Raw genomic sequence first — 72,089 nt, forward strand, 5'->3', positions numbered from 1 at the left:
GATGCAACAAAAGCAGTTCTAAGAGGGAAGTTTATAGCTATACAAGCCTACCTCAAGAAACAAGAAAAATCTCAAGTAAACAATCTAACCTTACACCTAAAGCAACTAGAGAAAGAAGAATAAACAAAACCCAAAGTTAGCAGAAGGAAAGAAATCATAAAGATCAGAGCGGAAATAAATGAAATAGAAACAAAGAAAACAATAGCAAAGCTCAATAAAACTAAAAGCTGGTTCTTTGAGAAGATAAACAAAATTGATAAGCCATTAGCCAGACTCGTCAAGAAAAAGAGGGAGAGGACTCAAATCAATAAAATCAGAAATGAAAGAGGAGAAGTTACAACAGACACCGCAGAAATACAAAGCATCCTAAGAGACTACTACAAGCAACTCTATGCCAATAAAATGGACAACCTGGAAGAAATGGACAAATTCTTAGAAAGGTATAACCTTCCAAGACTGAACCAGGAAGAAACAGAAAATATGAACAGACCAATCACAGGTAATGAAATTGAAACTGTGATTAAAAATCTTCCAACAAACAAAAGTCCAGGACCAGATGGCTTCACAGGTGAATTCTATCAAACATTTAGAGAAGAGCTAACACCCATCCTTCTCAAACTCTTCCAAAAAATTGCAGAGGAAGGAACACTCGCAAACTCATTCTATGAGGCCACCATCACCCTGATACCAAAACCAGGCAAAGACAGTACAAAAAAAGAAAATTACAGACCAATATCACTGATGAATATAGATGCAAAAATCTTCAACAAAATACTAGCAAACAGAATCCAACAACACATTAAAAGGATCATACACCACGATCAAGTGGGATTTATCCCAGGGATGCAAGGATTCTTCAATATACGCAAATCAATCAATGTGATACACCATATTAACAAATTGAAGAATAAAAACAATATGATCATCTCAATAGATGCAGAAAAAGCTTTTGACAAAATTCAACACCCATTTATGATAAAAACTCTCCAGAAAGTGGGCATAGAGGGAACCTATCTCAACATAATAAAGGCCATATACGACAAACCGACAGCAAACATCATTCTCAATGGTGAAAAACTGAAAGCATTTCCTGTAAGATCAGGAACAAGACAAGGCTGTCCACTCTCACCACTATTATTCAACATAATTTTGGAAGTCCTAGCCATGGCAATAAGAGAAGAAAAAGAAATAAAAGGAATACAAATTGGAAAAGAAGAAGTAAAACTGTCACTGTTTGCAGATGACATGACACTATACATAGAGTATCCTAAAAATGCCACCAGAAAACTACTAGAGCTAATTAATGAATTTGGTAAAGTTGCAGGATGCAAAATTAATGCACAGAAATCTCTTGCATTCCTATACACTAATGATGAAAAATCTGAAAGAGAAATTATGGAAAGACTCCCATTTACCCTTGCAACAAAAAAAATAAAATACATAGGAATAAACCTACCTAGGGGGACAAAAGACTTGTATGCAGAAAACTATAAGACACTGATGAAAGAAATTAAAGATGATACCAACAGATGGAGAGATATACCATGTTCTTGGATTGGAAGAATCAATATTGTGAAAATGACTATACTACCCAAAGCAATCTACAGATTCAATGCAATCTCTACCAAATTACCAATGGTATTTTTTACAGAACTAGAACAAATCATCTTAAAATTTGTATGGAGACACAAAAGACCCCGAATAGCCAAAGCAGTCTTAAGGGAAATAAACAGAGCTGGAGGAATCAGACTCCCTGACTTCAGACTATACTACAAAGCTACAGTAATCAAGACAATATGGTACTGGCACAAAAACAGAAACATAGATCAATGGAACAAGATAGAAAGCCCAGAGATAAACCCACGCACCTATGGTCAACTAATCTATGACAAAGGAGGCAAAGATATACAATGGAGAAAAGACAGTCTCTTCAATAAGTGGTGCTGGGAAAACTGGACAGCTACATGTAAAAGTATGAAATTAGAATACTCCCTAACACCACACACAAAAATAAACTCAAAATGGATTAGAGACCTAAATGTAAGACTGGACACTATAAAACTCTTAGAGGAAAACTTAGGAAGAATACTCTTTGACATAAATCACAGCAAGATCTTTTTTGATCCACCTCCTAGAGTAATGGAAATAAAAACAAAAATAAACACATGGGACCTAATGAAGCTTCAAAGCTTTTGCACAGCAAAGGAAACCATAAACAAGACGAAAAGACAACCCTCAGAATGGGAGAAAATATTTGCAAATGAATCAATGGACAAGGATTAATCTCCAAAATATATAAACAGCTCATGCAGCTCAATATTAAAGAAACAAACAACCCAATCCAAAAATGGGCAGAAGACCTAAATAGACATCTCTCCAAAGGAGACATACAGATGGCCACGAAGCACATGAAAAGATGCTCAACATCACTAATTATTAGAGAAATGCAAATCAAAACTACAATGAGGTATCACCTCACACCAGTTAGAATGGGCATCATCAGAAAATCTACAAACAACAAATGCTGGAGAGGGTGTGGAGAAAAGGGAACCCTCTTGCACTGTTGGTGGGAATGTAAATTGATACAGCCACTATGGAGAACAGTATGGAGGTTCCTTAAAAAACTAAAAATAGAACTACCATATGACCCAGCAATCCCACTACTGGGCATATACCCAGAGAAAACCGTAATTCAAAAAGACAGATGCACCCCAATGTTCATTGCAGCACTATTTACAATAGCTAGGTCATGGAAGCAACCTAAATGCCCATCGACAGATGAATGGATAAAGAAGATGTGGTACATATATACAATGGAATATTACTCAGCCGTAAAAAGGAACAAAATTGAGACGTGGATGGATTGTCATACAGAGTGAAGTAAGTCAGAAAGAGAAAAACAAATATCGTATATTAACGCATGTATGTGGAACCTAGAAAAATGGTACAGATGAACCGGGTTGCAGGGCAGAAATTGAGACACAGATGTAGAGAACAAACGTATGGACACCAAGGGGGGAAAACTGCGGTGGGGTGGGGATGGTGGTGTGCTGAATTGGGCGATTGGGATTGACATGTATACAGTGATGTGTATAAAATTGATGACTGATTAAAAAAAAAATGTAGCTTTTAGAAAAAAAAAGAAAGAGAGGAAAAGAGTCAAGAGTTGTGAAGCAGGCAAGGAGAGGCTTGCCCCTCGCTGGGGACTAAACTCCTAACTCTCAGAGCTGGTGTCTGTGGAGTGCCGGAGAGCCCACAGCTTGGGCATCTTCTGAGCATGCGGCTGCCTTTCCATCTCTCAAATATACTATATGCACTTAGGCTCAGGAAGCTCGGAGGACATAGCTGGGGAGACCAGGCAGACTCCAAGAAACACAGAGGGAATCAAACAGGAGGCCTACAGGATTGGGGCATCAGTTACAGACACTCAGCCAGAAGAGGGGCCTACTTTGGGATGGCGCTCACCGGTGTGCCTCTGTCCTGGGCTTCCACCATCTCCCAGCACAACTCCCATATATTCTTAAATGTAGGTCAGTGTCACCTCCTTTAGGAAGCCTTCCCTGACCCCCAGTCTGGATACCAAGGGCCTCCTCTGCCCCGGTGGTATCCTGTGCACAGCTCTGGCTCTGCTTTCAGCGCACTGCTTGTACTTGTCTTTTAGTCAGTGTATTGAGCTCCTTCAGAGCAGGGGCAATGAGAATTCTGCATCCCCCAGAACTTGCACAGTGCCAGGCTCACAGTACATGCCTTATACTTGGTTCTGGTGATGTGAGTAGAGAGATGGGCAGGTGCTTGGATAGGAGGGGCGCTCAGGACAGCTGAAGGTGCAAGAGCCAATGTAATCAGCAAAATCCCTGCACCAGACCAGGCAAGACTCCTTCCAGGCAAGGGGCAGAAAACTCAACAGATGCCTCCAAGAAAACTTACTAGGTCACTTAACAGGGAAGTCCATGTAGCCCAGGCTCATCTGGATGAGGGACTCAGTGTTATTTGGATCAGGTCTATCTGTCTCTCTCTTTCTGTCTCTCCTATTCTCTCTCCCCACCTCCATCCCTCCTTCCTTCATCTCTGGATTCGACTCCCTCTATATGGGAGCCATTCTGTCACTGCTCTGGACAGGAGAAGAGATGGCTGCCACAGATGCGGCCCCTCCAGCAGGGCAGAGCAAGGTTCTCTCTCCTGACTGCTCCAGCGAGTTTCCGGGATTAGCACAGCTTGGCTCTAATTGGGTCCTTCACCCACCCCTGACCAATCATCATGGTGGAGTGTGTGTGGGTGGCTTGAGCCTGTCTGGAACTAAGAGTGGAATCAGCCCCACCACCTCCAACAAGGCTCTGAGAATAAAGAAGGGCTACCAGCTGCCAGTGACTCTTTCCTATTGGATTCTGCAGGGCAGCACTTCTGGCTCCAGTCCCAGGATCTATGGCTGAAATGTCTTCTGGAGCCATAACCAAACACTGAATGTTCAGAGCTCAAAAATTATTCCTGATGCTATTGCAACGTGTGGTCGTCCATCTATTAAGCTGCGGGTTTTGCATTCAGAGAGGATGGAGCTTCATTTTACATCTGGTTATAAAGATGAGGCATTTGTTCATCTCTGTGGGCCTCAGCTAGACACTAAGAAAAAGAAACTGGATGGACTTGGCCAATGCCGGCCCCAGTGGCCAGTGAGAATAAGGAGTGATGTGAGGTTTCACATGAAGGCTTCTATAACTCTTTGAATGATTTTTCATCATAAAACTATTCATTGAGTTGTTAAAAGTGGAGATTTAAAGGTGTGGACCCCCATTTGGTGAAGATGTCCAAATGAGAGCCTCATTTATTTTCCGTTTGCTCAGTTATTCAGTGTATATTTGTATTGAGACTTTGGGGAGCGCACAGGCCTCTACCTGACTCTAACCGTGGCTGCTAAGATGGGGCTTAAAGAAAAGGCGTCCAGGGCATTAGTACCAGTGTCAACAAGAAAAAGCACAGCCACACTTGCTGAGCCCCTGCGTGTCCCGCACTGTGCTGTGCACGTCACTTTTACTGCCTGTGGTAATTCTCAACAACAATCTCTGAGGTAGCTGCACCATTACTAGGTCGTGGTTACAGAAACCAAAGCTTAGTGAGAGCCATGGGGTTAGCTCAAGGTCGCAGAAGTGGTAAATGGTGGAGCTGGGTAAATGGTGGAGTGGTAAACGTCAAACCCAGCCTGACATTAATTCTAGAACTCACACTTATAAGCATCATGCTTTTCTGCTGAAACAGAATTGGAGGATGACTGGTTTTAAAGAATGCAATATTTGTGAATACAAATATTAGCCTCCTACCATAAGTACGTTCCTGCAAACAGAGCATTTTTTTTGAAATTCAAATCCCTATTTGAAACTGACTATGGGAAGTCACAAGGGAACACCAAGGGGGCCTTCTTTTGTTAAGTGAACACTATCTTCAAAACTACATTGCTTTGGTAAATCAAAGAGGTTTTTATTAATCATAACTAGAGCAGTCACTGACTGAGTTCCTATGTGGTGTCAGGCATGATTCTAATCTACTGAGGCTAACAGCTCTTTCCTAAGAGTATTCAAAGGTCCCATGAGGAAGGATGGCAGGGGTCAGCTGCCTGTTCACTAAATCTCTTTTTGCTTCCTCCCAGGCACACAGCTAGCTCACATTTCCCAGCCCCCCTGCAATTAGGCATGACCATGTGACTGAATTCTGCTCAATGCACAGTGGGTGAAGGTGACAGGTATCACCCAGGTACTTTCCTCCACCTCTCACCCCTTCCTGGAGACCACGGAAGCCAGGTGGAGCCACAGGATGGATTGAGCCTGGCTCCCTGAGTCAGCACTGGAGGTGAACACCCTTCATTCAGAACTCTTGCCTTGGGCTTTACTTGAGAAAGAGACAAACATCTATTATGTTAATCCATTGAGACTTGGGGATACTTTGTTACAATGGCAAGCATTGTTTTATAGCTAGCTATTACCAACTTTTTTTTTTTTTTTTTTAAAGATTTATTGATTGTTTGATTGCTATGTTGGGTCTTCGTTTCCGTGCTAGGGCTTTCTCTAGCTGCGGCAAGTGGGGGCCACTCTTCATCGTGGTGCGCGGGCCTCTCACTATCGCGGCCTCTCTTGTTGTGGAGCACAGGCTCCAGACGCGCAGGCTCAGTAATTGTGGCTCACAGGCCCAGTCGCTCCGCGGCATGTGGGATTCTCCCAGACCCGGGCCCGAACCCGCGTCCCCTGCACTGGCAGGCAGACTCTCAACCACTGCGCCACCAGGGAAGCCCCTATTACCACCTTTTAAGGACTGCACAACACATATTCTTTCCACCTTTGGACATTTCTGAAATTATTAGGTTGGATGTTAACTCTTCCCAACACCTTATACTTGCTGTTGTCCTGGGATGAGGTCTAATTCCAAGAGAATGAATTTGCATTTGTTTCTAGCTGGGGGCCACTACAAACTCGAGTTCTCTTTATTTTTTTTAATTTTTAAAAAAATTTTTTATTGGGGTATAATTGATTTATAATGTTGTGTCACTTTCAGGTGTGTAGCAAAGTGAATCTGTTATACAAATACATATATCCACTCCTTTTTAGATTCTTTTCCCATAGGCCATTACAGAGTATTAAGTAGATCGAGTTCTCTTTAAATGAAGCTCTCTGTTTCAGCTCTTCTGGACTACACCGGGTAGTGTCAATTCAAACTTCAGACCTGCCTGAAGACCAGCTTATGGTTCAAACTCTCAGGAGATAATTTTTTCCCTACCTTTATCTGGTGCCGAGGTTGAGACAAGCAAGTCTGTTTGCCACTCTTTCTATTGGGTGGGCTTATTTCTCATGTATTCACACATAGAGGGTATGATGGTTAACTTTACCTGTCAGCTCATCTGGGCTAAGAAGTGTCCAGATAGCTAGTAGAACATTATTTCTGGGTGTGTCTGTGAGGATGTCTCCGGAAGAGATTAGCGTCTGAATAGGTAGACTGAGTAAAGAAGATCACCTTCACCAGTGTGGGTGGGCATCATCCAGTCTATTGAGGGTCTGAATAGAACAAAAAGATGGAGGAAGGGCGAATTCACTCCCTCTGCTGGAGCTGGGACATCCATCTTCTGCCCTTGGACATTGGCACCCCTAACTCTCAGGTGTTCAGGCTCAGACCAGGACTTATACCCATGGCCGCCCACTCTCAGGCTTTAGGACTCAGACGAAATTACATCACCGGCTTTCCGGGGTTTCCAGCTTGCAAACGGCAGATCATGGGACTTCTCAGTTTCCATAAGCATGTGTACCAGTTCCATAAAACAAACAAACAAACAAACAAATCTCTCTATATATCCTGCTTCTCTGTAGAACCCTGACTAATACAGAAGGGCTGATCTTTGATGTTCTGGCTTTATGTGGGGGACTCCTACTGAATACCCCATGTTAGGCATTTTTTCTTTTCTAGTGGTATGTAAATAATGTTGCATCTTACATTCAATTTGTATCTTAAATTCAATGAAATGTAGTATTATTATCTCCAGTTTATAGATGGAAAATGAAAACATCTGAGGCACCAAGAGATTAAGGAATTCACTAGTGAATGTCAGAGCTGCGATGTGGACTTAAGGTTCTTAACCACCACACCACTGCAGTGGTGGCCCTGTGGTTACACTTGGCCACCGAATAGAGGATGGGTGGGGTGCTGGCTCAGGGTTGGAACCAGCTCTGCCATCATTAGGGGTTTGAATTTGGGCATGACTCTCAGCTTCAGGTCTCTCATCTGCATCCTGGAGATAATAAGAAATTGATTATAAGATTGCAGTGAGGATTAAGTGGGGCTACAATGTAAAACATTTAACATAGTGCCAGGCACATAGAACCTATTCAGTGATGGTTAGGTATGGTTATTATTATTTTATTCACTATCCTATACTGTTTCCCAGTAGTAGTAGTAAAAACCCAAGCATTTATTCGGTACCTACCATGTTCATGCCATGCTCTCTCATTTCAACCTATGATAAAGTCACTATTATCCTCATTTCACAGATGAGAAGCTGGGCTCAGAGATGCCAAGTGACCTGCCCAGGTCACACGGGTAGCTAGTGGCAGAACCAGGGTTCAAACTCAGGCCTGCCTGACTCCAGTGGGTACACTCTTTCCTCTCTGCCCTGCCTCACTCAGTGCAACTTGCTTCCAAGATGTAATATTTTACAGAATGAAAAAGCCTGGGAATGATTCTAGACCTGCCCACAGACTTCTCCCTGAACGATCAGAACTGCTCCTCCTTTAAACACAAATCATCTCTGGTCCTGGCTGGCTAGCCATGGGCACTTGCTGTGGGGAAAGGGTGGCTAGCCTAAACCAGCTTAGGAGAGACTCTAATCCAGTGTGGACTATGCACTTTCTGGTGATCATTCCAGTGACCCAGTGACATAGATCATAAGGACTCCCTGGGCTGTGCCAGTCAGAGGAGGCTTCCCAGAAAAGCGGGCACTCCAGCCAGGCCTTGAAGGATGGGGGACCATGAGATGGATGGAAAGAGGATGGAGGCACTTGGCAGGAGTCCAGCGTGAGCAAGGGGATAAAGGGAAGAATGCACATCTGGAGTTAGGGGGATTTGGGAGATGGTTTTGGGGGACCTAGAGGCAGTTCTGCCTGTGTCACTCCCAGTGGTGCTCAGGAACGTGAAGACTTGCTGCCCCAGCCAGTTCCTGCAGCTCAGAGGCCAGAGGATGGGCAGGTGGTCTGAGCAGCCTCAGTGCCCTTCAAAGTCAGGTCATCCAGCCCCAGCCGGGGTGCAAGGTCCTGGCCACACACCTGAGGCCCCAGCCAGGGTGCAAGGTCCTGGCCACACACCTGAGGCCCCAGCCGGGGATTCAGGCTATTGCTCCCACCTCAAGATCCTGCCTGCCCGCCCTGGCTTCACTCTCTGTAGGTCTTTCCTACACCAGGCCTAAGGCCTCACACCTAGACTCCCCTGTCTGCCCAGCTCACGCTCCTGGCTGCCTTGGCGTAAGCCCGGCTTTGCCCTGCATACAAGAAGCGTTATTTGGGTAGAAGGGGTCTGGACACCCAGCAGAAGGAAGGAGTGGGTTGGCACATGTCACCAAAATACTGCCAGGCTTGGCTGGCTCTGGGGACATGAGTGATGGGTCAGGACTCGGTTCTTCCCATCTCTTGGCTCCCACCTCCTCTCTGTTGCCTTCCTGTGCAGGTGAGTTCCCTCCATGGGATGTATACTGGCAGTTCCAGCCTTAATTGCCACCTGCTGGAGATTTCAATTTAGAGAAAATTTCTGTCCTGAGAGCAAGTACCTATCCTCTGAGTGTTGGTGGCCAAGGGATGACTAGCCTTGATGGCCTGTCTTGGGACATGTGCCCACCCTAGGGGAGTAAGGGAGGGGAGGTTCCCGAAGGAAACCAGTGCTTTTTCCAGAGGACGGGAAGGTGGGAGCCAGGAGGCTGGCAGGGGCTAACACCCTCGACGGCTGGACCCCTCAGATGCTCTGCCCCCCGTGCCCTGTGCTCCAGGCTCGGGCTCGCCTGGTCTGCATCATCTGCTTCTCCATGTGTAGGAGGGAAGAACAAATGGGTGGTGTCTGCTCAGCTCTGAGGATGCCCACCCTGCTGATAGTGCCCCTGTTGGCCTTGGAGATGCCTTGTCCCTGGGGAGCTGAGTCCTGGGAATGCCAGTTTGCCTGAGGCCTTCTGGGGCGGAGCTGCAGCCCCTGCTGGCCCATCTCAGGAAGCAAGTCTAAGCTTCTGGGGAAGCTTCCTGACACCGGGAGCTGACATCTAGTCTGCGGGCAAGGCTGGCAGCAAGCGGACAGTGCTCTTGTGACCATGTGGCAGCTGCCTCGCATCTGCAGGTGTGGGCGAGGAACCCAGGACATCCCCGGGAACTGGTTTTGGGCATCTTTCTGAGTGAACATTTGATTTATGTACTCAGAAATGCCCTACATATGAAAGGTTGCCACACTGTTACAAACAAGATGTTTATCCCAACACAGAGTTTCTCCTCGGACCACCTAAAAGCTGAGTAAAAGGTGAAATTTATTTTTTACCTCGATTTCCAAATCCTGGCCTTTCCAGTCAGTGGGAAACCAGGTCTTGCAGTCCTGAGAGAAAAACAATTCTTGGCACTAGGGGCAAGCGTTCAGGTTCAAACACAGGGCAGGCAAGTCCTGGGAGGAATCAGGGCACAGGGACATTATGTGACTTGGCAGGTGGATTGCAGGAGGGTAGTCAAAGACCCTTTTTTCATGTCAGAGAGGCGCCCAGGGGCTCTGGCCCACTGCCCTGCTCTGGTGGTAGAGGCTGGTGGCTGTGAGGCCACCACCACGTGACAAGATGCTGCATCTCCAGGTGGAGTGAGTGTTGCTGGTGCCGTGTACTTTGTAGCTGTGAGAAGACACGGTCATCCTCCTTAATGCCCCTGTGTGTCACCAAGGGGGAGACATCTCAGCCGAGATCTGAAGGCCAGAGGAGCCAGACACACCCAAGGACAGAACAATGCGTTCAGGGAAAGGGACTGTGTCTAAAGATGGGTCAGGCCCCCACGCGTGTGGGTGGGGGAGGGCGGCAGGGACCAGGCCACATGGGCCACGCGGGCTGTGGTGAGGGGCTCCGGCTTGATTCTTGCGAAGTGGGAAGCAATAAAAAGCAGGTGAGGGATTTAAGCAGGGAGTGACATGATCTGGTTTGCCTTTTAAAGAGAAACCTGGGTGCTGCTGGGAGAGTGCTTCGTGAGGAGCCAGTGTGCCACCTGTGCCTCCAGACCTGGGTGTAGGAGCTGAGAGAGCAGCGGTACGGACAGGACAAGGTCTATGGATACAAGATCTATTTTGGAGGTTGAACTGACAGGACATATGGATGGTTTATATTTAGGGCTGAGAAAAAGGGAGCTATTATGAATGCACCACTCCTGCTGGGAAAACTGGACAGCTACATGTAAGAGAATGAAATTAGAACACTCCATAACACCATACACAAAAATAAACTCAAAATGGATTGAAGACCTAAATGTAAGGCCAGACACTATCAAACTCTTAGAGGACAACATAGGCAGAACACTCTATGACATAAATCACAGCAAGATCCTTTTTGACCCACCTCCTAGAGAAATGGAAATAAAAACAAAAATAAACAAATGGGACCTAATGAAACTTCAAAGCTTTTGCACAGCAAAGGAAACCATAAACAAGACGAAAAAACAACCCTCAGAATGGGAGAAAATATTTGCAAATGAATCAACGGACAAAGGATTAATCTCCAAAATATATAAACAGCTCATGCAGCTCAATATTAAAGAAACAAACACCCCAATCCAAAAATGGGCAGAAGACCTAAATAGACATCTCTCCAAAGAAGATACACAGATGGCCACGAAGCACATGAAAAGCTGCTCAACATCACTAATTATTAGAGAAATGCAAATCAAAACTACAATGAGGTATCACCTCACAGCAGTAGAATGGGCATCATCAGAAAATCTACAAACAACAAATGCTGGAGAGGGTGTGGAGAAAAGGGAACCCTCTTGCACTGTTGGTGGGAATGTAAATTGATACAGCCACTATGGAGAACAGTATGGAGGTTCCTTAAAAAACTAAAAATAGAACTACCATACGACCCAGCAATCCCACTACTGGGCATATACTCTGAGAAAACCATAATTCAAAAAGAGTCATGTACCACAATGTTCATTGCAGCTCTATTTACACTAGCCAGGACATGGCATCAACCTAAGTGTCCATTGACAGATGAATGGATAAAGATGTGGCAAATATATACAATGGAATATTACTCAGCCATAAAAAGAAACAAAACTGAGTTATTTGTCGTGAGGTGGATGGACCTAGAATCTGTCATACAGGGTGAGGTAAGTCAGAAAGAGAAAAACAAATACCGTATGCTAACACATATATATGGAATCTGAAAAAAAAAGAATGGTCATGAAGAACCTAGGGGCAAGACGGGAATAAAGACACAGACCTACTAGAGAATGGACTTGAGGATACGGGGAGGGGGAGGGGTAACTTGGGACAAGGTGAGAGAGTGGCATGGACATATATACACTACCAAACGTAAAATAGATAGCTAGTGGGAAGCAGCCGCCTAGCACAGGGAGATCAGCTCGGTGCTTTGTGACCACCTAGAGGGGTGGGATAGGGAGGGTGGAAGGGAAGGAGACGCAAGAGGGAAGGGATATGGGGACATATGTATATGTATAACTGATTCACTTTGTTATAAAGCAGAAACTAACACACCATTGTTAAGCAATTATACTCCAATAAAGATGTTAAAAAAAATTACTTACAATTAAGTAATGTAAATGCTATGTAAATAGTTGTGAATAAATGTAAATGATATGTAAAAAAAAAAAAAGAATGCAACACTCCTAAATTTCTGATTTGGACCATTTGACTCAGATGTAGGAGACTTGCATCTCTTGTGCAATGTCCTTGTGTGATGTCAAGTAAGGAGCTGAATCCAAAAGTGTAGAGGGATCTCTCAAGATGGCTGTGCTGGGGTCCATGTCTGAGCTGTAGCATATAGATGCATCTAAAGCTGTGAGAAAACAATAGGGCCAAGACCTGTCCTGAGAAAACATCAACATTTAGAGGTGGGCTGGGTGAGGAGAAACTCACAGAGCAGTGTGAGAGAGGAGAGGGACCAAGAGAAGGAGGCATCGTGGGAGCTCAGAGCAGGCTAGAATATGGGGGACTAATGCTGCTCAGAGACTGAGGAATGTGAAAATGACCATTGGTCTTGGGAATAAGGAGGCTGTGGTGGTGTGAGTGGTGGAGACCAACCCACATTGGAGCAACTGAAGGTGGAATGGGAGGTGAGGAAGTGGGGCAACCTGTGCAAACCACTTTACTCTGGGTATATCACTTCCCAGTTTCCTCGGGCAGAGCTATGTGACTAGTTTTGGCCAGAAATGTGAGCAAAGGAGCACATGCCATTCATGGGCTGAGGCAGTGAAAACCCTTGGACTGCTTTCTTACTTTCTCCTTCCATTCTGGCAGCCCCTGGAGGCTGCCCTTCCAGATGAAGCAGCTGCAAGATGGTGGAGGCTCCATCAGCCTGGATCCTGAGTGACTGTGTGGAACAGAGCCTCCTTACCTGAGACTGACAGGTGCATAGAGCGCCATGTCCCGAGTCCATGTTTCTCTGTGGCTTTAGTGACTAGGAACCTGCATGCAGATGGCGTGACCTCCATGGTTCTTCCCTGCTTGCCTCTCTCTGGCTCTACCAGGAGTGGGAGGAGGAAGGGGAAGTACAAAAGAACTGTATTCGTCTTCTCTTTTTATGGTCCTGGTGTTCACACTGCTGTGTTTCTCCCAGGCCCTCCTTAACAATAAGCAGCCAGACACCTCTCAAATCAAATATCTTGCAAGCCCTCCCAGTAACAGATCCTCCACAGGGCGAGTGCTGACGGCACTCCATCACAGAGATGGCCATCCATCAGTCAGTTGAGGGGTTGTTATTAATAATGGGTGGGAAAATATCTACTTGGCTGCTCTGTCATTGTTACTGCCCTTAACTATTACTTAAAGAAGAAACATAGTCAATATGCTTAATCTATGGTCTTCTCTGAACATTTTGGTAGCAATTCATTTTAAGTAGTAGGCAATATCCAAGGCCTGGTTACAGTAAATCTGCAGTTTAATACAGCCAATCTGATGAGCTAGATAGAAATGCACATATTCCTTCTTTGTACTTCATTGACAACATGCAGAAGGGTTGCAGTAGGGGGGCCCTTCTGCCCGTTTCACTTCAACACATGCCCAAGGCTGTCCCATATTTTGGGATTAAGTAAAATCCTAAGTAGGACCGATCAGTAAATCTGCTCTTCTGATCACCGTCATTAGTGCGCTGTTGGCCACCAGACCCTAAATACCTCTGGTTCCTGCTGCTGAGCCAGCAAATCTCCCTCATTATTCACAGTTTTGAGTGCTCAACTTTAGTCAGAGTGGCCTTTATGCACCAGCCATTCTAAGAGGAAGCCTTGAACTCTTCAATCACTCTGCAATGCTCCCCAAGGTCATTGACCCACTAGCCCCCTGTAGCCCTGTCCTGAGTAGGAGATGTCTGCTGAATGAGATCAGCCCCAGGACCAGGATCTAAGCTTCTCTTTTAAGTGGGTTAACTGTCATCCCGTTGTCTTTGTTAAACTATCAATTTTCTTAGCAAATCCTTTTTAAATGCAAAACACAGAAGCAAACTTCAGCCCAGTTTTGGTAGAATTTTCACACATTTTGGTCTTTGTAGACATCATCTGTATTTAGGTATTCAAGAAGTCACTTTATATTTTAGGGATGCCCTACTAAGTCATTCTCTTTTTTTAATTCAGCAAATTTTGAGTGATTGCGATGTGCATTTTTGAGTGAATTCTTGAGTAAAGATTGTGTTGTAACAAAATACTTCTGGTAACCTCTCCTGAGTGATGATGGTGGTGGGGGAGGGGAGGGAGATAACTTTCTAGGACAAGCTCCAGTCTCTTGCAATGGATTCTCTTGCAGTCAAAGAAGTCAGGAAATTCTAGCATCAGCACCACCTTTCGCTGTTGTAGCCTGGCAAGTCACACAGAGCTCCCCAGGGGTTCAGGCTGTGGCCAGGACCTCACACAGGCTTAGCTTCTCCCCCTTTCCCTGCCCTCCTCTCTCTCACCCTCACTTGTTTCTCCTTCCTTGACAAATCAGCTGCCACAAATTGCCATCTCAGAGGCTTCTTCTAGGAGAGCGTAATCCGAGATAAGCCCCGAGCTGATTCTGGGTGTGAGACAGCCCCCGGTTTGCTCACAAGCTTAGCTCCTCAGGTGCAGCCTCCCAGCTAGAGGGCTGCTGTGTTGGCTTCCAATAGAACGTCCAGTTGATTTTAAAATACTGCTATTGACTTCTAAAATGCTAGGCCATCTGGAATCTGTGCGTGTCACAGGTTTATTTTCCTGTCATAGACCCAGTTTTTTGTCTACCAGCACAATCTATGGGTTCATTGCTGAGCCCTCCTGAGTGATCAGGAGTCAGGCAAAGCCATAGCAGCGTGAGGCGGCCAACACAGTCTCTCCTGCATCTACGAGTCTGCTGAGCACCTCTCTGAAACCCCAGTGTGTGAGGCCAGCCTACTTTGGACAACTTGGAGAAGACAGGTGGCCAATTTGTTAGCAAGGCCCTCTGGCCCCACACTTGACCATAGTCTCGGTCTGTAGGACAGCACGGGCCAGGCTCTCGTGGCTTCTGGCTTCCAGCTGGGTTTGGCAGCACTAGAGGGGATTGGAGAGATCCAGTGTTTGCTTCCTCCTCAGCAGGCTGAGTTCCTCTGTGGAAAAACTGCAGCTCCTTCCTGAGACCTCTTCCACAGCAGCGCAAGTGGTGACGCTGTTGTCACCTAGTGTGTGTTCCCACATCCCTCGTGGTTCCCTTTAACCCTCCCCTCTATGAGCAGTCCCTTCATTAAGCTCTCCTCAAGGACTCTTTGGATATGCCTCTGCCCCCAGGTCCCTAACTGATTCGTAAGGAGACATCTGTATGTCACTGGTGACCGTGGAAGAACCCCATAAGATAATTTCCACCCCAAACAACATTCTCATTCCTTTGCTCACGCAGTTTCTTCTGTCCCACTCTCCACCTATCAAAATGTTTCTCTTTATTCCAGTCAGCATCCTAGTGCCCCCTCTGCTGGGGATCTTCCGTGAGCTCTCTGGTCAGGGTTTATTTAGCCTTCCGCCTGGCCCTCAGGGCATTGCCCAGCCAGGTTGGTTGCTGACAACTGGGACACCCCAGGACGTTGGAGCCATCTGAGGGCAGGGGCCACACCCTGTCACCTCTGAACTCCCTGTGTCCAGCAGGGGGCCTGGCACAGCTGGGTGTTTGGTCATGGTAACTGAGTGCCAAACACATTCAAATCGTGTTCTTTGGGCTTATGGGGCATGGTTTTCTTTAACTTCAAACCGTTCACCAAACTGTGAGATGTCTGGTGCCTTCCCAACTTCTCCAAGAATTCTTCAGGGACAATCCCTGGACACTCATCCCTGCTGAGTTTTGTTCTCCATTCTATCTCTTTCCCACAGCTCTTGTTCTCTCTCTACCTTAGATCACCCCAAATGATCTTCTTTCTTTCTTCTCCAAAGCACTACTGACAAGAGGCTGAGATGTTTCATGCTGAAGGTTTAGCGACATGAGAAAGGAATACCAGCATCTTACCGAATGGGCAACAGAGTCAAGTGGTATTTCATTAGCTGTGGCTGTCGTACCTTGCCTGACAGTTCCTCTGCAGGTTGTATCTCTCTCGCTGTCTTCCTTTCCAGGTCCAATCCCTCTCTGCCATTTGACTGGAGCCCCCCTTTATCTCCTCAGCCCCGTCTTTTCTCGTCTCCCCATCCCAAAGCCTTTTCAAACAAATGAGACAAAAATTCTGCTTACAACAGAGCTTCGTTCTTTCTTTCTCCTCCCCACTGTGCCCTGGGACCTATATTTTCACACACACAGAAAAATTCTCTGAAGTATTTTTCTAAACTGAAAGGCCATCTACCCCTAAGAAGAACTTGACCTATTTCTTAGAGTAGTGTAGCCACTACAGTCAATTTTTGTTTTCAATAACAGCATCTTCTCTTCTTGTTACTCCGTTAGAACTTGGGCTGCTGAGCTGGGGTCCTGTGGGTCACCCATCTATCCCAGATTTTCCTGGAAGTTGATGCAGCTGTGCAATGGTTTTCTCTTTGTCCCCTGCCCTCATGTGATGCTCAGCATGGTGGGGAGTACAGGTACTACCACAGGTGACTTGTGTCCTGTGCCACATTCTTGGGCCCAGCTGGCGTCAACACAGCTGTAGTGTACAGTGCCAGGCACATGGTCAGTGTTCCAACACCAGAATCCCTCCTCAAGCAGGCCTTGTGGAATCTCTGCTTTTCTGACATGGAGCTCTCATTGAAGCTATGGGGGCGATCAGCCCAAGCATAGGCACAGCCTGCAAAGGCGGGAGGGTTGACACGCTCAGGAACAAACCTCTTGCAACAGGGGACAGGTGTAGGGAATAAATGCCCCAACCTCCCATCCTTCAAAGGAGCACTTCTGAAGTCCATTCCAGCAAATTCTTCAGAAGGTCTCAGCAGGACCGCGTCCTCAATGCCCACAGTGATGACCAGCTCCTTAGCGCCCCCTTTTATTGGCTCTCCTCCTGCTCCCTCACTCCTGTTCCCTGGGATCACCTCCCAAATCAACTACCAGCACCTAGGTCTTTGTCTGGGGTCTGCTTTGAGGGGGACCCAGATGAGAACAGTTGCTCGAAGACTGTGTGTTCTGTGACCTTCAGTAATTACCTGCGGTGCTGAGCTGGGATCTGCGGCTGTCCACTGGTTTGGAGCCATTCTGCACAGCTTTGCTAACAATTCCCTGACTTTCTTGCTCCTGTTTCTGCAGGGACATGTGGCTTATGTGATGGATCTGCCCATATATCTCTTCTCTCATCCAGAGTATGATATTAGACATCTCAACTCTGGAAACTTGATTCATCTGGGGAAAGTCTTTGGCCAGACTGAAAAGCCATAAAGTTCTCCTGGCGTGACAAGGAGCAAATGACTTCAGTGTCATATTACTGCCCCCAAACTCCAATAGAGCCGGAGTTTGAGGTGTCTCATCTTCTCAAGCAGAGGTGTTAAGAGATGCATTACTCATCAGCATTGCCTGATTCTTGCCTTGTTAGGAGCTGCAGAAGAAAGTCAATGTTTTGACAAGGAAGCTAAGATCAAGAGCCAGAATGACTGTAAAACTCTGCCAGTGGGTGCCTGAATGCATTTGACACTTAATTTCCCCCAGAATGAGTTGCCTGTCTTGGCCAGGGGCCTGCTGGACTCATAAATTCTACTGGAGAAGAGGCTTTGTGTCCGCACATTCTGATTCCTTTAAAACAGTGAAATTTCTCTTTGCCCAGTCTCCAGAAATCCCCATGGCAATCAGATTCCCAGCTGGAGCCCTCACACCTGGGTGGTTTCCTCTGCTTTCCCTTTGTTTCATCCTCAGCACCCTAGAGCCACCTTGACTGGTGTTCTCAGGGCTCTCCAATATGGGCACCATATTGAAGCAGAACATTGCAGTTACTTAGAAAATACTCTCTGTAAGACCAAACACTGTATTTGGTGCTAATCCTTATACTCAGTTCTGTGAGGTGGATATTGCTGGGCCCAATGTATCATTGAGGAAAATGAGGCTCAGAGAGGGTGAATGGTTTGTCTGAGATCACACGGCAAGTAAGAGGTGAATATCAAAGGTAATCCCAAGGCTTCTGACTCCACATTCAGTGTTTTCCTCATCAGGACATATTTCCTGGGAGGATATGGTGCTTGTGGTGGATGATAAAAAAGGAGGTTGGGCGACGTGGATATGCAGGTATTTATGAAGCACAGTTTGGGGTAGAGATGGCACATCCACCAAGGAGATGGACTCTACTGGTGAGTAGGTTCTTGCCCATTTGGAACTGACTGAATCATGTGAGGCTGCCAGTTCTTGGCTGGCTCTGGGCTGTCTGGCAGCCTTCCCATGCCCACATGCTTTCCCAGCTACCCTTAGAGTAGGTGGGGTTGTCCTGGATGCTAGACAATGGTATTCTGATCTCAATCAGCCTCCTATGAATTGACCCAAGAGAACCAAACATTTGGGACCTGGTGCCCTAAAGCTGAAGGATTTCACCAGGCATGAGGACCCCTGAGATGAGAACTAGAACTTGGTCCAGTCATCATGACCCCAACAGGGATGGACTCTCTTTGTCTCATCTCTGAGGTCTTGCTGGGGCAGCTAGTCAGCCCCCTGATGTCCATTTGGAAGCAGTCATGTAGGCAAGGAAAAGTGTGGGTTTCATCTCCTACAACACATGCCTCAGATCAACCTTCCCTCTTCCACGAGGATGATGTTGGAGCTCAGAGGAGAGACACATGTTGGGGCTACACTGAGCCTCTCTTCTCTGCTCCATGACGGCCATTCAGAAGCAAATCCTGGATTGGGGGTTGCATTGTACAGCCCCATGTTTTCCTGTCAAGAAGGGCCAACGATATATGTCTGATCACGAGAGCATTTTACAGATTGTCCCAAATTAATGCAATCCCAACTCCTTCTCAGCACCTACAAGCCTACATAGGATTGGACTCCTGCCTTGTAATGTGTCCGTTTGCTCATTACTCTCCGGCCATGTTGGCCTCTGTCCCGCTGTCCTACTTACGAAGCTAGTGGGGCGGGGCGGGGGGGGGGCTTTATGTGAGCCTCTCCCTTCCTGCCTCGCATGGCTAGCTCTTTCCCATCATTCTGCTCTCCCCTCACTGGCACCTCCTTAAAGTGGCCTCCCCTGTCTACTGTTCTCATCTAAAATCTCCCTGCCCTCTTGATTCTCTATAACATGACCATGCTGTTTCCTTCCAACAATGACGCTGTCTGAAATTGTCTTGTTTGTTTGTCATTGTTTGCCTCTCCTCACTGGAATGCAAACTGTTGCCCCTAGAACAGTGCCCTATCCCTAGCAGGTGTCCCAGAGAGTAGAACATTTGTTACATGAATGAATTCCTAGTAAGAAATATGATTGTAGCGTCCAAACACTCTATCTGGAATTCACGGTAAGTTGATAAAGACTTTAAATTCTCGCTTATCCATTATATTCTAGCCTGTGCCCTTCCTATTCTCACTCCCCACTTTCCCTGTGGCCTTTCTCTCCTTCTTCTTCCCACCCTCTCTCTCTCTCTTCCCTTCCCTTTCCTTTCTCCATTTCCCCTTCCTCTCTCCTCTATCCTTCCCTTTCTGCTTGCTTGCCTGGGAAGCAGGTAACTCAGCAGGCAGACAGGGGAGATAACCCCACCTGGTTTACCCACAATGGCCATCATGAGTAAGAAAAGTCTCTTCACTCGATGCTGGATGGAACCAGAGATGACAGAGTCCTCCCACGGAGTCCCAGGATAGGCCTGGGGCACTGGACAGACCAACTGGAACGCAGCTTCTATCTGGTCATCCAAAGAAGCCCGTCACTTCTGGGATCCAGCATTACTGTAGCTTGGAGTGCATTTGTCAGGGCAGCTTTGGGCCTGGGTGTTGGAGAGGAACAGCTAAATTCATCATAGGCATGAAACAGAGACCAAGCAGGCTGAGGTCCTCTGCTCACATAGGGAGAGTTTAATTTATTTATAAATGCTTAATGCTTTGTCTGATTCTTCAGGAGCCTTCAGTAGGAAAGTGAAACTGTGCCTCCCAATCCTGCTGAATGATAATGTTCCAAGGAGACCAGCACTTGAAAACAAAAACGACTATCCTTTTGTCCTAATCTTAAATCCCATCACCTTAGCAGGAACTGCTGAGTGCTGGTAATGAGTGTTGAGAGGCAATGTGAGGACAGTAATTAGGTATTAAACCTGGATAGGTACTAACCAAGAGGTGTGTGGCCCCTTGGCTCAGCACCGCAAAAGTGGATCTCTCCCAGCCAACATATCTGGCCGTCCACAGGGGAACAGAACTGCATTGTAGCAAAGTGAAATGTGATTTTAAAGATTCCGAGCACCTGGTTTCTGCCTCCAGCATTCTAGATTTGTAGACTGACATTTTTTTCCTTGGGTGGATTCCAGATGTTGTATAACTTGTGCATTTCTGAGTTACAGAACGGTAGATGGGGACTTGTCCTTTTGTTATGAGCAGGTACAATGTGGATAGCGGTTAAGCACTGTCAAACAGCCTCCTAAAAGACGCACTGTGCCCAAGCCTGCATGGAATAAATTATTGGGAAAAGAAGCCTGAGATTTCAGTAATTTTAAAGTCATTAGGAGATGTGGATTCAAAGCTCTGGATTTCTGGGAAGTCCCTCACTTCAGACCCCACCCCCCACCTCTACCACACACACACATACTCCTCTTCTATTTCATTACTCTTAGACTGATCAGGCCTACCCACCTGGGGTCTTTCTTACAAATGTATTTTTTGAGCCTCTAACCCACACCTATCAAAACACCAGGCATCTGTATAACCTCTAAGTAGGGTTGCCAGATAAAATTCAAGATAACCAGTGAAATTTGAATTTCAGGTAAACAACTGATATTATTTTTTTATAAGTATGTCTCATGCAAAGTTTAGGGCATTATTTTTTTTCCAAAAAATAATTTATCAGAAATTCAAACTTTTATTTGTATTTTTATTTGCTTAATCTGAGACACTTAGCCCTGTGATCCAGTAAACTGAGGGAATGCTGCAGACCATAAACTCTCTCAGGAATTTGCAATGCTCATTGTCATTTAATGCCTCTGAAAGGTCCTACAGAAAATAAACATATTTACAAAAATAAACATATTTACAAAAGTTAATTATTGTTTATCTGAAATCAAGTTTCACTGGGCAGCCTACATTTTATCTGACAACCCTACACAGGACCCCTTTTCTGAGGAATACTTCAAGGGGTGCACTTTGGAAACCTCGAGAAGTTAAAATGAGTGTAAGGTAGACAAGTGCCCTAGGGCTTCCTGGAGGAGGAGCAATTTGGATAAGCAAAGGGATGACAAGAGGTGTGTAAACACCCTCAGCAGAAAGCCAACCAGAGCAGAGAAGGGCTGGAGAGTTGCCTCCACTGCCCTGGTGGCCACGCTGTATCTCCTCCAGGAGCAGGGGTGCTCCCTAGCAGAGAGGTTCTGCCCGGTGGTCTCCGTGGCCGCACGTTGGATCTTCTCTTAGGGAAGGAAAAAGCAAAGTAGGACCAGCTCACCCAGAGGGGGACACAACACAAGGGACCCTGTTGGGCCCCTGCCTGGGCACTGGGCAGCCCAGGTATGGTCAGATGGGTGATGTTGTTGGTTTTCTTTTGTTTTTTATTTGACTGCACTGGGTCTTAGTTGCGGCACGCGGGAACTTCGTTGCTGTGTGCGGGATGTTTTCAGTCGCAGCACGCGGGATCTTTAGTTGCTGGAGCATGGAGTCTTAGCCACTAGACCACCAGGGAAGTCCCTGTTGTTGGTTTTCTACTTTTCTCTATGGGACACCCACTGAGGATGCGAGCTGGGGATTCTGCTACTAAATAATCATGTGACCTTGGGTAAGTGCTTTCCCTCTTCACCCAGCAGGCAGGGATCAGATAAGCTCACTTCTGAGGTCCCTTTTGGCTCAAATATTCTTCAATTTCTATAGCAAGGTCTGTGCAGGAACCTCCCTGTGTCTGAAAGGTATTTTCTCAGCAGCTGTGGGAGGTAGATCATGGTGGTTTGGACGGATTCGAACAGTGTCCTGCAGGCAAACCCTGCCATCCCTGGTGTCCCCCTGCTCAGTTAGTGCCCTGGCTGCTGCTCTCAGAGGGCTGTGGCACCAGCCTTGGAGGGAGGGGCAGAAGGACCACACCAAGCTATGATGACAAGTTGGCTGGCTGGAGCCACAGTGCACTTTTAGCTGGATATCTTGGAGTTCTTTGGTTGTGAGAAACAGATGCCAACTCAGGCTTACTCAGGTATAAGGGGAATCCATTTGAAGGGCATGGGTTTAGAGGAAAGGGCAGCACCAGGGAGTTTCAATGGCAGGGACTGCTCTGGAGGGTGGTCCAGGCAGCTCTACGGAATAAATAGATTCCAAAAAGAAGTATACTTTTTATCTCGCTGCTCACAATTCAGAATGCAGAGAGGAAGTGTGGCAGTCAGCCATCAGTTCTATTGCCCACATATTCCTTTTCTATCCCTGGGATGATTGTGACAGCATTTTACTTCTCAACGCTTTGTGGTTGGTTGGGGCTGTATGTGCTGTTCTTGCCAATGGGTTTAGAGCAGAAATGACATGTGCCAGCCTGGAGCATTTATACTGAGACAAGGCCCTGCAGAGTTTTCTTTTGTTCCTTTGCCATCATAAGACCAGGTACTGAAATGCAGGCTGAATTAACCTGGACTGAGGGACTGCAGTTAGCAAAGCCCCACTTTTGACCTGGGACAGGTATGTGGCCTGAGAAAGAAATAAACTTTGTTACATTCAGCCTCTGAGAATTTGGAATTGCTTCTTACTGTAGCATCATCATACCTAACCAGACTGATACAGGAAGGCTCCCACTGCCTAACTTGGGTCACATGCTCACCCCTAGAGGAGAGCAGGACATCAGTAGTCCCACCAAGCTCCATCCAATGGGAGAGATTTAATTACATGGATGTACTGTTACCAAAAGAACAAGAATGAACACTGGCAACCAAAAGATAATTGTTCATGATGGTGGTTACAGGACCCATCCAGGAACTGAGCCCAAGACCTTGACTTCACAATTGACTTGACTGTGAGTAGATGAGCTGCCAGAGTCACTACACTTCTCAGAATAACAGCTACATCACCCTTTTCTCCACAGCAGTCTAAACACCAAAGCTGAAGCCATCTTCTGAACCTGCCTGCTCTGACAGGCCCAGACTGCCTGCAAGGAAGCTCAAAGGGACTCATTTGTCACCTACTATATTTAATTTAGTTTAAAACTACAAGATCATTCTTGAAAAAAGTTCAAAATTCACAGATCATATTAAATATTAGAATAGACTTTATTGCATAGCATTAACAGGCTATATTAAAATACTCAATAAATCATGCTTTGTTTGTGCTATAGTTATACTATGAATAATACATTGAGAAATTTTTATGCATTTAATGGGATAAAAAAGTCTTATGGTATTTCTAGAATTTTCTTCTCTCCCCTCTGCAGGTTAGTGCATTTTGTCACCAACTGACACATTTAGCCATCATTTGAATCACTATGCCACCTCCAACTAGAGTGCTGGCTAATTAAAAGGAACAAGAAAAAGTACACGTAATAAATTCAGAAGGCTTGTTAATTATGTACATATTGTACTATATTAATACTGCTAATAACTCAAAAGACAACTAACATAAGAAAATCATCTAATTTTCCATGTTCTCCTGAACCCACATTTTATAACACTGCCATAGGGAGAGAGACGATTTAAATCGTTTTTCTTTTTTAATCTGCAAGAGTCACTGGAGAGCATAAAAGGCAATAGGTCTCTACGTTGTTTAGACTTCAAGTGTCTAGATATTCTGTGGTGGTGTGGTGGTGTTTCTGTGAATGGGGAGAAGCAGATGATCAATAGAGGAGATGAGGTTTATTTATGGTACAAGGTCAGGGAATTTGTGCTGGTTTAGATTCTGCAGGAGAGTTGCTAGTTGATGAGATGTCAACAATATTAGTCAGTATGTTCAAGGTTATTTGTTGCAGCAGTGTTTGTAAGAGCGAACATCTGGAAACAACCTAAAAGTTCATCAGTTGGGGTCGGGTTGAATAATTGTGAACATCCATGCAATGGAATCTTCAGTGACTATGAAAAACAATGAGGAGTCCTCTCTTTAGCCATGTGAAAAATTCTCCATGTATACTTTAAATAAATGTGAAAACAAGTGAGGCATGCTACCATTTGAGTTAAAGATAGAGGGAGACCGTACATTGCTTTTGTATGTATACGGATTAAAAAATTCTCTACAAAGATACATCAAAAAGTAATAACTGTCCATTTATTTGGTGGGGGGGAGGTGTGTAGAACCTGGGTAGATGGTAGAAAGGATGGGAGAAAGAAAATTCTTTAAATATCATTTTATAATTCTTAAAATTTTCAACCAGGCAAATATACTATCTTTTCAAATAATTAAATAATTCTAATATTAACCCAGACCCCAAAGGTTGAACAAAGTGAGTCAGTAATTTTCAGAAAAGTGAAGTGTCTCTCTCAGCCCTGGGGGAGAATGTGGGCCCCGTAGCGGCCATAGAACACAATGTAACTTGGGGGAAGGGTGTGTTCCAAGCAGCTGTTCGCTCCCAGAATGGGGAGCATCCACAAAGACCATGCAGATGGTGAACTTCTTCCCAAAGAAGAGAGAATAGCGGCTCTTATCTATTGTTTTACAGTAACTAGTTCCAGAGAGGAGGCTTGGAAATAGTCAAATAAAAATGGTTATGAATACAATAGACCCCACAGCACTGGCGCATTCAGATGCCCTCTGGGCCTGGCTGCTGAGAAATGGATTGAAACAAAGAAGAGCGTGAAAGTCTTTCCCCAGGGTTGCCTTTCGTCAGCCTTGCCCTGTGGCCGGTGACTCTCAGGGAATCAGGGTTGCTAAATATAATAGCACAGTTTTCCAAGGGAAGACGGCAATATGGATTTCTATGTGAAATTTCCTTTGTTTTATGTGTTGGCAAATAATTTTTTAAAAGATTAAACTGAATGAGCTAAACAAAATTTCTCTGTGGGCCATATATAACCGCTAGGCTGACATTTCTTTTTTTTATTGAATAGTTGATTTACAATGTTGTGTTAATTTCTGCTGTACAGCAAAGTGATTCAGTTATATATGTATGTATATGTGTGTGTGTATATATATATATATGCATTTTTTGTTATATTCTTTTCCATTATGGTTTATTATAGAATATTGAATATAATCCTATGTTCCATACAGTAGGACCTTGTTGTCTGATGTTTCTGACCATTGCCATAGAACCTATACATTCAGGAGGGATCCAATTTACGAGTGCCCTTAATTAGCGTGCATCTAATTTTCCCCATGGAAGGTATATTTTACAGAGAGCAGAAAACACTAAGGATGTTTTGTTGCTGATGACTAGATATACTCACATACTGTGTGGTCCTATATAGGCAAACCTCACTGTGAATGTGATTGGAATCTGTGTCTCCAAAACATGCAAAACACACATACAAGGATGTTTTTTAAAACATGGCTTATATGGTGAAAATTGGAAAGCGCTCACCTGTTCTTTATTTCTATAAATTTTCTGAAGTTATTTTGTGTATTTTCATCCTCTTCTTAAACAGACCTTAATGTGCTTTAACTCTTCATGGAACATCCCTTCCCCTTGTCCATGTTTTAGTTTTATCTTTTCCTAATTTAGGGAAAATAGATTTTTTAAACAGTCACTGATAAATTAAACATATTATACTAGTCAGGGTTCTCCAGAGAAACAGAACCAATAGGATACATATCTGTAGCCACGCCTAGATCTACGTCTAGGTATTTATTATAAGGAACTGACTCACACGGTAAAGAAGGCAGAGAAATCCCATGATCTGCAGTCTGCAAGCTGGAGGCCTAGGAAAGCCCGGTCTGAGAATGGGGGAGCCAGTAGTATAAGCCCCAAGCCTGAGGGTAGGAGAAGACTGATGTCCCAGCTCAAGAAATCAATCAGAGAGTGCACACTCTCCCCTCCTCTACCTTTTTGTTCTATTCAGGCCCTTGATGGATTGGATGAGGCCCGACCCTCCCCACTGTGGGCCACTCAGTCTAATATTCAAATGTTAATCTCATCCAGAAACACCCTCACAGACACAGCGAGAAATCATGTTTAACCTCATATCTGGACACCCCAGGATCCAGTCAAGTTGACACATGCAATTAACCATCATACATATTCTATCAATTTTTATGTTCACTACTGTTTTTCCCTTCCCGGTCTTCTCTCTAGAATCATGTTTCCTTGGGTTGAAGCATATCCTTCAGCAGTTTTTTGATTTTTTTTTTTTAAGCAAAGGTCTGGAAAGTTTAGTTGGGCATAGAATTCTAAGCTGACGTTAAGGTGTCCTTTATGTCTATGCTGACATTATCACACTGTCTATGGTAAATATTTCCAGACTAGTCAGCAGTCTCTGATCAATGGTCACTCATTTGTGGTTAATATTTACCTTCAGATGCCCTTTAAAATATTTCTCCCTGCCTGTGATGCCCTCTGGCTTCACTATGAGGTGTCCAGGTGTGGATTTATTTTTGTTTATGCTGCTGTCCCTTCAAGATGCACTTTCTTCAATTTTGGAAAACTCACTTCAGTGAAACATTGTTTTACTCATATTCTCTCTATTTTTATCTTTTGGTACTCTTCTTAGGTATATTTTGGAGACTCTACACACACATTTAAATTATATACTATGACATCATTTATGCAAACTTTAAAAACATCTGGATATTTTTATGGAGAAGGAAAGACATTTTGTAGTGGAAGGGTAGAGCATGGGCTTCAACTGTACCTGGGGAAGGTTATTTGTATTTAAAAAGCTCTGAAACAAAAAATAAAGGAAATAAGAAAGGAAGAAAGGAAAGAGTATTAATCAAGACTTTTAAATTTTCTACATTTTCTATATTTCTGATACTTTGATATTTGGGGGCTTTGCTGACCACGGAGAGACTGCCAATTCCTCAATCCAGAGCCCAACCTCCTCCTCTATCAGGCTTTCATATTCTGAGCCACTATCACCCTGCCCTCATCACCCAGGGCCAGCTTCCAGGAAACTAGGGACAGCCTCTACACTCCAGAGCCCACCGAAATTATTAAAACTAGCCAACCCCAAACCTACGTACCCTGCCTCTTCTGTTCTTTTCCACGGAGTTCACAATAAAGGCTCTTGTTCACATTATTCCCTCACTCGCCCTGCCTCCTGACTGACCCTACTGCCTCCCCGTGTGGCCCTGCATGGCATGACATGCCCTCTCCTCTTGGGAAATGTAACCGATTGTTATTTTAATGGCAATCATCAGATATGTTGGCCTCACGTACCTGAATAATAATAAAATATACATTTTAAAACAGAAAGAAAGAAAGAATAAAGGATTGGAGGGAGAAAGGGAGAAAAGAAGGAAACCAGGAAAAAACAAGGAAGGAGAAAATAAGGAGGAGGGGAAAAAGGAAGGAAAGAAGGGAAGAGGGAGATGAAATGCATGAAGGGCATGAGTTAGAGCAGGCAAGCCCAGTGAGGAAGCTATTGGAGTCATTCTGGTGAGAAGTGATTGTTGTTTGGATCAGCCTGGTGGGCAGTGGAAAGAGAGAAGTGTGTGGGTTTGAGGCATTTTGAAGGTAGTACCTACAGGCCTTGCTGTTGGAGTACATATGGAGGGTGATGGAAAGAAACAGATCAAGGATGGGTTTCCTGGGTTTCTGGCTTGAGGTGCTGGGTGCCTGGTGGTGCCATTTACTAAGGTGGGTAAGGGACAGATTTGGGGCTCCTGGCTGGGTAACCCCTGACAAGTAATTTAACCTTCCTGTGCCTCCGTGTGCTCATCAGCACAGTGAAGGTGATAATGGAAGATACTCATAAGTGGTGGAGACTAAACGAGGTGATGCAATATGTAGAAGAGAACCTGGCACGTGGTGAGAACTCAATAAATGTTGGCAATGATAATGATGAGGATGATGATGACAGCTGGAGCATGGAGCAGAGGAGGAGGGGGTGGAGGGGGTGCGTGGAGAGGGAGGGTTTCAGGTAGGGCTGACAGTAGAGCGTCTCTGAGCCAGGTGAGCAGGGGTGGACCTCCGTGTTCTTATCAGGGGAGAGGCACAATCAGATATGCATTCTTAAGTACCACTGTGGCTGTTACATGGAGAATGGGTTGGAGGAGAGAAAGAGGAAGTGGGGAGATGAGCTAGGTGGCCCTGGCCCCTACCATGTTGGACTGAAGATGGCTGTGGAGGGAGAGGTCAGTTGTTGGATGTGCAACACTATGAACCATAGTTCACAACTGCAAGCTCACAATAGGTATAACAATTCTTATTTTCTTTAAATCAACTTAAACCTGACCCTGGCAGGCCCCTGCATCCACCATCTTGAAGAGGGGAAGGTCAACCTCAGACATTATCCTTGCCTCCCATGTATTCTGCAAGAGTTATGCAGAAAGCCTTGGGTCTCACATGGCATCAAGGCTCCAGATTTCACAATGATTACCTCTAGGATGACTGCCCTGTCCCAGCCTGTGATGTCCCTTCATGCCTAGACATCCTGTGGCTTTGTGTCAACATTTAGGAAAGGGAAACAGGCAGGGCAGGGAGGCCCAGGGTCCAGTCTTCCTCCCAGAGTGCCTCTAGGGAACAGGACCTCTGCTCCCCTTCTAACCTCAAGGAAAACAGCAAGAGATCAGTGAGCTGTCCTGCCTGGCAGGAAGCATTAACCACCCTGTCACCAGCTGGTTCAGGTGCAAAGCAGGATTTCCTCGGGGAAAGGGGCAGGATTCACAGTCTCTGGTCTCTGGCCTTTCCACCCCAGCCCCTCTACCTTGCTATAGAGAACAATTGCTGGGGGGTTTGCACACAGATGTGGGAAAGCAGCCTGAGCTTGGGTGCCGTTTGTTCAGGGGTGCCAAGCACCGGCACTGGAAACACCAGCTTTCCCAAGGGAGCTGCATCCCAGCAAGAGTGGAGGACTCCAGGGACACCAGGCTTTATCTCACATCTGACAGACAGCATTGGTGAGGGTTGGCAGTTCTTGTGCATTTAAGTGTAAGCCAGTCCCTGTGCTAAACATGTAACATACACCACTTCAATGAATCTCATAACCATGATAGGAGGTATATGTTATTATTATTATTGCCCTTGAGATAAAAACAAGGAAATGGAGACAAAGAGAGATTCAGTGACTTGCCTCAGCTCTGACTCCACAGACTGTTCTCCTGACAGAGGTCCCTGGGGGCCGCATCAGTAGGCCAGTGGTCGATAGGGTTGGCGAGTTTGGACCTCAGGCAGGGCAGGCATGCACATTTCCTGGTGTCCTTTGGGTCACTTTCTTCTTTCCCCTTCCCTCTTTTATTCTTGCCTCCTCCTCTGACCTCCTCTTTCTTTCTCTCTCTCTCCTTTCTCCCTGTCTTCCCAAAGCTGCGTGAAAATGTCACATGTCTCTGCTTTTCGTTTGACCCTCAATCCTGGGTCTGAGAATCCCTCCACCCAGATCATTTCATCCTCTCCATTGCTCTCTAATTACAGGAAAGTCCTGGGCAACAAGACTGCTGGATGTTCTTTTTGCTTAAGTTTCTAGCTGATGAGAGTTTCATTTCGCTGGCTAGTTTTGTTAAACAAAAACCCTGCAAATGCAGGGTATCCATCCCATGAGACTTTACACTTCAGTTATTTAGGAGGCAGCAGACCTTTGCCATGCCTCTGCAGTACCGAGTTCTCTGTTTAGTGTTCAGTTTGTACAAACAGGCTCTATCTAGGGGGCTGAACGGGCAAAGCTGATGGCTGCAGCTGTGCACTTTGTCTGTAGGGGGAATCTAAGGATGAAGTTGATCCATTGGGAAGCCCATCATCCTTGCAGGGAGGCCACTGCAGCACATGTCACACACTCATTAGGCCATTTCACACACTGGTCAGCATGACGTCAGACTCACTGCATGAACTGCTAGATTTTTCAAATGATTCTTCTCTTTTCAGACCACATTTCTCTTTGGAGCAAGGTAAGAATTAGCTCTGCCCTTGGAGAGTTGAAAAGAAGCTGCCTGGGTCTGTTGCTCCCTTGCATGGGACTAGCTTGGCTCTTCCTCATTTCCAATGGAAGGAATCATGCTGGGGTCACCACTTATGACTAAGAGCAGAAAATATCCCTGATGAACTTAGATGCAAAAATCCCAAACAAATTCTACAATACATTAAAAGGATCATATACCATAATCAAGTGGGATTTATTCTGGGGCTGCAAGAGTGGTTTCAAAATCCAAAAATGAATCAATTATATATATCACATTAACAAAATGAAGGATAAAAATCATATAATCATTTAATAGATACATAAAAAGCATTTGACAAAATTCAACATCCATTCATGATAAAAACTCTCAACAAAGTGGGTATAGAGGGTATGTACCTCAACATAATAAAGGTCATATGTGACAAGCCCACAGCTAACGTCACAATCAAGGTTAAAAAGCTGTAAACTTTTCCTCTAAGATCAGGAAGAAGAAAAGGATGCCCACTCTTACCACTACTATTCAACACAGTATTGGAAGTCCTGCCAGAGCAATTAGGCAAGGAAAAAAAAAAAGAAATAGGAGTTTTATGAGGTCTTCCTCACTGCCTTCTTATTGGTGTGCTGTTTCCTTTTGCTGTGATTCAAGGCTGAGGCTAGCCATTCCCTTCTCTGCCCCCAGCCTGACCGAAGAGGTCATCACCTCCTCCACTGCTGCAGTTGTCCCCAACTTCTCCTTTCTTTGAATGGGAGCAACTGTTTGCTGAAGTGTGATGTGTGAAGAGGTAAGAGGAAATGGGCTTGAGCATCTCATAAGCTTAAAATCAGGTTACCACAGTAAAATTACTGCTGAAGAAACTCTATCAATCCCACCTACTTTACACTGCAGATCAGAAACATAGCTAAGAAACAGATCTTGGGACATTTACTTCAACAACTAGGGAGTACATGATGCCCCTGACAGGGCGGTGACAGCCACAGAGCAAAGGGGAGGCCCCACTCAATACCCACCTCACCCACCTGGGGCAGACACCAGAAAGAAGAGGAGCTATGATCCTGCAGCCTACAGAGAGGAGACAAAGAACACAATAAGTTAGACAAAATGAGATGGCAGAGAAATCTGTTGTGGACAAAGGAGCAAGATTAAAGCCTATAAGAACAACTAAATGAAGAAGAGAAGGCAATCTACCTGAAAAAGAATTCAGAGTAATGATAATAAAGATGATCCAAGATCTTGGAAAAAGAATGGAGACACAGATTGAGAAGAAGCAAGAAATGTTTAACAAAGACCCAGAAGAACTAAAGAACAAACAAGCAGAGATGAAAAATACAATAACTGAAATGAAAAATACTCTATAAGGAATCAATAATGCAATTATTGAGGCAGAAGAATTGATAAGTGAGCTGGAAGACAGAATGGTGGAAATCACTGCTGTGGAACAGAATAAAGAAAAAAGAATGAAAAGAAATGAGGACAGTCTCAGAGACCTCTGGAACAACATTAAAAACACCAACATTCGAATTATAGGGGTCCCAGAAGAAGAAGAGAAAGAGAAAGGGCCTGAGAAAATATGTGAAGAGATTATAGTTGAAAACTTCTGAAACATGGGAAAGGAAATAGTCACCCAAGTCCAGGAAGTGCACAGAGTTCCAACAGGATCAGGAGGAACACGTAAAGACACATATTAATCATACTAAGAAAAATTAAATACAAAGAAAAAATATTAAAAGCAACAAGGGAAAAGCAACCAATAACATACAAGGGAATCCCCATAAGGTTATCAGCTGATTTTTCAGCAGAACTCTGCAGGTCAGAAGGGAGTGGCAGTACATATTGAAAGTTATGAAAGGGGAAAACCTACAACCAAGAATACTCTACCCAGCAAGGCTCTCATTCAGATTCAATGGAGAAATCAAAAGCTTTACAGACAAGCAAAAGCTAAGAGAATTCAACACCATCAAAGCAACCCTACAACAAATGCTAAAGGAACTTCTCTAGGCAGGGCAAAAAGAAAAAAAAAAACAAACAAAAAAAAACCACAACTAGAAGCACGAAAATCAGAAATGGGAAAGCTCACTGGTAAAGACAAACAAACAGTGAAAGCGGGAAATCATCCATACACAAATACGATATCAAAACCAGCAACAGTGAGGAGAGAAGAGTACAAATGCAGGAAACGGGAATTGCATTTGTATATATATAGACTGCTTTATTAAAACCTCCTGGGAAATGCAAACCAACAAAACTACAATAGATACACATACATAAATGAAAAAGCAACCCAAACACAACACTAAGATGGTCATCAGACCACAGGAGAAGAGAACAAGAGGAAGGGGAAAAAAGACTTACAAAAACAAACCCAAAACAATTAAGAAAATGGTAATAGGAATATACATATCGATAATTACCTTAAATGTAAATGGATTAAATGCTCCAACCAAAAGATACAGACTGGATGAATGGATACAAAAATAAGACCCCTATATATGCTGGCTACAAGAGACCCACTTCAGACCTAGGGACACATACAGACTGAAAGTGAGGGGATGGAAAAAGATAGTCCATGCAAATGGACATCAAAAGAAAGCTGGAGTAGCAATGCTCGTATCAGACAGAATAGACTTAAAAATAAAGACTGTTACAAGAGACAAGGAAGGTCACTACATAATGATCAAGGGATCAATACAAGAAGAAGATATAACAATTGTAAATATGTATGTACCCAACATAGGAGCACCTCAATATATAAGGTGAATGCTAACAGCCATAAAAGGGGAAATCAACAGTAACACAATAATAGTGGGGGACTTTAGCACCCCACTTACACTAATGTACAGATCATCCAGACAGAAAATTAATGAAACACAAGCCTTAAATGACACATTAGACCAGATAAACTTAATTGATATTTATAGGGCATTCCCCTCAAAAGCAGCAGAATGCACTTTCTTCTCAAGTGCACACAGAACATTCTCTAGGATAGATCACATCTTGGGTCACAAATCAAGCCTCAATAAATTTAAGAAAATTGAAATCATATCAAGTATCTTTTCTGACCACAATGCTATGAGATTAGAAATCAATTACTGGGGAAAAAAACTGTAAAAATCACTAACACATGGAGGCTAAAAAATATGTTATTAAATACCCAATGGGTCACTGGAGAAATCAAAGAGGAAATCAAAAAATACCTAAAGACAAATGACAGTGAAAACACATTGATCCAAAACCTACAGGACTCAGCAAAAGGAGTTCTAAAAGGGAAGTTTATAGAAATACAATCTTATCTCAAGAAACAAGAAAAATCTCAAATAAACAACCTAACCTCACACTTAAAGCAACTAGAGAAAGAAGAACAAACAAAACCCAAAGTTAGTAGAAGGAAAGAAATCATAGCAATCAGAGCAGAAATAAATGAAATACAGACGAAGAAAACAATAGCAAAGTTCAATGAAACTAAAAGCTGGTTCTTTGAAAAGATAAACAAAATTGATAAACCTTTAGTCAGACTCATCAAGAAAACAATGGAGAGGACTCAAATCAGTAAAATTAGAAATGAAAAAAGAGAAGTTACAATGGACACCACAGAATTACAAAGGATCATTAAGAGACTGCTACAATCAACTATGTGCCAATAAAATGGACAACCTAGAAGAAATGGACAAATTACTAGTAAGGTACAACCTTCCAAGACTTAACCAGGAAGAAATAGAAAATATGAAGAGACCAATCACAAGTAATGAAATTGAAACTGTGATTAAAAACTCCCAGGGGAAAAAAAAAAAAAACTCCCAGGGGCTTCCCTGGTGGTGCAGTGGTTGAGAGTCTGCCTGCTAATGCAGGGGACGCGGGTTCGAGCCCTGGTCTGGGAGGATCCCACGTGCCACAGAGCAACTGGGCCTGTGAGCCACGACTACTGATCCTGCGCGTCTGGAGCCTGTGCTCCGCAACGGGAGAGGCCACGATGGTGAGAGTCCCGCACACCGCGATGAGGAGTGGCCCCCGCTTGCCGCAACTACAGAGGGCCCTCGCACAGAAACGAGGACCCAACACAGCCAAAAACAAACAAATAAATTAATTAATTAAGAAAAACAAAAAACAAAACTCCCAACAAACAAAAGTCCAGGACAAGATGACTTCACAGGTGAATTCTAGCAAACATTTAGAGGAGAGTTAACACTTACCCTTCTGAAACTCTTCCAAAATATTGCAGAGGAAGGAACACTCCCAAGCTCATTCTATGAGGCCACAATTGCCCTGATAATAAAACCAGACAAAGATATCACAAAAAAAGAAAATTACAGGCCAATATCACTGATGAATATAGACACAGAAATCCTCAAGAAAATACTTCCAAACCGAATCCAACAACACATTAAAAGAATCATACATCCTGACCAAGTGAGATTTATCCCAGGGATGCAAGGATTCGTCAATGTACGCAAATCGATCAGAGTGATACACTGCATCAACAAATTTAAGAGTACAAACCATATGATCATCTCAATAGATGTAGGAAAACATTTTTACAAAATTCTACACCCACTTATGATAAAAACTCTTCAGAAAATGGGCTTAGAGGGAAACTACTTCAACATAATAAAGGCCGTATATGACAAACCTACAGCTAACATCATATTCAATGGTGAAAAGCTGAGAGCATTTCCGCTAAGATCAGGAAAAAGACAAGGATGTCCACTCTCACCACTTTTATTCAACATAGTTTTGGAAGTCCTAGCCACAGCTACCAAAGAAGAAAAAGAAATAAAAGGAATCCAAATAGGAAAAGAAGAAGTAAAACTGTCACTCTTTGCAGATGACATGATACTATACATAGAGAATCCTAAAGATGCTACCAGAAAACTACTAGAGCTCATCAATGAATTTGGTAAAGTTGCAGGATACAAAATTAATACACAGAAATCTCTTGCATTCCTATATACTAACAATGGAAGATCAGAAAGAGAAATTAAGGAAACAACCCCATTCACCATTGCAACAAAAAGAATAAAATACCTAGGAATAAACCTACCTAAGGAGGCAAAAGATCTGTATGCAGAAAACTATAAGACACTGATGAAAGAAATTAAAGATGATACAAACAGATGGAGAGATATACCATATTCTTGGATAGGAAGAATTAATGTTTTGAAAATGACTATACTACCCAAAGCAATCTACAGATTCAATGCAACCCGTATCTACATACCAATGGCATTTTTCACAGAATTAGAACAAAAATGTTGTTATTTGTACAGAAACACAAAAGCCCTGAATGGCCAAAGCAATCTTGAGAAAGAAAAAGGAGCTGGAGGAATTATACTCCCTGATTTCAGACAAAGCTACAGTCATCAAAACAGTATGGTACTGGCACAAAAACAGAAATATAGATCAATGGACCAGGATAGAAAGCCCAGAGATAAGCCCACGCACCTATGGTCACTTTATCTATGACAAAGGAGCCAAGAATATGCAATGGAGAAGACAATATCTTCAATAAGTGGTGCTGGGAAAGCTGGACAGCTACATGTAAAAGAATGAAATTAGAACATTCTCTAACACCACACAGAAAAATAAACTCAATACTAATACTCAATACTCAATACTAAACTCAAACTAATAAATGGGTTAAAGACCTAAATGTAAGGCTGGATACTATAAAACCTCAGAGGAAAACATAGGCAGAACACCCTTTGACATAAATTGCAGCAAGATCTTTTTGGATCCACCTCCTAGAGTAATGAAAATAGAAACAAAAACAAACAAATGGGACCTAATGAAACTTAAAAGCTTTTGCACAGCAAAGGAAACCATAAACAAAATGAAAAGACAACCCTCAGAATGGAAGAAAATATTTGGAAATGAAGCAACTGACAAGGGATTAATCTCCAAAATATACAAACAGCTCATGCAGCTCAATATTAAAACAACAACAACAACCTAATCAAAAAAATGGGCAGAAGTTCTAAACAGACATTTCTCCAAGGAAGACAGGCAGATGGACAAAAAACACATGAAAAGATGCTCAACATCACTAATTATTAGAGAAATGCAAATCAAAACTACAGTGAGGTATCACGTCACACCGGGATCAGAATGGCCATCATCAAAAAGTCTACAAACAATAAATGCTGGAGAGGGTGTGGAGAAAAGGAAACCCTCTTACACTGCTGGTGGGAATGTAAATTGGTACAGCCACTATGGAGAACAGTATGGAGATTCCTTTAAAAACTAAAGATAGAACTACCATATGATCCAGCAATTCCACTCCTGGGCATATCCACAGAGAAGACTATAATTTGAAAGGATGCATGCACCCGGTTGTTCATTGCAGCACTATTTACAATTGCCAGGACATGGAAGCAACCTAAATGCCCATCTACAGAGGAATGGATAAAGAAGTGGTACATGTATACCATGGAATATTACTCAGACATGAAAAGGAACGAAACCTGGTCATTTGTAGAGATGCAGCTGGACCTAGAATCTGACATACAGAATGAAGTAAGTCAGGAGGAGAAAGACAGATATTGTATAATATCACTTATATGTGGAATCCAGAAAAATGGTACAGATGAACTTATTTGCAAAGCAGAAATAGGATCACAGATGTAGAAAACAAACATATGGTTACCAAGAGGGGGAAATGGGGGTGGGATGTATTGGGAGATTAGGACTAATATATATACACTACCTTATATGAAATGGAAAACTAATGAGAACCTACTGTATACCACAGGGAACTCTACTCAATTTTCTGTGGTAACCTAAATGGGAAGGGAATCTAAAAAAGAGTATATATGTATATGTATAACTGATTCACTTTGCTGTACAGCAGAAACTAACACAACATTGTAAAGCAACTCTACTCCAATAAAAATTAATTAAAAAAAAGAAATAAAAGGCATCCGAATTGGAAAGAAGTAAAACACTATTTGCAGATTACATTGTATTATATATAGAAGACCCTAAAAACTCCACCAATAAACTGTTAGACCTAATACATGAATTCAGTAAAGTTGCAGGATACAAAATCAATACACAGAAATCTGTTGCATTTCTATATACTATTAACAAGCTATCAGAAAGAGAAATTAAGAAAACAATCTCTTTTACAATTGAACCAAAAAGAATAAAATACCTAGAAATAAATTTAACCAAGGAGTTGAAAAACCTGTGCACTGAAAACTATAAGACATTGATGAAAGAAACTGAAGAAGATACAAATAAATGGGAAGATATTTTGTGCTAATGGATTGGAAGAATTAATATTGTTAAAATGTCCATACTACCCAAAGTGATCTAAAGATTCAATGCAATCTCTATCAAAATTCAAATGGCATTTTTCACAGAAATAGCACAAACAATCCTAAGATTTGTACAGAACCACAAAAGACCCCAAATAGCCAAAGCAATCTTGAGAAACAAGAACAAAGCTGGAGATATCATGCTACCTGTTTCCAAACTATATTACAAAGCTCTAGTAATCAAAATAGTGTGATACTGGCATAAAAACAGACACATTGATCAATGGAACAGAATAGAAAACCCAGAAATAAACTAATACATTAATTAATTAATTTTTGACAAAGGAGCCAACAATATACAGTGGGGAAAGAACAGTCTCTTTAATAAATGGTGTTGGAAAAACTGGACAGCCACATGCAAAAGAATGAAATTGGAGTACTATTTTACACCATACATAAAAATGAACTGAAAATCGATTAAAGACTTGGACGTAAGACCTGAAACCATAAAACTCCTAGAAGAAAACATAGGCAGTAAGCTTCTTGACATTGGTCCTGGTGATGATTTTTTTTTGTATATGACACCAAAAGCATAGGAAACAAAAGCAAAAATAAACAAACAAATGGGACTTCATCAAACTAAAAAACTTCTGCACGGCAAAGGAAACCATCAACAAAATGCAAAGGCAACCTACCAAATGGGAGAAAATATTTGCAAATCATGTATCTGTTAAGGAGTTAATATCCAAAAAACATAAAAAAACTCATACAACTCAATAGCAAAAAAATAAACAATGGGCAGAGATATGAATAGACATTTTTCCAAAGACCTACAGATGGCCAACAGATACATGAAAAGGTGCTCAACATCATTAATTATCAGGAAAATACAAATCAAAACCACAATGAGATACTACTTCACACCTGCCAGAATGTCTATTATCAAAAAGACAATAAACTACAAGTGTTGGTGAGGATGTGGAGAAAAGAAAACCTTGTCTACTGTGTGTGGGAATATAAATCTGTGCAACCACTATGGAAAACAGTATGGAGGCTTCTCAAAATACTAAAAATAGAATTACCATATGATCTAACAATTCAACTTTGGGGTATTTATCCTCCTCCAAAATGAAAACATTAATTTGAAAAGATATATACACCTCATGTTCATTGCAACACTATTCACAATAGCCAAGACAGAAGAAACCTAAGTGTCTATCGATGGATGAAGAATTAAAGAATGATTAAAGAATAATAGAATATTATTCACCCATAAAAAAAAGGAAATCTTGTCATTTGTGACAAGATGGATGAACCTGAAAGGCATTATGTTAAATGAAGTAAGTCAGACAGAGAAAGACAAATACTATATGATCTCACTTACATGTGGAATCTAAAAAAACAAACAAACCAAAGTCATAGATACAGAGAACAGATTGGTGGTTGCCAGAGGCGGGGATGGGGGTGGGTGAGTGAAACAGATGACGGGGGTCAAAAGGTACAAACTTCCATTTATAAAATAAAATTCCTGGGGATATAATGTACAGCGTGGTGATCATAGTTAACAATACTGTATTGTATACTTGAAGATTGCCAAGAGAGTAGATCTTAAAAATTCTCATCACAAGAAAAAAATTCTGTACGGTGACGGTTGTTAACTAGACTTTTTGTGGTGATCATTTCGCAATATATACAAATATTGAATTATTATGTTGTACACCTGAAATAAACATAATGTTGTATGTCAATTATACCTCAATTAAAAAAAAGACTAAGTAAGGGTAGAGAGATGGAATTGGAGGGGGCTAAGCAATGAGCACTGAAGTAGGAGTCCAGAGGCTGGCTGTGCAGCTGCCCAGCACTGCCCTGGATAAAAGACGTGTGTCTGTGACGTTAGGATGTTAATACATGATTCACTCCATCATGGCTCCAGTTAAATCAGAAGCTACAAACTCAGAGCCTGCAGTGGCCAGATAAGAAGCATAAATACTCATAGAGGGACATGAGTTAGATGGCAGGTGCTGAACTGCTTGTTTTGTGAGCCACACAATCTCCACCTGGGAATTGTCTTGTAAGAACTGCAGAAGCCAAACAATGTGACCAAAGAAACACACTCTTGGGCTGAATGAAGCCAGGGATCATAAGACTGTGACCCCTAGAAATAACCCTTTACTCCTATTTGGAATTGCTTTGTGTCCTCAAGGGGAACTGTCACAGCTGGAAGTAACTGACAGATAGTAAGAGGAGGACACCTTGGCCGGGAGAATAGAAAAAGTTAAGAGCTGTGTGGGTGATCCTAGCACCCAACTTGGAGCACATTATTGAGGATGGAGATCGTCTAGGCAGACACATCTAACTGACGTTGATGGACAAGAGGATCTCACCAGAAAGGCATCTGAGCCTCTAGTGAGGCTTCAGCCTGTGGCAGTTCTGCCTTGAAGGTAGCTTTCACTGACGAAGCTATTCATTAATATGGGTCCACTAGCCTCCAGCAGACATTTGTTTGCTTGTCAAGCTGGGTGTTGTCTCTGCCAGGCAGCAGGAAGCTGACATTAATATTTTTATCAGCCTGACTTTGGGAGGTCAGCTGGGATTACTACAGATGACATCTCCTTGATTTTAGCAAATAAAATTGATTAAAATGTGCTGAATCAGAAACTCTGGCTGAATAGTTAAAAGCTACAATGCATTACAGGCTGGGATCACACCCGATCGCCTCAATGAGGAGGACTGTTTCAGGTCAGAAGACTAGAGGACTGTGTGATTCAAGAGAATAGAGGCAAGGTCTCCAAAGAGTGATAGAAAGGCTGTAACAGCGCCTTTTCATGTTAAGGATTATCCTCTTGTCAAGTGCAGGCTCCATGGGTGTGACAGGGCATTTTCCTATTTTTTTAATCTTCAAAAAGTTGTGCTTCTTATGAATCCATATGTACATAAAGTATGTGTGGTGGTTAATTTTATATGTCACCTTGACTGGGCCATGGAGAGCCCAGACATTGGTTAAACATTATTCTGGATGTGTCTGTGAGGGTGTTTCTGGATGAGATTAACATCTGAATAGGTAAACTGAGTAAAGCAGATTGCCCTCCCCGGTGTGGGTGGGACTCAGCCAATCCACTGATAGCCTGAATAGAACAAAGGGCTGAGTAAGAAAGAATTCTTGCCCTCTGCCTGACTGTCTTCAAGCTGGAACATTGGTCTTCTCCTGTCTTCAGACTTGGACAGGAACTAAATCATTGGCTCTTCTGGGTCTGGACTTTTCAGTCTTTATAATCGTGAGCCAATTCTTTATTCTCTCTGTCTCTCTGTCTCTCTATATATACATGTTTAATATACACATCCTATTGGTTCAGTTACTCTGGAGAACCCTGACTAATACAGTATATATGTACAAAGTATGTGAACAAATGATCAAATCCAACAGGAGGCAAAGTTCTGAAGCTCTCTACATGGGATGGGTAGCTTTAGAAATGCAACTGGTTTTAGAAACAATCTACATTTCACAGATGGAGGAACTGAGATCAGAGAGTGGAAGGGCCTTGACTTTGCCAAGTACCCAGGTGCCTTCTGTGTGTGTGTGTGAGTGTGTGTGTGCGTGTGTGTGTGTGTGTGTGTGTGTGTGTGTGTGTGTGTGTGTTGGGAGCACTTAAGATCTGCCCTGTTAGCAAATTTCAAGTATATAATACAGTATTGTTAACTATAGTCACGTTGCTTATTTTCTTGCATAACTGAAATTATGTACCCTTTGACCAATATCTCCCTGATTCCCCTTCTGGCAAATACTGCATGATTCCACTAATATGTGGAATCTAAAATAGTCAAAGTTACTGCAGCAGACAGTAGAATGGTGGTTGCCACATATGGAATGGGAGAAAAAATTTACCAGGCACTTTCTTGTTGAACGACCTGAGTCTGGGACCAAGCCTCCTTAGTCTGAGCCTTGTGTTCTTCCATCTACATGCACATGCACACACACACGCACACACACACACACATTTCTCTAGAAACTTGATGGATCACACCACCACATCACATGCATCAGTGGCTTGCTGTGTGTCAGGCGTTATACTAAGTGTTTGGAATGGATTAGCACGGCCAATCTTCAAAATGATTCTATGAAGTAAGGTCAATCTTGTCCCTATTTTATAATTAAGAAAACTAGGGCTCAGATAAGCTAACAATGTGCCCAAGACTGCACAGCTGGTGGGTGCCCCGGCTGACTTTGGAACCTGTACTCTTACCCCAATGATGAAAAGGGCTCAGGGGCTCAGTGATCCTCCTCGGGAGAACTTAGGTTTTCAGTTTCTTGAAGAAAAGCCAGTTAATTGTAGGGAAAATAACTTTTCTCCTGATTTCTGTCACTGCTGAGATGACCAGAGGAAAATTCTTGTAGCCCTGTGTCTCTGGGATCCTGTCAATGGCCACCTTGCTGGTTTGAGGGTTCCAAGGAGCCTGATATATATCTTGTGACTGTGATCCTGAAGGGGGGGCTTGTGGTAGCAGAAGCCCAGGATGGCCCCCGATATTCTTACCCCTGGTATACATGCCTTTTCTCCCCTTGAGTATGGCAGACCCTATGATATGATGAGGTATCATTCCTGTGATTGTTATGTTGCATGACTAAAGGGGTTTTGCAGATGTGATTAGGTTACTAATCAGATGCCTTGAATTAACAAAAGGGAGATGATTCAAGTGGGCTTGACCTAATTACAGGAATCTGGGTCCAGAGGTCAGAGACAGGGAATTCAGAGAGATCTGAAGCATGAGACACATTCCTGCTGGGCTGGAAGAAGACAGACATCAAAACTGGGAACTATGGGGGTCCTGCAGCCAGGAATTGAGGGTGATTCTAGGAGCTAAGAGTGGTCTTGGCTGACAACGAGCAAGAAAATGGGGACCTCAGTCCTACAGCCTCAGGGAACTTAATTCTGATAACAGATTGAATGAGCTTGAGGAGGACAAGTTCTAGAGGAGATCACAGCCTGACCAGAGCCTTTATTTTAGCTTGTGAGACCCTGAGCAGAGGACCGATCTAAGCTGTGCCCTGATTCCTGACCCATCCTGTGAGACGATAAGTAGATGTTGTTTTGAGTTGCTAAGTTCTTGATGATTTGTTGAAAAGCAATAGAAAACTAATAAAACATCCTTGAATAACACCCTTTGGCTCTGGGGAAATTGTGTCTCCATTACCATCTTTCTGGCTCAGCAGCTGAGGTGTAGTCCTGGTTTGGTTTAATGCCTAGTATCTGCCCTGACCCTCAGTCAGGAGGAAAGCCCCTGTGGGTCAGTATAGACCAGTGTCACAATCTGTGACATGTGGATGGGTCGCCAGAGCCAGTGGATTCCTGACCATGGTCCTGATGATGCACATGTGGCCAAGAAATTCTAATGCCTCTCATTCCTGGAGGCAGAGCTGCTGGTGCCTAGTGAGAGCCAGAGATTTCTGTTGACTCAAACCCAACCTATGTTTTAACAGTTTTAAAGTCCCTGGGCATGCCCTGTGGCCTCCATTCCTGGGCACACTCATCACAAACATGATCTTGTAGGGATTTGACTCCTGTCATTCCAAACATTTTCCATGTCAGCTGATGATCTAACAGTTTTCCTCCTGACAAAATTATTAAACTCCATCCATTCTCTGTCATTTTAGGGTATGTAAAAAATTCTGCTTTGTGATAGTTGTTTGGGGCACTTTCTGCCAGTGTGCTTGCATGCAGGGTCTTCATGAAATCCTGGAACAGTTTTTAGTCTTTCAACCTGAAAACTCTTCTCACATTACAAGTGTGAGGGAAACACAGTGGGGTTCCTATAGCAGGGGTGCTGAGGCTTCAGTGCCTTTGGGGAGGGCTCACGTTTTTCCCTTTGGTGTCTATATTGAGAATTGTCACAGTATCTAAAATAAGAATCCAGCATGTGGGCAGTGTGAGAACTGGCAGTGACAGCAGAGGGGAGGTGAGGGACAAAGCCACCCTCCCATCAGGCAGACATGGAGATGCTGGGGCTACTGACTCACTGACAACGTAAGGCCCCCCTGCATGCTCTGCTGGCCTCTTGGCTGTCAGCTGCTACAGCTGCACTCCCACACTCCCCACCGTCATGGACCTGACTGAGATCCCACCTGGAGAGGTTCCTTCCAGGCCACGGGCCCCCAGATGAGACCACACCTCCTCCTTTGGATTTAGAGAGGAAGGAGCTCACCCTCTCCCACAGGACAAAATGATGGGGTTAGGCTTTCCTTGGCCTCCACAAGCATGGTCAGGACATTGCCCCAGCCACACTCCAGCTCTGGGAAATGACCTCAGGAAGAGCTGACCAGCCCCCTCGCACCAAACCCAACCTGCTGCTCCTGCTGCCCAGACGTCGTCTCAGCATCATGTCCTCATTGACCGTGGGACTTTGGAAATCATGGCCAAATGTGCCACTTCAGGCCTTTATGGCAGCTGCCCCCGCCAGGAGTGCATTTGCTCCAGGCCTTCCCAGGGCTGCTCCTCTCCACCAGGGGGCCTCAGCTCCCTGCTATGGAATGCCCACGGCTCACCCCACAGCCTCTCTCACAACACCCTCTATTGGTTCTTCAGGACACTTACCTTGTTGATTTACATTTTCCTTGTTTATTTTCTCTCTCTCCCATGATTGAGGGCAGAGACTCTTGTTACCCTGCATCCCCAGTTCTTAGCCCAGGCTGGCACCAGGGGATGCCTAATGAGTAGCTGTCCAAGGAAGGCAGCACCTCCAAGTGCATTGCATAAGCATGCCTGGAGCATCCAGCTTCCAGTGCAAGCAGCTCTTTCCTAATTCTCACATATGCTGAGTCCAGAGAGGCTGCGAATCTGCTCCCAGGATGGCTCAACTGCTCCCCAGAAGGTCAGGCTCTGGGGCTCCCTGGGGCCTTCGGTTTCCTCTCTCATGGTTTAGGAAAATGTCTTTGCAGTATCAGCATGGCCCTGGAATGTCTTTCCTCCCCATTTCCCACAGAACACAAAATCCAACAGGCTCTTTGTACCGTGAGTCCTGCCCCAGCAGGCTTGGGGAGTATGGGCAGGGCCCGGCAGAGGGAGAGCTGTCTCCACCAGTCGCCAGGCCCTCGCATGTCCCACAGCTTGCTCAGAGCTGTCAGGTCACCACTTTCCTTTTCTCCTTAGAACGTAGCAGTATATTCTGTAAATATTGTCGCTGCTGACAAGACCATCAATTCTGTTCATAAAGACTACTCAGCATTCCAGCAACGCATTGAAAGCAGGAGCACTTCATAACCCCATGCCTTTGGGCCCTCACAGGGATGCTTCCCTTCAGGCAAGAAAGGAAAGGAGAGAAGGCAATTCTGTTTTCTAAGAGCAGAGAAAGCTGGCTGCCGGAGAAGTGGAGTGAGCACCATTTCTCCTCGCTGCTCGTCCCACCTGGGATCCACAATGGGGAGGCCTTTCCTCTAGACTGCGTCCAGAGGGTGACAGTGTGGTGAGAGGTGCGGCCCTGGAGGTCGATCCCAGGTGAGAAAGGCTCCCTTGCTTGCCTATTCACTCACGCTGGATGCCTCCAGGTCCCCTCGATTCCTCCTTGCCTCCCTCTCTCTGTCCCCCATCCACCTCCCCCATAAGCCACGTTCTCTGGAGCGGCCCACCTCTCTCCACAATCACCGCCTGCAATCCAAGCCTCCACTACTTTCTTGCAACAATTTCTTGAATGACCTCTCTGCTTCCACACCTGCCATCCTCAAGACCATCAATTGTAATGGAGAGATCTTTGTACAGACTTCATCAGGTCCTATCCCTCACTTCCCACTGGATAGCTGAGAGATCTTTTACATCCTATATCAGACTGTATCCCTCTGCTATGCACACTCCGCCTAAACCGGAAATTCCTTCCATGGTTTATAGGCCCTATATGTTCTGGCTTCTTCCACCCTCTTCCCCCTCGTCCACGGGGCTTTGGCCCTCAGCTCTGTCTCCAGACTGTGCTGAGCTCATTCCTGCCTCAGGACCTTTGTACTTGCTGTGCCTTCTGCTTGGAAAACAATAGTTCAAACTTTCCCTTGGCTGACTTGTTCTCATTGTTTTGGTGAAGCTTGGATGCGTGCCTCCTCTTCAGGATGGCTACCCTGAGCACCCCAGCCACTCTAGATGCCCTTCATAACCCTTATCACCATCCAAAATGTTCTGGTTTATTACTTGGCTGCCAGTGTTTTGGTGCCTTAGTGTCTGTCTGCTGACTCCTGCATGCCCTAACCAAGAAAAGTGTTTGACATGAACCCACAGCCCATGTGACCTCCCAATAACTCTGAGGAATGAAACACAGCTCCAAGGATCAGAGAGGGCACAGGTTTTGCCTAGGGTCACACAGAAAACAGATAAGAGCCAGCCCTGGATTCCAGAACTGCCAGCTCTGCTCTGTGGACCTTCTATCCCCAGGTGAGATACCGCAGGTGTAAACAGGATGCTGCCTTAAACACAGGGCTGGGAGCATTTTCACACTGAAACATGAGCCAGAGTTGTTCCCTGGGAATTCACTCAATGTAGGCAGGCTTTCCAAAAGCGGATCTGGGAGGAGCTCGGGTCCTGAGGGACGACGATGGCAGTGGAGGAGGAAGTTCTGCTGACTGGTGCAGGCCTTACCGAGCAGGGGCACAGGGCGGGAGGACAAGCGGCCAGGATGACAGTGACAAATTCTCCACTAGGGGTTGTTTCCAGGACTCTGCGTGCTCCCAGCCTGGAGCTGCACAGCCAGTGGGGTGTTCATTAATCATGGCTGCGCTAGCGAGCAGGGCAGTGGAACTGGACCCTGTGGAGATGGAGTGTTTGACTTTGGGGAACCTCTTTTTAAAGAGGATGGGTGATTTCTGACATTGGAGGCAGGTCCCTGGGAACTTTATGTGAAGAGTCTCAGACTCATTATGTGTCTGTTGATTTAATACTTGCTTTGAGCACCGACTGTGGGCTTACCGTGAACTAGACCTGTTAGGGGCATGGAGGGGAGGCATGGAGGGCCTTGGCCCAAGGAATGCACAATTGGGAAGGGGGTGCTAAGTCAGGCTCCAAGCTGACAAGCTACCCTGCAGTATAAGCCGCCGGGGACAGAGCCATATAAGAATTCAGAGAGCCCAAAGCAGTTCAAGGAGGTAGAACATCAAGATGAGAGGGATGCTGTCCTTTGCACATAGGCCACAAAAATGTGGGAGCTAAAATGTAGAACTTGCTCAAAAGTGGGAGCAACCCCTGCCCAGCCTGTCCTTCCGGGCTCCAAGAAGAAGGAAGCCCTTAGGAGATGTGGACTCCAGGAGAGAGGAAGACCATGTTCCCACCAACATGAAGAGAGAGATAAAGAGGGAGGAGGGGCAGACAGAGCTGGGATCTTCCATCCTCCAGAGGCCCCCACGACAGGTATATTTTAAAAGTGTGGGCACATTCAGAGCACAGCCTGCAAGATGTGCTGGGTCCCCCAGAGGCCTGAGACCTCTTCCCTCCCATGGGGTTCTGTGCCTCTTCCAGCAGAGTCCAGAAGGTCGCAGAATTACTGCACTTGACTGCCACACAGGCAAATCACAACCATCCCAGGCCTGTGTGATTGATTTTTGAATAATGGTGATGGTAGCATTTACTAAGCACTTACCATGGCATCGCATGCTTGACCTCACTCTTAGAAGATGGTATCTAGCCCCATTTTAAAGAAGAGAACACTGAGGCTGGGGATGTTAGGAAACATGACCATAAATGCACAGCCTGTGAGGAGAAGAGCCTAGGCGTGAGGACTGGCGGTCTGGCTGCCAGGTCTGTGCACAGGGCCACTCAGCAGCCTGCAGATGGATGGGGCTCGGCCTCCCACAAGACATCCGGGGGCTGCTTTAATGGCAGCTGAGAGTGATTCGTAACATCAATAGCTTCATCATTTAATTAGTCCTTGAAAACAATCCATTCTCTTAACTAGTTACATCTATCACATGCTTTAGACAGGAGAGAACTATTTTAAAAGTCCTTTCTTTATAGATAGTGAAAAGCCAAATACTGGCCTGCATTGTCCATATTATCACACACTCTGGATTTAGGAGGATTACAGTTAAAAACTGCTCACTCACTGCAAGAAAGAAACCCACCATTTCATGTCCCTGGTGGAGTTGACTGTGGTCCTCTCTCCACTCCCTAGAGCGCTCCCTGTTGTTTTAATAATCTCAGCACCTGATGGTAAACTCAAGGCTGAGTTCTGTCTCTCCTGCCAAGGTTTGCTAATTAAACAGGCCTCTCTTTTATGCCCTGTAGAATGGGTGCGTGTTTATTTTTCCTACTGTCTAGGAGTTAAGGTGGGAACGAGGAGCAGGCATCCTTTCACCTGTGTGGTGTGCTCCTCGGTGCTGCTCTGTGGTGGGTTTGTTTTTGCCTTCTTCCCCGCATTAGACTCAGGGGCCTTTGCTGTCAGTTATCCGTGTTCCACTCCCCAGAGTACCAGCTCAGCCCCTGTCACATCTGTTAAAGGGATGAATGAATGAATGATACTTTGTTTTCAAGAATTTGGCCTCATTGTGGGTTTGACCAGAACTCTGTTATTCAGACTGATTCTCTTCTAAAACAAAGACTAAGCTAATTTAGTTTTAAAAATCCATCATATCCTTGGTTTAAATTAGCTTACTTTTAAGAACGGAATTGACTGTTACAGTAATGTGTGTAGACACAGCTGGCATTAAAGGAATGATTAATTAATACACCCATAGACACAAAGGCAGAAATCTCCCTGCTCAGAAGTCTAGGAGTGCAGCCACCATAGCCTACAGGGAATTCCTTTGTGGAAGGCTAGCAGGGGCTGACCTTCTGCCGTGTATCAGTGAGATAACGCCCGAGCGCATCGCCAGCTGGAAGAAAGAAAGTGGTGTCTTGGGTAGGTAGAATTCCTCCATCAAAAGATTCTCCCTCCAGAGTGCAATTTCCAGGGGAATACAAATATTGTATTTACTGAAATAAAAGGCATGGAAGGGGAGAGTTGGAAAGTTGTGTTGTGAAACATCTAGATAGCTTGGCAGTTCTGCAGAAAGAATGGGCCACCTGGAGCAGGGCAGCCTGGGCTTAGTCACTGACTAGTGGTCGGCTTTGGGTAAATTCTTAACCTCTGTTGCCTCATCGGGAAAATGGAGATAGTGAGGACTACTCAGTCCTCACACAAGGTGCAGCGGGACAAGGGACTGGAGTTCCACTTTCAGCTGGCAGGACTTTCCTAACCAAGGGTCCTCAAAGGACATTTTCTCAAACCTGCTTCTCTAGCTCACGAGGAACTGGGGTTGACATTAAAGGCGATAGCTGCCCCTTCCTTCATCCTGGGGGCTTGGGATGATGCTGTGGTTCCTAGTGTGGTCACTGGCAGCAGGAGTGAGCAGTGAAGTATAGAGGGGCTGGGCCTCAGTCATTGTCAGAAGGAAGGCAGAGGCATGGTCTGTTTGCTGACAGCTGCAACCTTGACCGTAGAAGCAGAAGAGGTCCCAGGGGCCAGTCATCCCTACCTGGCTGGACTATATCCCAGTTGGCATGAGAATATCAGCTGCCAGAGAGGTACCTGGAGACAGAGTTACACATGGCATGGAGGATGAGTGTCTAGAGCAGAAAATCAACCTCCAACCTTCCTCACTTTTACCTAGGAAGCCTCCTGTTTCTCTCTGGTTCTGGAACGAAAGCCATTTTCCTGGGTGACTTTGCGACCTAGACATCCTCCAAGGCACAGGGCAGTGGACTGGAACCTTGTGACTGTCCAGATGTCAGACTCAACCTTTCCCGGGCAGGACCTCTGACAGCTGCAAGGCACTCTGTTCCTGCCAAAGCACTTCCACATGCATAGCCTCTTCGAGCTTCTTGATGGCTCTGAACCACGCTGTTACCACTCTACTGGTGAGTAGCCCACCAAGTACTTTGGAATCATGCCCACTGGCCAGTTGAAGGATTCACCTCTGCACCTTCCTTGCTGTGTGACCCTGGGAAAGCTATTTTAGGCCTCCATGTGCCTGTGACCTGATCTGTAAGCTAAGAGAAAGAAACAGGATTTAGTGAGTGAACAGGTGACAGTGCCCACTACAGTATATGGCACTGGGGGGGTATTGGAAAAACTGACATTTTCAATTGTTTTTATTTTTAGATTGGAAAACACACACACACACACACACACACACACACACACACATCATGTTTGAGACCTGGTTTTGCAATTAAAAAGCAAGGGCGGGTCGTTTGACATCTCTCAATTCCCTCATCTGGAAACAGGGGACCATGATAGAAACAACAACAGCAGAACAATAGAGGCGGGGTCTCCCGTGGAGCCCCTTCCAGGTACTGGGCATAGTTAAGTGCATTGTCATGTTGCGGTAATTAAATGAAGTGACATTCACGGAAGTACTTACTACAGTGTCTGACACACAATCAACACTCCATAAACGTGAGCTAACGTGATTAGTAGTTACGTATTCAGTGTGGGGCGCAGCATTGGCTCTTGTCTCATTCTCTATCCTTGTCTGTTTAGCACATGCGTGCATGTGTGCGCACACACACACACACACACACACACACACAGAGTTTAAATTTTTTGTATTTTTCTCAAATAATTTAATTCTTTGATCACTTAGATGAGAGCCCCTTGAGGGTAAGGATCCTCGCCAGTTGTTTTTTCTCAGTTTTTCTCCTTTTAGGATTCATTGCAATGAATGGCCAAATCATATCCTCTAAACATTCTTTGCTCCTCTAAGCTTCTGTTGAGCAGACATAACTCGATGTATTCTAAAGCCTTGCCACCGGAAGGTGTTTCTGAAAGCACGATTGAGAGTGACATTGCTTGTCAGCGGCAAGTGCTGTTATTGCCTGGTGCTCATTGATTGGCTACCTCTTCTGCTCTGTGCTAAGCAGTAAGAAGACACAATCTCTCCCCAGGTGTCCTAAAAACTGTGCTTACACTGGCTGCCTCCCAATCTGCTCATAAAATGGAAAAATGCAGCCTGAGAGTCAAGCTTCTGCCACACAGATGGTGCTGGGCTGCTGCATTTGTGAGGCTCTGAATGACCCAGGAGCCTCAACTCCTGGGGTCGAGGGGAAATCACACACAAATAGGAATAATCCTTATTAGTGTGAGCTGTTGTATCAAAATCAGTGATTATTAGGGCAACTAAAATGGATGGTGTAGGATATCACATCATTTGATCAGATTTTTTAAATGGCCAGAGAAATGCATCTGAATAAAGATTTCATGGACACAGTAACAGACAAAAAAAATAAAAATTAACTAAATAAAAGAACAGTGACATTAACATCAGTGAGCATTTACTACTCACAGGCACCTTGAAGACATTTCAGTCACCACTGTCCTATGAGTATTATTATTATCCCAAATTTATAGATGAGAAGATGGAGCCTTGGAGAGGGAAGGTGCTGATGTAAGGGCACACACTGGTGAGCTCACACTACACACCTAGTAAGTGATGGAGCTGGGATCTGTCCCCAGATTCTGGATGTCAAGAGCTTCCCATTTTGCAAGGGGACGTAAGTTTGCCCAGCACTCATGTTTTGTAGGCATCCAAAAATAGGTGATTTTTAAATGAATGAATGAGTGTCCTTGGCAGGGGCAGGGAGTGGTAGGTATTTGATTTGTTTCAGTCTGTTTTCAAGTGCCCAGGACATAGTAAGCTCTCAAAAAGTTCTCTGTGTTCAGTCCCAACTCCCTCTGTGATCAGCCTGAAGGAGTCCCCATTGGCTTTCTGACTGCCTTCTGCAGGTCTCAGAGGAGGCCTGTCTGGATTGGACACGAGGGCTGGTTCTGCTGCTGTGGCCACTTGGATTATGTGACAGCTGGCTTGATGCTGAGCAGGGTAAAGGGCACACAGCTGCAAAAGCCAGATGGTCGTTTCTGAATCTAATTCCTTCCTGCTGCCAACCTGGTCTGAAATACAATCCATCACTCACCATGATAGATGTCTTTGAACTTGGGAGCTTGGCTCTTGAGAAGTGCAGGAGGGAAATTGAATACCAACCATCCCACCTCCCCCAGAGAGGTTCCCTTTTGACTTGAGGTGGCAACAGCTTGGAAAATGGTGCACAGCTCAAATTAGTGCTGAGCAGGCATGAGGTACTTGTGCCCCCAGATGCATGGCTGAGATGACCCAGGACACAGTCGCCATCACCTAATCTTAATTCTGGCTTGGTTAGGAAATCAGAAATTCCTGAGGACCTTTGGATCAGGAAGCCCAGTGAAGAAGTAGAGGTGGGATGGGCATGGATGTGCGATGGGGAGAGAACAAGGGAGAGATCCTGAAAGTCCAGAATGGCTGAATAGAAACTACAAGTGGACCTCTCTTTATATTCTGGTTGTAAATATATACTCATTTTGAAAATGTTTGTATGTAAATTAAATTGTTATAGCACTATTTTTCTTATCATTACAGTAATACATGCTTGATTAGTTATGTTCCTTCTTGCACCAGATAATAGAAACATTCAAACTTGCGTGAGCAAAAAAGAAAACAAACAAAGCTAAACAGAATGGATGGTTTCTAAGAACAGGTCCAGAGGGTCTCCTGGAATTCTAGGGTGAGAATGTGGTTGACCCTAAGATGCTGGAACAGGAATGTCCTGTGGACCAGCTCTGCTTGTCCCACTAACACATAACACCCAGCTTTCTCAACCCCTCCTTCCTCCACTAGTGGTCTAGCCACCTGCAGAGAATCTGATTGGTCCAGTTAGGATCACGTGTCCATCACTGTTCCAATCAGCTGTGCCCAGGAAGGCAGGGCCATGAGAGTATAGAAGGGTTACTTAGGGCTCATCCTTATGGATCTGTATGATAGTTCCTGGAGAAAGGGGGTGGAAGCTCATTGGCTGGACAGACACACCCAAAGGAGAGCAGGACAATTTTTGCTCTTTGCAAAGACTTATGAAAATACCAGAAAAAAAGGAAGAAAATGAAGCATTTGGTTTCTTCCACTGCCTATAGTATCATCTTAGAACTTACTGGACCTTTTCTGCAATTTTTCTTCAGTGGTTGATGGTGAATCTTAAGCTCAATCCCTTTAGTTTCACTAGCTCATAGCAACACTGTCAAGCTGTTTATTCAGTCCAATTCTATTGAACACTTACTATGTACTAGGTGTCATTCTGAGTGACAGCATACTACAGTGAACAAGATAGACAAAGGTCCTGCTCTCAGGGAGCTTAGACACCAAGGAGAGGAGTAATCAACACATAATGAAGCTGCTGAGATGATTCACAAAGTGTACATACTGTGAAGAAGAGGAACAGGGAGAAGAGCCTGGCGGTGGAGGGGGACTTCAGAGGGGTGGTCAGAGGAGGCCTTGCTGAGGAGGTACATGTGCCCTGTGCCCTGACAGGAATCAGCTGGCCCTGCGGAGTGGAGGGAAGAGCATCGCAGGCAGGAAGCAGCGTGAGCCTGAGCCAGCAGGGCTGCTGAGGGCATGAGAGGACAGACACGATGATGTGTGGCCACAGAAGAGGGAGAGGCACAGATTCTGAGATGAAGCCGGGAAGGTGGAAACGATCTTGGAGAGACAGCAGTGAGCGGTGGCTTGGAGTGAGATCTTAGTTCTCTGCCCAGGAATCGGACCTGGGCAGCCTGGGTGAAAACGAGGAATCCTAGCCACTGGTCCACCAGGGGCTAGAGGCTAGAAGCAGAGTTCCCCTGGCTTTTGCCCCCACTGAAAAATGCATTTCTCAGGGAGGCAAAAACTGTAAAAACAGGTACAAAGTTTATTATTAGAGACATAGCACAACAAGTGGGAGAGCACACAGAGAAACAGTTTGTCTGTTTAAGACAGAAGCAAGGCAGAGATGCACACGTGGAGAGAAAGGGTGTGGGCATCCCCCCAGTGAGAAGGAGCGCAGTAAAGAGGCAGTTAAATCACTGATAGGGCAGTTCTTCCAGGTCTTTGTTTACCTTTGGCCAATTATCTGTTTCCTCTTTCCACACCTGCCCTGCCCTGGACCCTCCCCAGCCTGCATGCGCAACTCTTTTCCAAGGTGGATTCTAGCCCAGAAGCCTATAGGGGGGCTTGGCTTCACCTATTCTGGGGTGGTGCCCCTGCTTTTTGCCCCCCAAGGAGCCTTTCTGTGCTTGTGCAGTGTCTCCCTTGCTCCAAGGATGGGAAATATGTGACTTCCTGATCTTTTTTACTCAAGCAGGGTTTAGCCCCTGCCATGACTGTTATCTTAAAGTGTCCACAGAAGGCAAAGTGCAGCTATTTACCCTGTTCCTGTTGTTATTTCCATCTCGAAGTGCAAACAGGAGGCTGTTGTAAATATCTAGCCTAGAGCCCACCTGCCTCCTGCCTCGGGAAATGCAAACAGGAGGCTAGTTGTAAAGGCCTAGCCTGGAGCCCATCTACCTCCTGACTCAGAAAAGGATGGGTTCACACAGGATTTGAGGGGGCAGTGATGGGACCTGATTAACCTTTTCAGAAGTTAAGTCCATCCCTTTCCCAAGTCTTACCTGGGAAGTAAGTAAGGGAATGTTATAAAAAATACCAATGCCTGGGCCCCACTCAAGCATTAAATATTAAAGTATTTGGAAGAAGAGTCTAAAATTCAGTATTTTTATTTATTTGTTTCTAATTTAAAATAAACCTTATTATACATTTTGATAAGTTTTGACAAATACATGCAAATACAAATATAAATGCATACATCCCCCCAAATCAAGATATAGTATATTTTCATAACCCCAAAAGTTTCCCTCCTGTCTCTGTTGATCCACCATCTACTCCTGGCCCCAAGCAACCACTGATATCCTTTGTGTCACTATAGATTAGTTTTGCCCAAGCTAGAATTTCAAGTAAATGAAATCAAGTAGTCCATACTCTCTGTGTCTGGCTTTTGTCACTCAACACAGTGGTTTTGAAATTCTTCTATACTGTTGCCAGAATTTACCTTTATATTGTTGAATAGCATTCCATTGTTTGGATATGCCACAATTTATTTATTCACCTGTTGATGGATGCTTGCATTGTTTCCAGTTTGGGGCTCCTAGGGATAAATCTGCTACAAGCATTCATATGCAAGTATTGTGTGGATATATAGTTTTTATTTCTATTGGATTAATATTCAAGAATGGAAATATTGGGTTACATGGTAAGTGTATTTTTAACCTTTTTAGAAACTGTCAAACTGTTTTCCAAAGTAATTGTACCATTTTACACTCCCACCAGAAGTGTATAAGCGTTCCAGTTGCTCCACACTCTTGCCAACAGTTGCTATTTTTAATTTTAGCCATTCTGGTATGAATACATCAATTATTTCATGAGTAATCTTGGTTTTTCCCTGAAATATCTTTGCCTGGCTTTGGTGTCAGATATTGCTGGTTTTATAAAACCTATCTGGGATGTGTTCCCTCATCTTCTATTTTCTAGAAGAGTGAGTGTAGAGGTGGAACATGGCTTTATATCTTCCTTAAGTGTTTGATAGATGCACAGGCAGGGCCATGTGGTTGGCAGCTGGTTTTTGTTGATCTGTCACCTTCATTCTTCACACAGGTGGCTGAGCATTGTGGGTCTTCTCCAAAGAGGTGAATTGTTTGGGAAGCCCATGAAAATGTAGGCCCCTCATCTGCTGGGAGTCTCTGGGGCTTGAGGAGTGCTCTGGGTGGGGAAGGGGTCGGGGTGCTATCAGAAAATGTGTCTATGTTAGCATTTCTGGCAAATTGCCTAAAGAAATCTGAAAAGGTACTTGAATTTCTAAGCCTCTGGTATTTGCCTTGATTCATTTTTTCATTCTGATTAGATATTCATTTTCACACAGAATTTTGTATTGGTAATTTTATAGTCTTTTTCTTAAAGTGGACCCCCAAATTGTTTTCCGTTCATGCCTCACAAAGCTGGATTCCTCTGCCTTGACTCTACCTGTTTACTCTCAGTAAATGGAGAGTGAGCACTCACTGGGAGCCACATTCCCTTCTCCCTGCCTGCCTGACGGGCCCCACTCCCTGCTCTAGCTCCTGGCTACACACTGAGCTCAGCCTGTTTGATTCTGTGGGTGGCAGGTGTCCAGTGTGGCTTATTACAGACACTTCTCCTGAACGTCCAGCCTCTGCTGCCCACCGCGCTGAAGGGGGAGGAAAGGCGTGTGGAACTGGCCTGCACTCAGGAGCTGACCTGAAGATAGATGCCAGCAAGGCTCTAGGTCTGGGCTATGGAAGGGAAGTTCTCTTTGTTCGAAACCTTCACAGAGGGCTTGGAGTGGTCAGGGGAGGCTGCCTGAAGGAGGCAGAGTTGAAGGTGAGGCTGAAGGGGAGCAGGACTTGCACTGGAAGAGAGAGAGGAAGAGAGGAACAGGCATTGAGTGGACAGGGAAAGAACCCTGAGGAGGTCCTGGCTCAGGAATGAGGCAGGGGACCCGGAGGATACCAGCCAGCCAGATGGAAGGAAGGTGTGTGCATGCCAGGGAGTGGTCTGTGTGAGGTGGTGACACTAGGGAGCCTCCAGAATGCATGCAACTTGCTTTTTGTCCTTCTGGCTAAGGACATTTTTCACATCTAAGCTACTTTTCACATGGTTTATATATATATATATATATTTAAATTTATCCTCACATGATGATAAATTCAAATAGCACAAAAGGTCAGTGAAATATAGGCCTCCTTCCCCTCCCTATCTCCAGACCCAGCTCCCACCCCAGAAGCAACCACTGTCACCACCTATGCAGGTTTCTGGAGTGCTGTATGCAAACGAGTTCCCTTACACACCTGGAACAACTGCTTTGCACGCTGCTTGTCCCCTTGATATTTGTCTTGAAGAGAGTTCCATCCAGTGTGTCCACATCGACTCTGTCCTTCTTACCCCTGGGGCTGCCTGCACAGGGCGTGGAAGAGGAATGCTTTGCTCTGGAGTCGGGCAGAGCTGTGCTCCAGCCCTGGTACCATCATGAGCCACCCGCAGGACTGGGGCGAGTTGCTTGGCCTCTGATTCTCAGTGTCCTCATCTGTAAAACTAAGAGGACAATAGCCCCTCCTCACGGTTCTTGTGAGGATTAAGTGAATGTGTCTAAAACTCAGGTACAGAGCCAGGCACAGAGAACTCCTCATAGCAGGTAGTTGCTAGCACACACCCAGAGAGAAAGCAGGTCAAGAGGGGCCCTGCTGCCCTTCTCCCCCACCTCCCCAAGACAGAAGCAGCCTCGCCCTTGTGTAAATCCTGCAGCTGGCCCTGCCTCCTGGCCCCTTCTCTCTGGGGAGTGTCCTACCATGACCACCCACCAGCCCCCTCAGGATCTTTGTGGCACTTGAGGATAGAATGCCAGTTAAATGTCATCCAGGCAGACGGGGCACCTTTCTCTGTTTATTTAGACTCTGAAATTGTACACTTTTCAAGCAAGAGGCCAGCCAGGGAGCTGGGAAGGCATTTTGGGCTCTGCGCAAGCGGGTTTCCCTCCCGCCATTTAGCTGGCTGCGTGGTCAACGTCTTTGTGCAGAAGCAGCACCATGCTGGGGTCTTGTGTGGAGATGAAAATGAAGGGATAAATATGCAGGTTTAATAATATTCTCTCATTTTGACAATCTCTGCTGCTTGCCTGTGATATTTGAAATCCACTTTGCATGCTTTCGACATTAAGAACTTCTGATGAAGTTTCAGCAGGAAGATAATATCTTTATATAATGGCCTTGTACTATGTTTGTGATTCTAAACACAAACTTATTTGCTTTTATCACTTTGACTAAAGAGAAAGAAAATGAACCATTAGAAAAGGGCTTCTATTACCCCCCACCACCACCACACACACACCCCCTTTAATTTTCCCCTGGAAGCAGAAGTTCCTTTCTCTTTTATCTTTCCATTCTGTGCTTTTGGGCAGAGCTCCATTATCTGCTCCAGTGCTGCCTTTGAGGTTAATATTTCAGCTCAGTCCTTCCTTTAGTTGTGGAGATGAATTAAATTAGTGCCAGCAGGAGTGAATTAAATAAACTATAAAATAATGCCTACTTTCCCTGTGTTCCTTTTGCTATTCTTGTACCCCAGTTAAATTTTTAAATGAATTCTATTGGGCTTTGCAAAGAGCTGTCTTTATCTACTGATAAACAGAAGTTCAGACTGCTCAGATTGTTGTTCACACTGTGTTCATTCATTCATTCAGTAACCAACTTGCAACCCCTAGAGGGCATCTTATCTGAGAATTGAGACTGCATTAGAGAGAGGAGCCCAGAAGAAAAAGCCAAGTTCTGATGACATTGGTCCAGCCCCCGGATCCAGCTATGCCTGAAGTCCTAACCCTGGACATTTCGGTGATAAAAATCCCTTTTTTGTCTAAGTAAGTTTTTTTTTTAAACTGTCTGTATCTTGGAATCAAAAGTTATCTAGTGGATACAGAAGAACACATATCTATTCAAGAATAGGATGGAGCTGGGTCCAAGGGGACCAAAGGCTCTTGTCCAGCCATAGGTGATAAGCACAGCAGTCCAGGCAGTGAGGGCCATTCTACCAGTGGGAGAGGACATGGCCAGCACTGGAGGCCAACGCATGGAGGCAAGTCAGAATACCAGGAGGAAGATGAGAAGGGCAGAGCCAGGGTGTGAATGTCCTTCACACCCTGGCTCTGCTATCAACTTGCGTGACTTCTAAAAAATCACCCTCCCCAAACATTGGACCTTGGTTTCCCAGTCTGTTGTAGTAACAAGGCTATTCAGTCACATTTGCTAAGTGCTTACTATGTGCCAAGCACTCGGGCAAATGTTCATCCATGTCATCTCTTTGCATCCCCCAACTACTAGCAGGTATCACTCTTGTGTTTGGCTCACAACAAAGGGACAGAATTGGACTGACCACAGGAAGCTGAAGCTCTGGGGCCTGAAGTGTTTGAGGCATGAGGCTGGGGCATCCTTTGGAGGCAGGTAAAATCAGGAGGACATACTGATTTAAGGAAGGAGGTCTGGCGTCCACTCTGAAGCTCCCACAGCTTGCTGCCAGAGCTGTTTATTAAAACTGTGCTCTGAAGCATCAAGATCATGGGAATTTCCTTGTTCTTTTTGGGGGAATTTTTGGAGCTGTCACTGGGTTAAGCTAAGAGGTAAAAAGGATGTGAGGAAAATCACCCTATTAAAAATTAATACTTTATTTTAATTAGACGCTTTCCTCTATCGGCAGGTAGAAGGACAGAGCCTCCAGAGGCCCGTTTGTTGTCTTAAAAAAAAACAAAAAAAACCCTCTCATGCAATCAGTACAATAATTAAGGAGCACTATTTTTTCCTAGCAAAGGCAACTAATTATTTCAGCCTTGTGCTGATTGATCCATTTTTATGAGCAGTTTTAAAATGTTGGCTGCATTTCATGAACCATTTGTGAACAGTCCCAGCAATGATGGGGTTGGAGGGGGGTGTCACTGTGTGGGGATGCTTCCCAAATGCAGACTGACAAAGGTCAGAGCCAGCTTCTCCCATGATCCTTCTGTCATCAACCAAAAGGAGTTCCTGGTGAATATAGGGAAGAGGTTACAGAGCACTTAAAATGCTTCAGACTCAAGCCCAGCCCTCTTTCCCTGGACTGTGTCTTCAAAATGTCCTCACTGGGGAGGGGCAGACTTTCCCAATTCCAACCTGTATGGTCAGGCCACCCAAGATGGCTGTTCTCTTGCTCTCTGTACATCACCTGCTCAACCAGTGCCTGCTTTACCTACACTCTACTCACATGACTGACCTTCCTACACACTTGCCCCAGGCCCCAGCTAATGATTGTTCTAGTTTTATTTTATTTTATTGTTTGGTCGTGCCACACGGCATGCAGGACCCTAGTTCCCTGACCAGGGATTGAACTCGTGCCCTGTGCAGTGGAAGAGCAGATTCTTAGTCACTGGACCACCAGGGAAGTCCCTGTTCTAGCTTTAGAACAAAACTCTCTACTATGCTTATGAAAGGGGTGGTGAGGGGCGTGCCCCTCTGCTGGTTTCCCTGGTAACTGATGAGCCAACCTGATGTCAATTCCCCCTATAACTTGTAACCTCCCTCTGCCCCCGGGAGCGAAGACTGACGCCATGTCCTGCCCGCTGTCTGCCACGTATGGTGGGGTGTTGATCCAGGACCTCGCTTCAGACGTGTATCCCCCTCTTCATTAAACCACTGATGTCTCTGTCGCTGACTCTGGGCTCTTTCTTGAAGCTGGGCAAGTACAGGCCTTGCAGGCCTGTGGGGTGCAGCCTAACACACCCCATCTCCACGTGGGCAAAGTCCACCAGTCCTTCAATGTCAAGCTAAGTGGCACCTCAGCCATGAAGCCTTCCCAGGATACCCAGGGGGAGTGCTGTTCCTCCTCTGGACCCTCACAGCCCTAGGCCAAAGAATTCCTTGTATTCAGCAGACAGATTGACCAAGGGTCCACTCCTACCCTTTGTTTGGTAAGTGTCACATTGGGAGAGGAAGGAAGGAAGGGAGGGAGAGAGAGCATGGGAGAGAGGGAAGAAAGAAGGAATAAAACCCCCTACTGTTTGATATTTTAAAATTAGACAGGGAAATATTTATTAAGTATAACCTCTCCTTTCCAGGGAGGGTGGACTTGGTGGGGGAGGAGTGCTGTTTGCCTATGGAGTGATGGGTATAAGAGGCAAATAAAGAAGATGAAGGCCTCCAAATTTTCTCCACACGAGAGGGGAATGAGGCATGGTGTGGTACAGGGGTGTTGGGGAGAAGAAGGAGGTCCAAAGTGGGAAGAGAATGGGGCCAGAGCATGAAGAGATTGTTAAAGGGAAGGAGGCCCAGGCTAGCCGCTAGAGAGGGACTTGAGAAAGAATCAACTAATTTCAAAATTAATTTTATGAAATTGTTCCTATTACGTGTAATGTAAACTCTCTCCCTTGTCTTCCTGCAAAAAGTCCTGGTGATGTGTGGTGAAGATTTGGGGTCTGTGGAGGTGAGGAAATCTGTTCAGGTGGTTGAGTTTGACTTTGACGTGGACTCAGGCAGGAAGCCGCACTGAAGCCTGCCCTTCTCAGGAGGTGTAGCCTGAAAATCCCTTCAGCTCCTGGGCCCATGTAGCACTCGGCTGCCTGGGCTAAATTCCAGTTCCCCACATTCTAGCTGAGCAGTCTTGGACATTTTACTTAACCTTACCTACCTCAGCATTCTTATCTAAAAAGTATTCCTTAACTTCGAGGTCAGCATGAAGCTTAAATGTACTAATGTGTAAAGTGTGTAAACAGCACATGGCTCAAAATAAAATCGTTGTCAAATCCAAATTTGTATGCTGGATGCACAGTGAGGCCAAACAAGCCAAAACATCGGAGTTTGGAGCAGAGGAAAGTTTATTGCAGGGCCGAGCAAGGAGAAGGAGGCAGCTCAGGCTCTAAAGACCTGAGCTCCCGTATGGGTCTCAGGGAAGCATTTTTAAAGGCCAGCTGAGGGAGGGGAGTCACAGGGTATGTGATCAGCTCGTACACAATTCTCTGATTGGTTGATGGTGAGGTAACAGGGAGGTGTCACAGGTGTTAACATTACCAATCCTCAGCCTCTAGCTGGTTTGAGGGCTATGCACTCTTGGTCAACAAGTAGTTAACTTCTTCCATTTGGTGGGGGTTTTAGTATCTGTAAAACAACTCAGGAATGTGCATCAGGCACTGTTATCTGTGTATTTCAGAGAGGAGCTAAAGATTCTGTGACTGCCATCTGGCTGATTTACTGTTTGAATTGTTACAGTTCTCCTGGCCCAACTGAAATAGGTGATCTTATTTGACCAAGTGTTTTAAAACCTTTTGAAAAACTTCCCAAATAAAAAGTTTTAATTAAAGTTCTTTTGATTTCCAGCTAACTTTGGGATACTTTAGAGGGCCCCTGAGGTATCTCAAAGAGAAATATTTAACTAGGATTATTTCGTATGTTAAGTTAAATGTAATCAGATGTTTAACCATGTCTTTTAAGGCTTTTGTCATTTATAGAAATTTTTGTACTCTGATGCTGTTACAAAAAGTGATGATCAAGGAGATTCATAGAAAGGCTATGGAATCTGTTACAGCAATTCCACATCAAGATGATGGCTATGTGAGGACTCCAGCCCATACCAACTTAAAACAAGGAGCTGTCCTGCCCCTGGGGTCCCTAGTACAGGCATCCAGAGATTTTTACTCCCTGACAGGCAGTGTTGATGCCCTACTCAGCCTTGAAGCAGTTACAGAAGACGGACCATCACCCCTCTGCTTCCCATAAGAATATGGGAGTAAAATCTCTGAAGGGGGAATGAAACAGGAGGGAAGGGGGCAGGGCACAAGATTTAAAAGAAAGACATAGCCATAGGACATGACAAAAACTGGTTAGAACCAACTAGGTCCAAGATGGTGGAAGATTTTGACTTCCAGTCGACCTTGAGCCTCATTATATGCTCATTGTAATATATTAGCATGCTAAATGACACACCCACCAGCACTATGACAGTTCTAAGGCTAACCATAAAAGGCCAAAAGTTGGCAGTGGCCCAATTCCTGGAAATCCCTGCCCCTTCCCCCCCGAAATAGTTGGAATAATCTTCCCATTCATTAGCTTATGAAACTACCCAGTCCGTAAAAACTAACCACCCCATATTTTGGGGCCTCTCACCTTCTGAGATGGCACACACTCTATCTGTGGAGTGTGCGTCTCTCGAAATAAATCCATTTCTTACCTATCACTTTTTATCTCACTGAATTCTTTCTGCGATGAGACATCAAGAATCTGAGCTTCAGTGCTTTGTGACCACCTACAGGGGTGGGATAGGGAGGGTGGGGGGGAGGCACAAGAGGTAGTGGGTATGGGGATATATGTATACATATAACTGATTCACTTTGTTATACAGCAGAAACTAATACAACATTGTAAAGCAATGATAATCCAATAAAGATGTTAAAAAAAAAAGAATCTGAGCTTCATTAAGTCCTGAGACCAGGTGTGTGATCTCAATTAAAAGACTGTGGGTTCAACTCCCAAACTCATTCTATGAGGCCACCATCACCCTGATACCAAAACCAGACAAAGATACTACCAAAAAAGAAAATTACAGACCAACATCACTGATGAATATAGATGCAAAAATCCTCAACAAAATACTAGCAAACAGAATCCAACAACACATTAAAAGGATCATACACCATGATCAAGTGGGATTTATCCCAGGGATGCAAGGATTCTTCAATATATGTAAATCAATCAATGTGATACACCATATTAACAAATTGAAGAATAAAAACCATATGATCATCTCAATAGATGCAGAAAAAGCTTTTGACAAAATTCAACACCCATTTATGATAAAAACGCTCCAGAAAGTAGGCATAGAGGGAACCTACCTCAACATAATAAAGGCCATATACGACAAACCCACGGCAAACATCATTCTCAATGATGAAAAACTGGAAGCATTTCCTCTAAGATCAGGAACGGGACAAGGATGTCCACTCTCACCACTATTATTCAACATAGTTTTGGAAGTCCTAGCCACGGCAATCAGAGAAGAAAAAGAAATAAAAGGAATACAAATCGGAAAAGAAGAAATAAAACTGTCACTGTTTGCAGATGACATGATATTATACATAGGGAATCCTAAAGATGCCACCAGAAAACTACTAGAGCTAATCAATGAATTTGGTAAAGTTGCAGGATACAAAATTAATGCACAGAAATCTCTTGCATTCCTATACACTAATGATGAAAACTCTGAAAGAGAACTTATGGAAACACTCCCATTTACCATTGCAACAAAAAGAATAAAATACCTAGGAATAAACCTACCTAAGGAGGTAAAAAACCTGTATGCAGAAAACTATAAGACACTGATGAAAGAAATTAAAGATGATACCAACAGGTGGAGAGATATACCATGTTCTTGGATTGGAAGAATCAATGTTGTGAAAATGACTATACTACCCAAAGCAATCTACAGATTCAATGCAATCCCTATCAAATTATCAATGGCATTCTTTATGGAACTAGAACAAATCAACTTAAAATTTGTATGGAGACACAAAAGACCCCGAATAGCCAAAGCAGTCTTGAGGGAAAAAAACGAAGCTGGAGGAATCAGACTCCCTGACTTCAGACTATACTACAAAGCTACAGTAATCAAGACAATATGGTACTGGCACAAAAACAGAAACATAGATCAATGGAACAAGATAGAAAGTCCAGAGATAAACCCATGCACCTATGGTCAACTAATCTATGACAAAGGAGGCAAGGATATACAATGGAGAAAAGACAGTCTCTTCAATAAGTGGTGCTGGGAAAACTGGACAGCTACATGTAAAAGAATGACATTAGAACACTCCCTAACACCATACACAAAAATGGACTCAAAATGGATTCAAGACCTAAATGTAAGACTGGACACTATAAAAGTCTTAGAGGAAAACTTAGGAGGAACACTCTTTGACATAAATCACAGCAAGATCTTTTTTGACCCACCTCCTAGAGTAATGGAAGTAAAAACAAAAATAAACAAATGGGACCTAATGAAACTTCAAAGCTTTTGCACAGCAAAGGAAACCATAAACCAGACGAAAAGACAACCGTCAGAATGGGAGAAAATATTTGCAAATGAATCAATGGACAAAGGATTAATCTCCAAAATATATAAACAGCTCATGCAGCTCAATATTAAAGAAACAAACAACCCAATCCAAAAATGGGCAGAAGACCTAAATAGACATTTCTCCAAAGAACACATACAGATGGCCAAGAAGCACATGAAAAGATTCTCAACATCACTAATTATTAGAGAAATGCAAATGAAAACTACAATTAGGTATCACCTCACACCAGTTAGAATGGGCATCATCAGAAAATCTACAAACAACAAATGCTGGAGAGGGTGTGGAGAAAAGGGGACCCTCTTGCACTGTTGGTGGGAATGTAAATTGATACAGCCACTATAGAGAACAGTATGGAGGTTCCTTAAAAAACTAAAAATAGAATTACCACATGACCCAGCAATCCCACTACTGGGCGTATACCCAGAGAAAACCATAATTCAAAAAGACACATGCACCCCAATGTTCATTGCAGCACTATTTACAATAGCCAGGACATGGAAGCAACCTAAATGCGCATCGACAGACGAATGGATAAAGAAGTTGTGGTACATATATACAATGGAATATTACTCAGCCATAAAAAGGAACGAAGTTGAGTCATTTGTTGAGACGTGGATGGATCTAGAGACTGTCCTACAAAGTGAAGTAAGTCAGAAAGAGAAAAACAAATATCGTATATTAACGCATGTATGTGGAACCTAGAAAAATGGTACAGATGAGCCGGTTTGCAGGGCAGAAGTTGAGACACAGATGTAGAGAACAGACATATGGACACCAAGGGGGGAGAACTGTGGTGGGATGGGGATGGTGGTGTGCTGAATTGGGCGATTGGGATTGACATGTATACACTGATTTGTATAAAATTGATGACTAATTAAAAAAAAAAAAAAAAAAAAGACTGTGGGTTCAAGTCCCAGTCTGAGTTGCATGGTTTCACAGCTGCTATTTTTGTCTCACAGCGAGGCCAAACAAACTGAAATGTTGGAGTTTATTGCAGGGCTGAGCAAGGAGAACGGGGGCAGGGTTGGTGGGGGGGAGGACTTATCCTCCAAAAACCCCCAAACTACCCAAAGGGTTTCACAAAGCATTTTTTTTTTTTTTAATTTATTTATTATTTATTTCTGGCTGTGTTGGGTCTTCGTTTCTGTGCGAGGGCTTTCTCCAGTTGCGGCAAGCGGGGGCCACTCTTCATCGCGGTGCGCGGGCCTCTCACTATCGCGGCCTCTCTTGTTGCGGAGCACAGGCTCCAGACGCGCAGGCTCAGTAGTTGTGGCTCACGGGCCCAGTTGCTCCGCGGCATGTGGGATCTTCCCGGACCAGGGCTCGAACCCGTGTCCCCTGCATTGGCAGGCAGATTCTCAACTACTGCGCCACCAGGGAAGCCCTCACAAAGCATTTTTAAAGCCAGGTGAGGAGGGGTGTCCCAGGGTAAGTGATCAGCTCATGCACAATTCTCTGACTGGTTGATGGTGATGAATCCTTAGGGGCTAGTAGTTAATTTCTTCCATTTGGTGGTGGTTTTTTAGCATCTGAACAACTCAGGAAATAAGCATCAGATACTATTATCTAAGTACTTACTTAAGAGAGGGGCTAAAGCAGGGGATATGGGGGACGGGTCTGTCCCAAGAAGGCCCCATAGGATCCTGCTCAGTTATAACTACATGTTCACGTTCTTTCAATCATTAATTCTTGAGCCAGGCTTTTGTGACTCAGGGGAAGCCTGGGAGACTACAGCTGTTCTACAGACTAGAGGTAGGCAGATGATGTGGGGGGAGAGGTCTGTCCTATGAAGGGCCCCATAGTGTCCTGCTCGGTTACAAAATGTTAGATATTATTCTCTCATTCCTCTTCTTTTCCAATCTGAGGAAACATGTTAGAGAAGAAAGGGCGTTGGAAATATATATGGAAACATTTAAAATATTCCTACTAGGGTTGCCAGATAAAATGTTGGACTCCCAGATAAATCTGAATTTCAGATAATGACAAATAATTTGAAATTAAGATTTAACTGAACATCCTACATTTTTAGCTGCTAAATTTGGCAACTCTAGTTCCTACCCTTTGACCCTAAAATTTCACTTCTGGGACTCTATTCTAAGTAAACAATTTTAAATAAGATAAGTATTATGCAAGGAAGGTTTCCTTGGAGTTTTTTGAAAATAAGTGTTGAAAAATTAGGAACAAACAATACACTCAATAGTAGGAAAATGATTAAGTAAATTAGGATATATCTACTTGATTAAACATGGTATCATAAAAATGTTTCTGAAGAATATACAGATAGGGGAATGCTTATGAAATAATGTTAAGAGAAAAAAATTGGGGAATAAAATTACATTAAAAAGTGTTTATAACTAAAAATTATCCTTAAATATAGAAAAAAATGGACAGGAAAATTGGTAAAATGTTAATAGTGGTTGTACTGGATGGTAAAATTATGACTTTTTTTTCTTTCTACTTAGATACATACCCCCAAATTTTCTGTAATGAGCAAGAAATACTCTAGTTCTAAAAGCTGCTTTTCTATATTCGTGACTTGGGGGAGGAAGACAGTGGCTCAGTGCCAGGACCCTTGGGTTCTCATGCCGGTGTACACTGGTGGTGTTGCCCAGAGAGAGTGACTTCATGTTTTGGGGCCTCAGTTTTCTCATCTGTTAAATGAGAGAAATGGGCACACCAGCCCACATAGCCCCAAATTGCTCTATGATTCTCTTATTCTTCTGTCTCTTTTTTTTGTTCTTTTCTCTTTGCTCCTTTCTTCTTTCTCTTAACTTCCCCCTCCCTTCCTTTTCCTTTGTCTCTTGTCTTTCCCGTTCTCTGACCTGCCTCAATGTCAAAACTCTTAACACATAAACATCAAACAACAGCAAAATTCCAACCAGCCTATAAAACAAACAGGATTTTTTTCCTCCTGGAATAACTTTCTGGAATTCAAGGAAAGCATGGCTTCAGGAATGGCATGATCAGGACACTCTATTTCCCTGAAGTTCTCTCTGGGCCCTTCTCTGTTGGCTTTGTCCCTGAGTTAGTGCCACCTCAGTGGTTCCCATGATTCTGGGTTTCTTGCCTGTACACCACCCAGTCCTGATGGTGAGAATGTTTCTGTCTCTACATTCCAGAAGAGCCCTGAGACTTGTTTTGATTGGATATGCCTAGTTCACATGCTACCTCTGAACTAACGACCAGGACTGGGGAATGAAATGTCTGTATTTCTTTAAGTCAATCAAGGCTCAACCTGGAATTGTGGGTGGGGTCACTAGCTGCACTGTTAGCAAGTGGACAGAAAAAGAATTCTGGGATGACACCTGTCAAATGCTCACTGCATCAACTGGCAGGTGTCTTGAAGGGTCAACCAATCTCCCAGCACAGTGCTAGGCTCTGGGATCACTTGGGGAGACACCAGATAACCACCCTCTTCAGTGGCACTTCTGCTCAGCGGTCCAGAGCAAATGTTGAAGCACAGAGTAGGAGAAGGCAGGGTTTAAGCCATTACTGGGTTCTTGAATCACATTTGGATCTATGTGTCTGGCCTCTCTGGGCAGACAGAGACTGGCATTGTCTGACTGGCTTTGTATGGTTCTAGCATGATGAACTGGGCTATAAATGAACAGGGGTAAGTGTGGGTGCAAAGAACACTTCCTTCCTCTCCTCACACTTGAGCTGCACTGCCCTGTTCTTAAGGCTGCACACTCAGAAAAGGGCCATGTTCTTTCCCCCTCCCCTTCCTTTTTTCTTTTGTCTCTCTAATTTACAAAGTTCTTCTTAAAAAACAGTCCACGTTTCCCACTGAGACTTTGCCTAATGAAGTATTTTATAGAATTCTCTATTTTAAAAAGAATGAGGTTGAATGTTTATTAAATTAATTTTTGCTTTAATGTATTTCCTCAATATTTCAAGCTGTGGATACAACTGTTTCTGCAAATGACTTTTTCCAAGACGCCTGATTTATTTTTAATTGCCTCTGTCCCTGAGTTTAGTTCCAAGCTACACTTATTATTTCTATTTGTTTAGTAGTTAAAGCCTAGGTAAAGTTTTCCCCCTTTGGTGAGGTGAGGTTGTGACTCAGAAGGGTGAGGACACACCCATCTTGAATAGGAGGGACAAAGCACAAGTTACTTTCCTGTGGCTTCCAGAATTGAAATACAAATAACATTTTTTCCCATTTGTAAAACATTCTTCAATATAGAAAACCTGTCTACGTGTACTATCTCCAGTGCTCCACATTATGGTAAGATTTCCCACCACAATTTATAAGTTCACTAAATCAGGTATTATTCCCATTTTTAAGGCTAAAAGACTTGCTAAATGGAAGGCCTAAATAGACCTTCTTTCTCCAAAGAAGACATACAGATGGCCAACAAGCACATGAAAAGATGCTCAACATCACTAATTATTAGAGAAATGCAAATCAAAACTACAATGAGGTATCACCTTACACTGGTCGGAATGGTCATCATTAAAAAATCCACAAATAAGTGCTGGAGAGGGTGTGGAGAAAAGGAAACCCTCCTACACTGTTGGTGGGAATGTAAATTGGTACAGCCATTATGGAAAACAGTATGGAGGTTCCTCAAAAAACTAAAATAGAGTTGCCATATGATCCAGCAATCCCACTCCTGGGTATATATCCAGACAAAACTATCAATATAATTCAAAAAGATACATGCACCCCTATGTTCATAGCAGCACTATTCACAATAGCGAAGACATGGAAGCAACCTAAATATCCATCAACAGATGAATGGATAAAGATGATGTGGTACATATATACAATGGAATACTACTCAGCCATAAAAAGAATGAAATAATGTCATTTGCAGCAACATGGATGGACCTAGAGATTCTCATACTAAGTGAAGTAAGTCAGAAAGAGAAAGACCAATACCATATGTATGACACAAATGAACTTATCTACAAAACAGAAACAAACTCACAGACATAGAGAACAGAGTTGTGGTTGCCAAGGAGGAGGAAGATTGGAGGAGGGAAGGATTGGGATTTGGGGATTAGCAGATGCAAACTATTATATACAGAATGGATAAACAACAAGGTCCTACTGTATGGTACAGGGAACTATATTCAATATCCTGTGATAAACTATAATGGAAAAAAATATGAAAAAGAATGTATATATAACTGAATCACTTTGCTGTACAGCAGAAATTAACACAACATTGTAAATCAACTACACTTCAATGAAATAAATTTTTAAAAAAGAAATGCAAAAAAAAAAATACTTGTAAATGTTTCACAAGTGGCAGGAACACCAGTGGTGTATACATTTCTGACCTTAAAGATAAATATTTTTGCACTATGTTACTCTAAGAAAAAAAGTCCAACCCCTAAATGTTTTTGTCTTAAATATTTGTGCTTTTTAAAGAAAATATTTATACAGAAATAATTTGTACATCCATTGTGAAAAAAAGGAAAAGAAAACACAGAGAAGGTGTGTGTGTGTGTGTGTGTGTTTGTGTGTGTACTCTTGTATACACATTCACTCATAAACCTCCATCTGGAGGTGACCACTGCTTGGAAGGCCAGGAGGGCTTGAGCTAGATTGTGGGGTAAGTCCTGCCCTGCTGGAGTTTCATCTCGCTCAGGACCTTACACGCCCCTACCCACCTCCCTCACTACCATCTTTAAGCCCAGTGTCTGCAGGGTGGACACGTCTGTTGTAACTGCCTGTCCAGCACTCATTCCCTCTTAACCTCAATTTTCCTTTGAGAAACCACAAACTCACTATTAAACCCTGAAGTGAGTGAGGTGGTTGATTTAAGCCCAGATTCAAGGGTGGACATATGATCTACACCTAGCCAGTTAGTGACAATGATGCTGAAAGACTCTTGAGGTGCCTCTTGGGAAATAGAAGCTCTATTTCTACTGTGAAGCTGAAGGTGGTCATCTTGCCACCAGGAGACCTTGCTGAGACGGAGCCCACCCAGAGGAAAGCAGAGCCTGGGAGGCGTCCTCATGCTGTGGTTTTCTGTTATGTGAGTGGATGCATTTCATTTTTTGCTAACTCCTGTTGAAGTTGCATTTTTGGCCATTAACTCAGAGTGGCGGAATGAATGACCATGTACTATCAGAGTAGAAATAAGACATTTACTTTTAAAATAAAATGATTTTTAAGTGCCCCAGTTCAGTGCTTACTGGAAAGTTGACAGAGAATATTCCTCCCAAAGTGTAAGGTTTCTGCTACTGCCTGAATTCAGGTAGGATTTCAAATTTATTTCCTCTGTGGTCAGAGAACATACTTTGTAAGATTTCATTCTTTTGAAATTTATTGAAATTTATTTTATGATACAGTATGTGGTCTACTTGGTTAACACCTATTTGCACTTGAAAAAGTGTGTATTCTGTGGTTGTTCAGTGTAGTGTTCTATAAATGCCAAAGTGGTTGATAATGTTCTTCACATATTCTGTTGATATATCTTTACTGGTCTCTTGTCTAATTGTTCTATTAGTTCCTGGGAAAGGTGTGTTAGAGTTTCCTACTGTGGTTGTGGCCTTGTCTATTTCTGCTTTTAATTCTGTCAGTTTTTCATGTATATATTTTGAAGATTGGTTGTTAGGCACATACACACTTGTATCATTTCTTCCTGATTTTATTTATCCTTTTAGAGTAATGGAAAGTTCCTTTTGCCTCTAGTAATACCCTTTGTTCTGAAGTCCATTTTGACTAATGTTATTAGAAGCACTTCAGGTTTTTTTTTATACTTACATTTTGCATCTGTTTTTGCATCATTTTTCATCTTTTTACTTTCAATCCATTTTGTATTTGAATTGAAAGTGTGTCTATTGTAGCCAGTATATACTTGGTTCTTACTTTTTATCCTGTCTTAAAATCTCTGCCTTTTGATTGGAGTGCATATTCTTTTTACATTTAATGTAATTATTGACATAGCTGTATTGAGGTCTGCCATTTTTCTATTTGTTTTCTATTCACCTCATCTTGCTGCTGTTGTTCCTCTGTTCTTTCTTTCCTTCTTTTGCATTAATAAAATATATTTTAGTATTCTATCTAAATTCCCTTATTGGCTCTCTCTCTATATATCTTTGCCTTGTGTTTTTAGTGGTTTTAGGGTTACAATATCCACCTTTAACATAATCCATTCTACTTATAGTTAACATTGAGTTACTGTAGGTTAAATAGAGGAGACTTGAAACAGCGTATTTCATTTTGCCAACCTATTCTTAGTGCTATTTTTGTTGTATATACTCGCTATACACCGTAAACCCATTCTTGTAGTATTAAAATTTTAACATAGTTTATTTTTAAGATATAATATATTTTTAAAAGGAGAAAATTTTAAATATGGTCTTTTATATTTACTTACATACCTACTATTTCCAGAATATCTATTTCTTCAGCTTAAGGAACTTTCTTTAGTATTTCTTATAGTGTAGGTCTGTGGGTGACAAATTATCACAGTTTTTGTTTTCCAAAAATGTCTTTATTTTACCTTCACTTTTGAAGAATATTTTCCTCTGGATGTAATATCCTTGGTTGGCAGTTCTTTTCTCCTTTTGGTACTTGAGTTATGTTGTTCCTATTTCCTTTGGCTTCCATTGTTTATGATAAGAAATCAGATATTATTCTTACTGTTTTTTCCCCAGTATGTTACCTATCAGTTTTGCTGACTGCCTTCACGATTTTCTTTCTTTGGCTTTCATAACTTTGAATATGCTATGTCTAGGAGAGTTTTTTTTAGTTCTATTATATTTGGGGTTCATTGAGTTCTTGGATCTGTACGTTAATACTTTCAACCAAAATTGAGAATTTGGGGGGCCATTATTTTTTTGAATATTTTCTTTTTTTCTTTATTTTAGTCTTACCATTCTAGGATTCAAATAACATGTATGTTGGACCGCAAACTATTGTCTCACACATCTCTGAGGTTCTTTTCATTTTCTTCAATCTTTTTTTCTATATACCTCAGATTGAGTAACTTCTATTGATCTAGCTTCAAGTTTACTGATTACTTTCTCTCATTTAAATTTTGCTATTAAGCCTTATTCAGTGGATTTTTAATTTTAGTTATAATGTTTTTTTAGCTCTAGAATTTCCTTTTTTATTGTCTCAATTTCTATGTCAAGACTAATTTTCTGTTCATTTATTCCATATTTCTCTTTAATTTTTTAACATATTTTAAACTATTTGCAT

The sequence above is a fragment of the Balaenoptera ricei genome, chromosome 19 (genome assembly GCF_028023285.1).
Source record: "Balaenoptera ricei isolate mBalRic1 chromosome 19, mBalRic1.hap2, whole genome shotgun sequence".
NCBI classification, from domain to species: Eukaryota; Metazoa; Chordata; class Mammalia; order Artiodactyla; family Balaenopteridae; genus Balaenoptera; species Balaenoptera ricei.